The following is a 60,948-nucleotide window of genomic DNA, read 5'->3' on the forward strand; positions in this document are numbered from 1 at the left end:
ATTTAAAGCCTTCCATAATCCTGTACCAAGCCTCCTTTTCACAGTTATTATTTACTTTCTTATTTCTCTTCATGCATGGTATGCTCTAGCCCAACTGGACTGCTAACTATTTCATGAGCTCAACACATGGGATTTCTCGATTGTCTACATTCACACCACTGTACACTGTGCCTAACATGGATTCCTTAGTCATCTTGGTCTTTCAGTATCTTTTTTTCTTCAAGGCTCAGCTCAGATTGTCACTCCTCCTTGTAGCCTCCCCTCATCCTCCCTGCTACTTCCTCCCAGGTAAAACAGGCCACCTTTAGATATTCCTAGAGTTCTTTGTATGGTTCTCTTTCATCATCACTCTTTACCTTGTACCATATTTTTCTTTGTACCTATAGTATACTCCCTCCAGCCTGATTTCAGCACAAATTTCTTGAAGTTATGGAATGTTTTCTTTAATCTTTGTATTCTAAGTGTCAGCACAGTACCTTGCATATAGTAAATGCTCAATAAATAATGAATTGAATTGAAAATGAGCCTATATGAAACCATATGTGCCAAATTATTAATAGCTTATTTACAAACATATGGAGTAACAATGGTAACAATATACTCTTCTGATCTCTTTTCTGTATTTTTAGGAGGACTTTGCTGCTATCATTATTATTATTATTATTATCATTAAACCACAGTAATCAATGTATATTTGCTGTTCAAAATCTACTTGAGACAGAACCTGGTCTCCCAGTGGTGGGATGTCTCCTGCTTCTGGGTGAGGGCAGAGGATGCTATCTATAAATAGTAGAGAGTCTGAGAACCTGACGATCCTTAGAAGCTTAGTAACTTCTGCTTTTATCCTTCTTAAAACTTGTCATCTCAAGAGTAAAAAGAGAAAAAAAAGAAAAGAAAAAAAGAGTAAAAAGAGGAGGACTTCACCTGCAATCAGTCTCATTAAAGTCCATAAAATGCAGTCTATGGACTGAGAGAAAAAGTGATTCTGAGTCATGGTGCAAATAGTTACTACCTAGATGACCCTGACCGGGTCAATTTGCTTCTCTGGCGAGCCTCAGTTTAGTGTCTGTGAAATAAAGGAACTGAACCAGTTGACCCTCTGATGTCCCTTTTGATTCTAAATCTATGATCCTATGATTCCCACTGAAAAATCTGAAATCAAGAAAGATTGTCCTTGGGTTCCCAGACTTCCTTTCAGCACCTCTTTCCTTTTTCTTAGTTTTCTTTCCTTCATTTTGCTCCAGCTAGCTCTCCCTACTAGGTGTTCTCCCACTCCTAAGGGTAATTGCATTCTAATGGAGCTCTTGTGAAGATCTAAGAACCTTCAAGATACAAAGGAATGAATGAATAGCTAATGATGGTGTATTAGTTGTCAAAGTACGAGGGATATTTGGCACATATTCCCTCCTCAAATCATACCAGGCCCTGCTTGAAATCTCTGAGCACTGAAAGAATGGGAGATGAGATTGTGACTTAAATAGTCCAAGGGCCAGAGGTTGTTTTGTTAGGCGTACTCTCCAAATACACCTTAATCACACAAGGTTTTGGGAACAGTGTTTGGGGAAAGATTTCTTATCATAGAAAATACTTTTTTTCTTTTTCATTTTTCACACAAAGCACAAAGTTCTCTCTTCTCCTTATCTTACTCCTTCCTGGGGCAAAGTAGATTAACCTATGCCAGAATTGCTCTGGAATGAGCAAAGGTAAAGGTGATTTGGAGATTTGTTTGTGATTGACTTGCCCCCTAAAGCTTGAGGAGGATGAGGCTCAGGAGATTAGACTTATAGCTGGAAGAAACCCCAGAGATCATCTAGTTCAGGGGTTCTTAACCTAGGGTCCATGTACTTGCTTTTTTTTCTTAACATTTTCAATAACTATTTCAATATAATTGGTTTTCTTTGTAATTCTATGTTATTTATATTATGCATTTAAAAACAACATCTGAGAAGGGGATCTGTAGGCTTCACTAGATTGTCAGAGCAGTCCAGGATACAAAAAAGATTAAGAAGCTCTGATCTAGTCCAAATCCCTAATTTTATAGAGGAGGAAACTGAAGCCACAGAACCAGTAAGAAGCAGAGCTGGGATTTCAGCTACAAACCCAATGCCCTTACTAGTATACCAACCACTCTGTCTCTCTCATACACAGAGAGAAGTCTACTTTCTCTATTGCCAATCAGCGTCACCATCAATACCAACCTTTTTGGAGGAATGTAGACGTGTACTGCAGCCAACCCATACCAGCTTGTGGCAGCTGCTTGTTAAATTTTCAGTATGAGCATTTATACCTCAGAAATCAGTTAAGGTGATAAAACAGGGCTTGATTGTTTTGTGGATTATCTAGACAACAGGAAAAATATTAATACTACAGATTAAACATAAAAATGTGTCATAATATAGTTTTGTTTTGTTTTTTAGTGGGGGGAGGGCTGGTTGTTAAATGTTTACCAGGATACTATTGGGTGACTGAATGCTCTGATTACTGGGGTTTCATGGTATCATTCGTAGGCAGGGGCAGCACATAAAACAGATGTTCCTGATGTAGGAATTTTGTATGGATGGGTTATAGGATGAATAAAAATGTAAATTGCCAGTGAAAGGAACTTTCAGCTAGAGCCTGAGCCTCCCCAAATGGGGAGCAGTCTATACAAATGCTGTGGGTGTTTAGGGACAGTAGAAACAGCCTTGAGTCTGGAACCAGTGGATGTAGGTCTGAGCCCCAACTCTGCCACTTACTACTTGTGTCACCTTTGGGCAAGTCAAGTTCTGCCTCTGGTCTCAGATTCCTCATCTATAAAACAAAGGAGTTGGGTCAGATGAACTAAAAGGTCCATTTCAGCTCTACCATTTTGATCTGACTGCAGAGGTATAAAGGAACTTTTGTTTATCTACTTCCCAGCTGTGACTGAGAATCAGGATCTAGCTATATATTCAATAGAACTGATTTACAGTGACCATTGGTTCCATTTTTCATAGGTTTTTGAATAATGCATTTGGCCTCCACTCAGTTTTTTTTTCAACCACTTATCAATAATGCTAGAATAATGACTCCCATGTCACGCTTCAGTGATGGGGCTCTTAATCAGCTGCTGTGTTCAAATATTTTGAAATGTGTTACTTATGCCTATTCAGACAGCAGAGGAAATATTGTCTTACAGAGGAGAATGAGAATAAATTTTCTGGTGCATACAAGTAGTCTTGGGCATGCCACAAGAGGTGCCATGGCTCAAGTTGTCTCCACTGAGCAGTGGTTCTAGGGGCCGTCACTTGTCCTTGCTCTGTCACTAGCTACACATCCCTAATCTTGGGAAGTTGCCCTCTCTTTCTGTGCCTGAGTTACTTCCCATGTAGAATGAAGCATTTGGACTCAGTTGTGCTTCTGGGTTCTGCTACTGCTTCCTCCTCCCAGCACATCCCCGTGATCCTGACCCTCCCTCCCTGGCTGATCTCACTGATACATGTAGATACTCAGATCCAATTCTGCAAGGGCATTCTCCTCCACTCTCAAGTGCTTTGGGCTGGTTTTGGTAATAATTATGTGGAATGGCTTACCCATCCACATTATACTTTAACACTTCCTCCTTCTGTCATTCACATTAAGTCTGGGGATGAATGATTAACAGGGGTTGGTCTTAAGAATTTAAGAGGGTTCACTACAGCTAACCTTTCATTGTCAGGCAGATCCAAGCATAGGTGACCTCACTGTGGGCCAGTCTACTGTAAGTAGAAATGTGTGTTTGAAGGGGTCTGGGGGATGGGGAGGTGAAAGAAAGTAAATAACCATTCAAATAGGTCCTACTACGTGCCAGGCACTTTACAAAGATCTCATTTGATCCTCACAACAGCCCTGAGATATAGGTGCTGTTATTTTATAGTTGGGAAAATGGAGGCAAACAGAGGTTAAGGGACTTGCTCAGTCACACAGCTAGTAAGTGTCTAAGGCCAAATTTGAACTCAGGTCTTCCTGACTCCAAGTCTTGTGCTCTATCCACTGTGCCACCTAGCTGGCTTTGCCCTTCTTGACTATCAGAATAGAACCATAAAGGATTCCAAAGAATAGCCTTTTCAGTCCTCTGACACCCCCATTACTGACCACCTTCACCTGATAATTTGTATCACACTCCTCTTTCAAAATAAGGACAAGAGGGTGAATTTCCTCTTCTTCTTTCCTTTATTTCCCAGTCTCCCCCTACTTCCACCCCCCTCCCACCCTGTACCAACCCTCCCTTTGGTCACTCAGTCTTCTTCATGTCTTCCTCTCTCCATTCCACCGATTAAAATCATATCCATCATGTATTATAGTTACTTGTCTATGTTTCATCCCTTAATTATTATAAACTCCTTGAGAAGAGGAACTATGTTTTACTTAGGAAGTCCCTATTTTGTGTCTTCACAGAGACATAGACACAAAGCTGATGAGGGAAAGAAAAGGAGAAGGGATAAATTCACCAGATGCCAGTGCAGCAGCACATTCTATTCCAGGTCAGATTCAGACAAGACTTCAACTGCACTTGATTATATTAAGTTTGGGGTAGCAGTGCCCTCTCTTTCCAATGGGCTGACCATTGACCTAGTGAGTCTCTGCCCATCCTGAAATCCCCAGGGCTCCAAAGTTCTCAGACTTCCCCTAGCCCTAAAGGCTTCTGCTTCCTATGATCCTTCAACTCTTCCTTTAAGTGGGAAAAAAAACACAACTAGATTTCCCATCAGCTTCCTTGGCAATAAGGAGCTACATCTATCTTTGTATATCCACAGAGCCGTACACATAGTAGGCACTTAATAAATGGTTGAATTGAATCTTTCAAGGACACAACTCATTTTGCTTCCTCCAAGTCTTTGCTTAACACTCATGATGTCACTGATATCTCCATTCTCTGAACTCTTTTCTTTTTTCTACTCTTTTATTTCTTTTCATGGGCACATAATATCTCATATTTTTCTCAAAAGAAAGAAACATTTTCATGTATAATGTTTTGTCCCTCCACTGAAACTATGAACTTCTTGAGAACAGAAATAAAATTGGATATTATTTTATAATTCATAGGTTCCCAAAGTTGGTGATACTGTTCTCGGGGGGCTGCTGGAATGATCCAGGGGGACAGTAGTAGCCTTGGGTGCAACTAGAGGGCATTGAATAAAAATAAGGGGCAGCAGAAGCATAAGGAAAGGAGAAAATTTTGAAAAACTGTTCATGTTTCATCTGTTGTGTAACACAGTAAAAATCCTAGTGATTACATTATTTTCCAAATAAACACACAAAATGCAAGTTATAACCCATCAGTGGTCAAATGCACTAACAGGTCTTAACAAGCAAGTGTTGGCAGGCGAGCTTGTCGTGCATTGTCGGGAAGTCCGGCACGTATCGGCAGGAATATGTGCATGGAATAACTTGTTTACAATATGATACCATATGGTTACATGATGCAATATTGCATCATCAAAATCTGAATGCATAAAAACCCACAAATTTACAATAAAGTATTAAATTTAAGATGCATCATTTAAAAATACATTTTATATTTTTTTGAAATAGTGCAAATTAAAAAAAAAATTAAAAGGTTAAAGAAAGTAGATTTCCAGGAGGGCACTGAGTAATTTTTTTTGAAAAGGGGGTGGCAGGCCAAATAAGTTTGGGAACCTCTGTTCTATATCTTTTAGAGCATCAAACATGCAGAGAAGCACATAGTAGGCATTTGGCAAATAAACATTAAATTGAATCAAAAACTACTTCCTTTAGAAAAATTCAGATTCAACTAGCACTTATTGAGCACTATACGTAAATTCAAATGCAGCAGGGCATAGTGTCTAGAGTACTGACCCTGGAATAAGAAAGACCTTGGTGTAACTCCTGAATCTAAAACATACTAGCTGTGTGACCATGGATAAGTGGCTTGGCCTCTCAGCATCCCGGTCAATTCTCTAAGGCAGGGGATCTTAGCCTGGGATCTGCAGACATTCAAAGCATCCATGGAAAGATTTCAAGGAGTCCATGACATTGGATGGGAAAAAATTACTTTTTAAAATTTTAATAGATTGGTTTCCTCTATAATCCTCTATTTTGTATTCTCTGCCTTTAAAACATTGTTCTGCCCTAATGCATTGTTGGTGGAGTTGTGAACTGATCCAATCATTCTGGAGAGCAATCTGGAACTATGCCCAAGGGCTATAAAACTGTGCATATCTTTTGATCCAGCAATACCACTGCTAGATCTGTATCCCAAAGAGACCAAACCATCTTCCATACCACTGCCAAAATGATATTTGTAAATCTTAGGTCTGTCTACATCATTTCCAGGCTCAATAAATTCTGGTGACTCTTTATGACCTTTAGGAACAAATACAAACCTACCTGTTAGGAACGGAAAGCCCTTCACAACCTGGTTCCATGCAACTTGCTTTCCCAGGCTTATTACACATCACTCCTCTTAATACACTTGTTCAGCATGGCCAAACTTGCTGTTCCTCACACATGAAATTCCATCCCCCATCTGTATGCATTTGTATAGGCTATCTCCCCTGCGGGGAATGCACTCCCTCCTCATCTTTAGTTTCCTTCAAGGCTTAGCTCAGTTACCTCCTCTCTCACATGAAACTTTTTCTAATCTCCCCAGCCGCTAGCAGCTCCCTCCCACAGAAGTAACCTTATATTTATTAATATTTATATGTGTACAAATTGTCTTCCCTGATAGAATGTAAGTTCCTTGGGGGCAGAGATTGTTTCATTTTTCTATTTGTATCCAGAGATATAGTGAGGGGCATGTAGTAGACACTTAAAAATGCTTCTTGTTTGGTTGATTGAAATGTGATGCAACAAAAGAGACTAAGGAGTGGTCAGATAGGCAGGAGGAGACCTGGGAGAAAGGAATGTCACCAAAACTGAGGGAAAAGAGTACTCAGCAGGAGAGGATGGAGTTAAAAGCTACCAAGAGCTGAAGAAAGATGAGGGCTGTCAAGGTTTAGCAGTTTAGAGCTAATTGGTAAACTAGGAGAGAGTGGTTCCAGTCAAGGCAGGAACCATTAGGGCCAAAAGCCAAATTTCAAGGGGTTGAGAAATTAATAAGAGACAAAAAATGACAGCAATGAGTAAAGACAGCTTTTCTAGAAGTTTGGCTCTGAAAGGAAAGAGAAAATATATATCTCTAGAAGGGTATTTATTCTTGATTAAAAAGAAAAAGGATAGGTGGGGGTGGGGAGTGGGGGTGAAATGGAGTAGCATTGTATACTGAGCAGGTATATACACTCCTGGGAAGAGTCCCAGGAACCAGAGGTCAAACCTCCCTGGATGGAGATCTACAGAATAATAGCTGCATAGTTATGGACAAAATAACCTCTAAGCCTTCCTCAGACTTATCTTATGATGATAGATGGATGATTATCTGAGTAGTTGGAGGACATTCCTACATCTATCAAGGCAATCACTGATGTATCCTTCTGGAGAAACTGTAAGGCTGCAATTCCCACCACAGCCTCCAGAAGACAATGTGGTGGCTCATTCAAAGAACGCTGCAGAGGAATATGGTGTGAGGCAAGAGTCAGGAACATTACCAGACACCAGACAGTAATTAAACTAGCTCAGACCTTCACCTCTGTCTGCCTCTTAACTGGTCTCCCCGATTCCAATACCTCCCCTCCACAATCTTATCTTTGCACAACTGCCAAAAGAATCATTCTAAGGCACAATTCCAACCATGTCATTTTCCTGCTCAAAATTTTTCAGTGGCTCCCTATTGCCTTGGGGATAAAATACAAATTCGTCCCCCCAGAATTAAAACCTCTCTACAGTTTGGCTCCAAGCTATCTTCCCAGCTTTGTTTCACATTACTCTTTCTCATGCACTCTGTATGGGGTGTTCAGGAGGACTGGCACCTCTGGTGTGAAGGCTTGCCGAGCCTTTTTCAGGGCTGCTCATCCATCTTTGGTGTCCACCTGATTCACCTAACTCTCACCTATCAGTCCAAGAAGCTATACATGTGCAGGGGCCACACCCTGGTAAAACCTCTTGGCAGGTAGGCTAAACCAGGTTGAGGGTAACCAACAGGCCTCAAACCCATCCATGAATTAGGGGGATGTCTACCTCAAGTATGTAAAGACTTCCCTGGTGGAATGGGTGGATGAGAGAGTTTGTTCCAACAGCCACAAAGGTGGCTGAAACAGGTGCTGTGGAGCACTTAGAGCTTGGTCAGACACGGACGATGACAAGGACAATGTATCCTGGGCCATCACCACTTGTCCTGACTTTTGTTTTGCCACTGGTCTTTGATAACTCTGGAAGAATGAGTGAGGCTGATGACTTTGTGCAACTCTGCCCTATTTAAATCCAATTCATGTGCAAGTCAAGACATCACCCCATAATGTCACTGGTCCTCTTTGAAAAAGAAAGGATGAGCCACCTTCCAGCTAGAAAGGTTTAGCACCTACTAGATAGATATTTAGCATGACATGGTGGATACAACTTATACAACAGAAGCTAACACTCTTTTATGGACTGTCCCATGGCAGATTCCCATACTACAAATACAGACTCAAAATACCCTAGAAAATTCAACCAATAAGCTGAACTAGAACAGAACAGGACCATTATCACAGACTGAACCATTGCTTATAATCTTCTAGACTTCACATCAATTCATAAAAACCGAAGAACAATATTTTCATAGCTGTCACCATCCCAAATATTCAGTCTCCTAATATGTAAAATGAGGGGACTGGACTTGAGCAGGTTTTTTTCACCTTTTTTGTATCTGTACCTGGTTGGCAGCCCGGGGAAGACTGCGGGCCCTTTCTCAGGATAATGTTCTTAAATGAACAAAAATACACAGGAGATCCAAAGAAATCGCTTATATTGAAATAGAGTTATCAAAAAGTATTTAAAAGCAAGTTCTTGGGCCTCATGTTTTAAGAACATCTAGACTAGAGGGATTAGAGGGAGAGGACTCTACCTGCTGATACTGAAGAAAAGCCCCAGCTGGGGATGATGAGCTGTGTCCTGGCTGACTTGCTGGCGGCCTCACCCTGCCCAGGCTTAATGTTGCTTTTTTGTGACTTTCCCCCTATTCCAGGCTGCCCTAAGTGTTTACTTTAGCCTAATCTTACCTGTATCCAGATGGTAGAAGGGGGAGGTGAGGCAGTGATTTGTTTCCAACCCTGCCCTGCTCAGATCCCCACACCCACTGACTCTGGCCAAAGGAAATGAGCATCTTTTAATCTCTAACCAAGTCAGTGGAAAAGCCATGCTTTTAAAGCCTGAGGAGCTGAGTTCAAATCCTGTCTCTATTGTGTTTACTGCCTGAGCAAGTCACCCTGCCCTCAAGGAGCTTACATTCTCCCTCTCTCTCTCTCTCTCTCTGCCACACATATTTTTATATATGTATACATATACACATATGAACAGATATTTAAAATGTTTGTATATATTTTATTTTGTGTGTATACATACATGTGTATATACATATAAATATATATTTTAAACTTTTGTGTATGTTTTATTTTGTGTGTACACACACATATGTATACTATACACACATAAACATATATTTAAAATTTTTGTATTTGTTTTATTTTGTGTGTATATATACAATATGTATACACATTTTACATGTATACATGTACCTATATAAACATATATTTAAATTTTTGTATATATGTTTTATTTTGTGTATATATACACATGTATACATGTTTAATGTATATGTACATATACATATAAACATTTAAATTTGTATATATGTTTTACTGTGTATGTACATATATGTACATACTTTTATATATGTATACACACACATATAAACATATTTAAAATTTTTTGTATATGTGTTATTTTGTGTGTATATATACACATATACACTCATTTTATATATGCATACATACACACATAAATATATATTTAAAAATTTTTGTATATGTGTTATTTTGCGTGTGTATATATATACACATATACACTCATTTTATATATGTATACATACACATATATAAACATATTTTAAAATTTATATATATGTATGTGTGTATTTTATTGTGTGTATATAGACATAGATATACCTATACACACACACACACACACAATAAATACAAGTCATTTTCAATGAGGAAGCACTAGCAGCTAGGGGGAGGCTGAGGATCAGAAAGGCCTTCAGTCACTGTCCCCTTTCACTCCCTAATCCTCAAGGTGACAGGAGCCTGAGAGCCCATCTGGCAGCAGGGCACCCACATACCCACATTCTTCAGGTAAGTTCACCTGGGGACTGTGATTACACATAGTGACTTCATCTGTGTTAAAAGGAAATAGTCAATGATGCTTTAAAAATTGACTTCTCTCCCTCACTCCCTACCTTTTCTCCCCTTCCCTGGCTCTAGCCCCCTTCCTCTGTGGCAATCTGGGCCTGTTTTAAAGAGTGAGGAGAAGCTAGGAAGTAAGAGCAGGTTGATAGAAAATAAACACTTCATTGATTGGTCAGTTGATAATAAAGCACCCTGAGGGTTTTTTCCTCAGGGCCTTGGGCTTTCTTGTCTCTCAGATATCTAGAAAGTGATTTCTTCTGAGTCAGAAGTCATCTTGCACCTGCTGTGGTTTTACTGCCTTTTCCTGCCCTGCTGCTGCCTCGAGAGTTTGTCATGTATTGTTCATTTTCCTTCAGGACATACCTCTAATGTATGTTTCTACCCATGGGCTGTGTTTGTGTGTATTGGAAAGAACATTGGGCTGCGTGGGTTCTGAACCTAGCTCAGACATTACCTACCTAGCCATACCTAATTAACAACTTGGGCCCCAGTTTTTTGATCTGTAAAAAAAGAAAAAAATTGGCCTCTGAACATCCCAAACTACACTGCAGGGGACAAAAGAAATGTGTAGCTCTGTGGGTGTAACTGTGCACACCATTCTGTCCATGTGACAAATTAGAGGTGCCATGTTTTAACCTACTTGACAATTAATGCTGCCAAGCACTAGATGGCTGAGAAGATGGAAGTAATGCTCAGAACCAGACCTGATGCCCCTGCCTGCTCTGCCACAGGGAAGACAGTGAGAATGAGAATGTCATAGGATAAGGACTGGATCTCTGGTTTCATTGGTACAGGGCATTCGCAGAAGAGTGACTCCGAGTAGGGCTCTCCTACAACACTGTTTATGATAGTAGCTCACATTTTTAAAACACTTTAAGGTTCATAAAACATTTCTTTTGTATTATCTCATTTGATCTTCGCAACAATTCTGTGAGGCAGTCGCTGTTGTTATCTCCATTCTAAGACGAGGAAATTGAGTCTTGGAGATGTTAAATGACTTGCTTGAGATGGCACAGCTGCTAAGTGTCTGCAGTGGTATTTAAACCGAGATCTTCTTTCCTGATGTTGTTCAGTCACGTCTAGCTCTTCATGACCCCATTTGGGGTTTGCTTGGCAAAGATACTGGAGTGGTTTGCCATTTCCTTCTACAATCCATTTTTCAGATGAGGATAGTGAGGCAAACAGGGTTAAGTGACTTGCCCAACTAGTAAATGTCTGAGGCTGTATGTGAACTCAGGCTTTCCTGACTCCAGACCCAGCGCTTTATCTACTGCACCTCCTAGCTGCCTGATACCTGATACTAAATCAATTCACCTTGATGAGTCTTGTATCCTCATGTGTAATGTAGGGGTAAAAATAACTGCTTTGCTGACCTGATCGGGTTTTTGTAGGGGCTCCAACGAGATCATGTAGGTAAAGTGCTTTGCAAGCTTGAAAGTATCAATTCTCATTATCAATCAATCAGTCAGCAATCATTTATCAAATGCTTGCTATGTGTCAGGCAGAGGGTTAAGTGTTGGATATACAAAAAGAGGTCAAAACAGGCTACTCCCTAAAAGAGCTTATATTCTTTTTTTTAAAATGTAATTTTATTCCCATTTGCAAGAATTTATTTTCTTCACCTTCCCACAGCACCCCCACTGCAAAAGTCAAAGCTTTGTAACAAACATGCAAAGTCAAACAAATTCCCATATTGACCACGTCCAAAAACATGTATCTCAATTTGCATCTTAAGTCCATCACTTCTCTATCAAGAGGATGGTAACGTATTTCCTCTGGAAACGGAGCAGCTCATTGCATTGATCGGAGTTCTTTCAAAGTAGCTTGTCTTACAGAGTTCTTAATGGAAGTCTCATAAGTCTCCCCAGGTTTCTCTGAAACAGTTTCTTTCATCATTTCTTATGGCACAATAATATATTACATTCATATACCGTAATTTGTTTAGTCATTCCCCAATGGATGAACAGCCCCTTAGTTTCGGTTCTTTGCTATAACAAAAAGAGCTACTATCAATAATTTTGTATATGTAGGTCCTTTTCCTTTCTTTCTTTTTTTCTTTCTTTTTTCTTTCTTTCTTTCTTTTTTTCTTTCTTCTTTCTTTCTTTCTTTCTTTCTTTCTTTCTTTCTTTCTTTCTTTCTCTCTTTCTTTCTTTCCTTTCTTTCATCTTTTTGAGGCCTAGGCCTAGGCATTGCTAGGTCAAGCACGTATTCACAGTTTAATGACTTTTAGGGTATGGTTCCAATTTGCTTTCCAGAAAGACCAGACCAATGAACCATCAATGGTACCTGTTTCCCTGAATGCCCTCCAACATTTGTCATTTTCCATTTTTGTCATATTTGTCAGTCTGATGAGAGTGAGGTACAACCTCAGAGTTGCTTTCACTTGTATCTCTCTGATTATTAGTGATTTGAACCATTTTTCCCCTAGGGCTGTTGATAGTTTGGATTTCTTACTTTGAAAATGGCCTGCTTGTATCCTTTCCCCATTTATCTATTTGGGTAATGGCGAGGAGTTTCCATTCTAGTAGGAGAGACAACAGTTATATAAATAGATGCATTTGTAGAAAGTAACCGTAGAGGGGAATAGGATAGCTGGGGTGGAGTGGGGCAGGAAAGACCTTCTGCAAAAAGTGGAATAAAATTGAGTCTTGAAGGAATCCAGGTATTCTTAGAGGCAGAGGGAAGGAGGGAAGGCATTTCAGGCATGGGGGACAGATAATGAAAAGGCATGTGGATGGGAGATGGGATAGCTGTATGTGAAGAATAGGAACTTGGCTTAGTAAGGCTGGATCAGAAAGAGAGTGAATAAAGTATAAGAAAACTGGAAAGATGGCATTGTTATTATTAGTACCAAGCACCTTCCATCTTTTGCTATTTTCTTCTAGATGAGGTTGCGATCTTTCTCTTAATTGATTTAAAGGACTTCTTCCTTTGTGACTACTTTTTGTACCCACTGGTGGTGTATTAATGTTCATGGATTCATGTGGGTTCATATTCAGATCTCTTGGGAGGAAGAATGCAAAGCTTGTCCTACATGTAGGGAGAGTAGATGGGCCCTTGTGTGGTGGGGCCATATTCCAAACATACAAAACAGTATTTTCTCTACCAGTCTGCTATGGTGCCTGAGATTCCAAACATTAGTATTCCTTTTCATTGAAGCACTGAGTCTCTAGGTCTGTATAAATACAGAGAGGGGTCATTTATAACTGTTATCAGTGATTACTTTTTCAGATTAGTTGCTTATCTTCGGGCAAGGAGCAGAGCCTTGGGGAATGAGATAGCAGGACCAGGTAAGGTTTGATGGGTGGTGGCATGGAAGGAAGTAAAGATCTAGAATGGATCACTGGTGAGGAAGCTCAATAGTCTATATTTAGGGAATGGGTGGCAGAACACTGCATGAGGCAGCTTTATTTATTTTCCTTAGTGACAAATAAAGGGATGGCAAAATTAGCAGAATTGGGATGTTGGACAGCAACTCATCACTGTGGCCTCTCCTGTGTGTCATTTCTTATTCCCATTCTGAGATTTTAGGATCTGTCCTTGAAGAGGTTGCTTAGTTGTCTGCGGCACATGACTTTTTATCTCTAATCATTATTATAAACTCATTAGTGGTACCTCTCTTGGATAGCAAAGTAGTAGTTTAAGCATGGAAACCATACCATCAATCAATCAACAAGCATTTATTTAAGTACCTACTATGTGCTGGGTACTAGGATATAGAAAAACAAGAATATCTCAATTCTCATACTCATTTGTATTAGTTTTATTATATTGAGATGAAAGAACAAAGCAAAAATTCCTTGAATTTATTTGTTATAGCTAAGTCACAACATTGTCAAAGAGAGCAAGGAAGGATACCAAAAACAAACCCAGCCCCTCTTACCATATTATATGCCACTTGTTAGCTGTGGTAAAATTCTAGTTCTAGCTATTGTTTGGTTATTCCATAATAACATTTATGTATGTGCCAGGCACTGTGTAAGTGCCTTGAAAATATTATCTCATTGACCCTGACAACAATCCTGTGACACAGGTGCTATTACTATCCCCATCTCACAGTTGGAGAAACTAAAACAGAGGTTTGACCAGGGTCACATGGCTAGTAAGTGTCTGAGGCTCAGCTCTTCCTGACTCCAGACCCAGGGCTCTATCCACTGCATTACCTGGCTGCCAAGACAAACTAATGTGAGTTTAAAAAAGGCAAAAGACAAGAACAGGTGGTTTTCATAGTCTCCTCTTGTTTTCTTTCCCTAGCAAGAAGGCATTAAGGACTTAGAAACCAGAAGCTGGAGGAAGAGCCCAAAGGGACGAGGAAGAAAGAACTACATCGCTCTGGGTCATGTTACAACATTAACCAGAAGATCCTGAGAAGGAGAAGCTAGTACCAACTCAGGATGTTGAGCTTGAAACTACCCAAGTTGTTCAGCATAGACCAAGTACCTCAGGTAAGTGATCTTTGTTTTATCCAGAGGGGTTGGCTATGAGATTTAGAGGGAGTCAGGTTGGGGCCCTGCACTAGATTTGCTGAGGGCTGGCCCTTGGCACAATCATGCAGCTCGTGAAGGCTGCCTGTGGAGCTTTTTCCTGCTGTCTCCTCTTCTTCCCTCTGCCTCCAGCGGCTCCCTCCCCATCTTTTCCCCTTCAGCTGCCCAGCAGCCTCATCTTTTTTTCTGTTCTTCTTGCCATCAAAACCTGTCTTCCATCTTCCCCCACACTGAGGTGCAAATGACACCTCTAGGCAGGACTTCCCCAGCTCCTGGGGGTATTTATGATGTAACAAGGCTCAATGTTGGAAGGCTAAGTAGGTGAAATTCTAATGGAGGAATAGGGATGGGGAAAGATTACTTTGGATGATAAAACTTTCTTTTACCTCCCTTGAAGTGAGAGGCTATCTATGGGTGTGGTGTCACTTTCTTTTCCTAATTGCTCTCTAGGCAGGGAGCTTGTGGCCCTCTAGGTCCTCAAGTGTACCCCTTTGAGCCAAACTTCTGGATTCAGTCAAAGGGCTGCACTTGAGGACCTACCCTTGCTCTGAGTTGAGAAAATGAGGGGATAGGCCTAAATGATCTCTAAGTCCTTTCCAGAGCAAAAGCCTATGAGCCTATGTTCCTTAGATACTCTTAGGATGAAGTATGTTCACGAGGGCTATCTTACATCAAGAATCATAAAACAGACCTTTGGCTGCTTATAGGATCATAGATTTAGAGCTTGAGGGGACCTCAGAGAATACCTAGTTCAACTTTCTCATTTTATAGATGAGGAAACTAAGGCTGAGGGAAGTTAAATGACTTGCCCAAGGTGATGGAGGTGGTTAGCATTGGAGGCAGGATTTATACCCAGGTCTGTTGATTTCAGAGCTGGTACTATTTCTACTGTACCACAGTGCCTCTTTTCTGCTCAGAATCATGGGTTGTAATTATCCTTTTAAAGGTTTATAGGGATTTAATGGACTTCTTGGCTTGCAAACACCTCCATGAAAGATTCTTGAATGGTTTCTGGTTTTAAGACATTTTCGTCTGCTTAGTTTGCCTACATAAAGCCAGTCTACACAAAAGCTCTTCCATGAGTCCATGTGCCTACCGTCGATGACAAAGATCCTGTGTTTGTGTCCCTTTCTGCTGGCTCTCAATAAGGAAGTGTTGTGGCTATTTCATGGAGGGCAATGAATGTGTTGTTGACTTTCATGTTGAGGATACTACAAAAGGGATCCAAGCAGATATTTCACTAAGGTGATTGCCAATGATTTATGGCTTTTTCTAGACAAAATGAGTTCCTAAATGAACTTTTCACCAAGATGGGAGATTAGATGAGGCAAACTGCCAAATTCTTCTCTAAAAGCCAGTCAAGCTATTTGATTCCAGGTAAGATAATATTGAAAATACTCCTAAAATATGCAGAGGAATTTGGTTTTAGGATCGGTGTGTGAGCAGGAAGCACTAAAGGCAATGGACCAATTACAAACTGAGTCAGAACTCCTATGAAAGCCACAATTACCGGTTGTTGTCCTAGCTGTAAACTTATGTACACTTCTGGTGTGTTTTTGGCAAACTAGAGGCCGTGGGATACCATGGGTGGGAAATTCCAATCCTAAACTTCCCAGCTCACACTGTGGGGCTACATGTTAAAGATGTAAATGTCTTCTCTGGATGACCGCAGACAATAAAATCAGATGGAAACAGTGTCATGGTTTTGCAATATCTGTATCCATTGGAGCCAGAGAACAAATATTATATAACACTGTGTTTAGATCTGGGTACCACATTTGAATAAGGACATTGACAAGCTGGAACATGTCCCAAAGAGGGTGACCACCATGCTGAGAGCCCTTGAAAAAGAGTCGTCATAGGATCATTTGTATGTACTCATCTCCTTGTATTTGAAATGTACGGAGATATTGTCTCTCTCCCTCTGTGTCAGAGGTTCCTGTTCTGGGTACAGGTGCTAGGAGATGGTTATGTTTCTTCCTTTTCCCTCTTGAGGTCTCCCAGAAACAGTCTAGCTGGCCTAGCAGCTTTGGAAAAAGACAAGCGAAGGAAAGACAAACTGAAGGAAAGCAGGAGTGCCCCCCTGGATTCCACAGGACTTAGTGGAAGGTGCTTTTTGGAGTAGGTGGCTGCTGGGAGAGACTCTGTAACTCATTCACAGTAGAAAACAGATCAGTTTGAATGGTCCAAGGAAGAGATCATATAGCCACTTGAAGAATGCCTTTGTGAGGGGACTTTGGCCCTGAGACCCTGGTATAAAGCAGTTTTTAATAGACTGAAGGTACTCAATGTCTGATGAAACTTCAGACATCACTAAAATAGTCCATTTGCTTAAGAGATTGTACCCAGAGAGGAAGTAACTAGCACTATCTGCTGGAAGAAAGCTGAATAGCAGGAAACAAAGCAGAGAACTGTAAGAAGGACCCACAACTTCTGCTAGGTGGGATGGAAGGATGGTTGCAATAGAATGGTGAGCACAGGCAAGAGGAGAATTGCTGTGGAAAAGACAAAAGTGTATGTCATTCAGACAACAATTAGAAGTACCATTCGGTTAACTGCTATCTGAATGACATAAGCTTTTGTCTTTTCACTGTTCATATGTTCATAACCCAGAAGGGGTTAAATGAGTTATAAGTGTAGCAAAATTAGGAAGATGACTTTTCATGTGTAACAGGGGTACATGGGTAAACATCATTTTAGGTCACCCCCTTAGCTTGCCGTTTGTGTCCATATTAAATCTCATCTTGGTAACCCCAAGAGCCCTAGGAACATCAGCTTTTCCCAGACCTACCAGCTTGTAGCCCTCATCCAGGGGAGCCACCCTGTGGAGAAGGGGATGCCCATTACAGCGGACCTGACCACCAACTGCTGGCCAACTGCCACCAAGGCTGGTCTGTGTGAGGCCGCATATGCTAAGTGACTCAAACCAGTGGTCAGCTCCTCTCAGATTCCTGTGGACGCATCCCAGAACCCTGAACCCCAGAGCTCTGGGAGCACCAGCACCCCTCAAACCCCTGGCTCTCCTTCCAGCCCAGTCCCCCGAAGCCATCATCCAGGGGTTACTCCCTCATAGAGCTGCTGACCTGACAACTACCTCTGCAGGTGCCATGACTCCTGCCTCCTTGGCAGCCACAGCTACTGAAGAAATAAGAAAAAAGTTCTCAGCACCAAAGTCCTTTGCACCACCAGATAGTTCGGTGGATATGATTCTACGAACGGGAACGACATTAAAGAAGATACATCACTGTCTACCATGCTGCTGCACCCTAAGGGCCCTGCAGCCAGACCTTCCTCAATGTATTGTCTCCCCCTCGAGAATGCCAGCTCCTTGAGAGCACAGGTTGTTCTGCATTTGTAATTGTATCCCCAGCTGTCAGCATGGTACTTTGCATATAGTAAGTGTTCAATAAATGCTTTTTCATTTTTTCTTCCATTCATTTATTCATACATAAGCTGCTTTGTTGTGATGGCAACTGGCACTATTTAGAAACAGGGAATACTCAGGTTGCTTTTCAAAGCAAATAAGCAGCTTGCAGCCATTTGGAAAAAAAAATGAAGTCACTTAGTAAGCTCACAGTGGATTTCACAATGTGAATTACATTACCTGCTGCTCCCTACAGCAGGACTGTCTGGTCCCTAGGTGGCTCGTGCTTTCCCACCCCAAATCACAGGGTATACATTTTGTGTTTACCCATCTGTGCTCAACAGAATGTGAAGCACTGGAGGACAAGGGCTATTTTCATTTGGCTTTGTGTCCCCAGTACCCAGCACAGAACCTGGCATATAGCAGATATATAACATGTGCTTCTTCTTGTTGAATCTTTGGGCAAGAGAATGTAAGGAAGTCTTTTGAGAGCAGGGATGGGCTCTGGCTCTCTCTCCCTCTCTCTCTCTCTCTCTCTCTCTCTCTTTTTCTCACTCACTGTTGCTCTTTGGTTGCTATTGTCTTGGTAACCCAAGTGCTGTCCAGAATACTTGGTACTGGATTAATTTAGAGACCTGGGATCTGGTTCCAGTTATTCACCCTTAGGGGAGTTATTTGACTTTTCTGGGCTTGTTTGCTTATCTGACAAAAGAGGATAGTAAACTCTATGCTGCCTGTTTCAACAGTTTATCATGAGGATAAGTTGAGAGAAGGGATGTAAAAGCACTTCAAGAAACGTAAATTACTATGTAAATGTAAGGGACTCTTATTCTTGTCCTGTGGGAAAGTTAGGTTTATGAGTGCTGTAGATAATCTCATACAAATGGGTCCTTTCTCTCCTTGACCCCCTTGGGATATATGCCTAATAACATGCTGGGTCAGAGGGCATATACAGTTCAATGGCTTTTTAGCTATGGTTTTCCAGAATGGTTGAACAAATCCACAGATCCACAAACAGTGCATTAGTATGCCTAACCGCTCACATCCTGCAACAATTGCAATTTTCTGCTTTTGTCACCTTTGCTAATCTAATTTCTACCAGAAGTGAATCATTTCAAGGGAGATGATGGTTACTGCACTGGTCAGACTACATTTGGAGTAGTATGTTCAGGTCTGGGTGCCACATTAAAAAATTTCTTTTTTATTGTGAACTTAGCAATCATTAACAAACGTAAGCATTTCGAGATACAAAAAAAAAAAAGAAGAGATTATATAAAAAACTATGAACTGCTACACATAGCTTTGTTTTTAAAAAATATATAACGTGAAATTTAACCAAGTATGATAAAATTGCTCTATTTGTGTCACCTTCTGTACTTTTTTCCTTCTATGTCTTTAAAAAACGTTTAATTGGTGCTTTTTTCCATGTCTGTAACTTCCTACTAAATGCACTTTCTCTCCCCGCTTCCCCAGTGCCCCTGTAGCAGAGAGGTATAGTTCACGCAAAATAAATCAACTCATTGGAGCACCTGAGAATATATGTCTAATTCTCTACTTCTGCTCCATCCCCTCTAGAGAGTATATTTCTTTTTTGCCTTTTTTTATGTCATAATTGGTTGCCGCTTTGATTAGAGCTCTCGGTCTTTCAAAGTTGTTTACCCTCCCATTGTTATCATATTGAGTAAATTGTTCTCCTAGTTCTGCTTCTTTCACTCTGCACACATTCATACAGGTATTTCCATACTTCTTTGAATCCATCATACTCATTATTTCCTGCAGCATGATAAAATTCCATTACATCCATATACTATTATGTGTTTAGCCATTCTCCAATTGGTGGGGCCGTATTTGTCTCCAGTTCTTTGCTGAACAAAGTCCTGCTACAAATATTCTTACACATATGGGTCCCTTCTCTCTGTCTTTGTCCTTCTTAGTATACATGCCTAATAATGGTATTGCTGGGTCAAAGGATACATACAGTTTAGTGACTTTGGGGGTATAGTTCCAAATTGTATTCTCCAATGGCCAGACCCATTCACAGATCCACCAACAGTGTACCTATCCCCCCTACAACTCTTCCAAATAATTACCGTTTTCCATTTTTGTCATCTTTGCTAATCTGATAGTAAGGTGTTAGCCACATATTAAGAGGAAGATGGATGACTTGGAATGCATCCAGAGCAGTGAGACACCCAGAACCTCAATGCATGACACTTTATTGGAAAAATTGGAGATGTTTAGCCTGGAATAGAAAAGATGTTTTCAAATATCTGTCATATGAAGGACTAGATTTTTTTTCCCTATGTGTCTCTAGAGGGGAAAATTAGGTTACACAGAGGCAGATTTTAGTTCTAGATAAGGAAAAATTTCTCAGAGATTTCTAAAGCTAGAAGAGACTGCAAGCAAGAGTCAGTTCTCTGTCACTAAACTACTTGTTTTGAATGTGATGCAGGAGATTCATGTTTCAGGGATGTTACACTAAATGACCTCTGAGGTCCTTCTACATAAGGAGATTCTAAGATTCTTAATTTTTTCTAAAGCTCTAACATGGGAACATCAAAATAATTCCCAAACAGAAGGCTGAACTAAACAGACATTTCCTTTGGCTCTAATTCTTCCAGGGCCTTAATTTGAGTTTAGATAATATTTGGGCACTTCTAGATAAATTTTAACTATTTATGTCCACTCTATATTCCCCACAACCCTTGGAAAATGGAAAAATGACTTTCAATTATATTGAGAGAGCTGATTTATTTTTTAAAGGGTTGAAGCTGAATTAATTGAAGATGGTGATTGGGATTGAGCCTGTCCTGAAGTGGCTGGCCTTCATCATGATCATCATCATCACTACCCTTGCCATCATCCGTCATCATCACCACCATCATCAAAAGGCCTTTGTGAAGTGCCCTGATATGTTTGTTACTGAAATGGAATACTCACTACCTAGACAGAATCTCACGTAGTCCCTGCCATCTGAGGCTTATCTACCTAGACACATATACTCATGAAGATAAATGGGGCCATGAGGGTGACTACATAATAGCACAAGGACACAAACCTGGGATAGAAAGTCAAAGTGTTTGTGCTATGTACATGCAAAGGGTAACTTCATTTTAGGTTATTTGCAAAGTGTAGGGATGTGAGGAAGTCTTTTCACTTGCTACTTCTCCAAGAAGTCTATGAAGGCTTCTTGGAATGGAAAGGAAGGAAGGAGGGAAGGAAGGAAGGAAGGAAGGAAGGAAGGAAGGAAGGAAGGAAGGAAGGAAGGAAGGGAGGGAAGGAAAGGAGGAGGGAAGGAGGGAGGGAAGAAGGATGGAAGGAAAAGAGGGAAGTGAGGGAGGAAAGAGTAAAAGGTAGGAAGGGAGGAAAAAAGACAATGACTTTGTGGGCTCCGGGATTGGGAAGAGGGCTTTACAAGCACACAGATCATAGCTTGGAAGAAAGTTATTTTCTGGTTTCAGTATGTGCCCCAAATCTTTAATGAATCCTGAGACTTCAACTGTAAGTGAACAGAATGAAATATTCTTTTCCTCTCCCTGCAGGTGTTCCATGAACGGGGCATAATTTTTGGCTATCGGCATCCTCAGAGTTCAGCCACCGCCTGTGTCCTCAGCCTTTTCCAAATGACCAATGAAACCCTCAACATCTGGACACACTTGCTCCCCTCCTGGTATTTTCAGACTTATATCCTCAGATCTTTGGAAGCAGAAATTAATTTGAGATAACGAGGAGTAGGGATGGGGAGGAGGGGCGGTGGGGAAGAGGAAGAATTTTGTTTGTTTCCCAGTAGGGAGCAGTGTCAATCAATGGCCTTAGGCCATGGTTTATACAAGATTTGAATGATGTTCCATTGAGCTATTCCTTCCTTTTGGTCATGGATGCTTTTTAGGCATAAAGAGTTCCCTCTTACAATACGGATACCTTCTGGAGAACTGTTATGTATTAAATAGCTGACACTTCAGCAGGGATTATAATTACTAACTCCAAGCAAAGCCTTTATAACAATGGAACTCAGGATAGTTTGCATCAGAAAATAGGAGAGTGCCAAGGACAAAGTCTATGGAATTTACAGGGTTTTTTTTGCCTGTGGTCAATTATAAAGGGTGGGGGGACAGAGGCAATAGATAGTGGTAGAACTAAGATTTGGAACCACCTGCTCCAATCAGAGAAGTGTACTTACTGATTAAGGTTATACAATTGACCGATTTGTTGCAGACTTGGGGCTTGGTGGGGAGGTATCCTGATTCTCAGCCTGGGGCTCTTTCCTGCAGAGTGCTTGCAATTCAGGAAAGAGCCGAGATGGACAAGTGAGAATAGCACCTAAGAAACACCTGGGATCTAGGGAAGAGGGCCATGGGATCTATATACAGAGGAGAAATGCTTACCAGAGATGTCCTATGAGCAGACCAGAGCTGAGCTCTTTGGACCTGAAGGCAAAAGGGATGAAGCAAAAGAGAAACAACCTGATATAGTAGGAAAAGCACTGAACTTGGAATCAGAGGGCCTATCCCTTATTGTTTATTTGCGTGACCTTGAGAAAATTAGTCACCCCACCTCTCTGGGACTCAGTTTCCTCAACTTGTAAATTATGTTCCTTTCATCCCTCTGAGTGTCAATCTGCACTTCTAAAAATGGCAATGATAAAACTCCTGCTATCTACCTCATTGGAATGTTGCAAGAAAAATGTTTTGTAAACTTTGAAATGTTATTTCTATGTGTTATTATAGTGGAAAGAACATTGAACTTGGAGTTCTGAGGAACCTAGGTTCAAATCTTGGTTCTTTCACTTTACTTCTTGTGCTGATGTTTGGGCAAGATATTTTAACTCTCTTACTCCGATCCCCCAGTTTTCTCATTTGTAAAGTGGGAGATTAGACTACATGATACCTAAAGTCCCTCCTGACTCCGGAGTTGTGAGCTTATGAGTCTGGTGACTCGCTAGGACAAGTCTTGCTTTTTCCAGGGACACAAGGGCTGAGAGAGCTCAGCTTAGGCCTGGGGATATGGGAACAGGGAATTGCCAGTGAAAGAAAAATTCATCCCTATGTTGGTAGAATGGAACAGGAGATGACAATAGGGAGCACCTGGAAGGAGCTTTTAAATAGTCTAAACCTGAACCAAGCTAACTGAGTCTATCCTCATGAAGCAGATTCACAGTTCAGTTCAACAAATGTTTGCTAAGTCTATACCATATGTAAGGCACGGGGCTAAATGCTCTGCTGTACACAACATGCACCAAAGAATCTGCTCTGTCGGGAAGCTCAGTTATACATTTGTGCCAGTCTGCATGTGGACTGCAGGGAGCAGGATGAAGGCGGGGGTATGAATAGCCAGAAAAGATGCAGAGGAGGTAAGGTTCATGGTCTCAGGGACCAGAGTTTTGAAAAGAGAAATCCCTCCCTTATTTGCCTTAAGTGGAGACAATAGAAGACTCTAGAAAAAGCATGAGACAAGTCATGATACACTTGGCTAACAGTGCAGGATGTGCTGCTCACTACCTGCATGACTTAGGGTAATTCACTTCCCATTTCTGGGCCTCAGTTTTTTCATCTGTAAAATGAAGAGATTTGATTAGATAATCTTTCCCTTTCATGATAGGAGCTAACATTAATAGCTAACATAATGCATGGAACTTTAATGGTTTGCATAGTGCTTTAATTTTCTCATTTTATCTGCTATGGAGTAGGTGCTTTTATTATGCCCATTGTGCAGATGGGGAAATGGAGGCTGACTCACCCAGAGTCACATAGCCAGTAAGGCAGGATCTGGATTCATAATCTTCTTGACTCTAGATCCCACACTATCTACTATTCCACTTATCTGTGTTTGCATTGATTAAAGGGGCTATGTTTGAGTAAGGAGGTGAAATGGAATCACAGTGACCAATAAATTTATCAAAGGTGGGTGTCTTCCCTCCCCAAATGGAGAGGACCCATGTTTAAAATGGAGAAGTGGGTAAATGCAAACGTGATGAATTTCTATAGGGTATGTATTGGGCTAATTGCCAAGCCTGTTACAAAGATGTATATCTGATTTTACAAAAGAACAGCAGAGATAGGGGAAGTGATCCTGAGAGCTATCATGAACAAAAACATTTAGGTTAGAAAGCATGGTGGATTTACTAGATGAAGATCTGTAAGACCCTAGAAAACATCATTACCAAAAGAGCCTGGCAGTTGTGTCTCTTTCCCTAGAAATTTTAAAGAAAAGGAGAGACAACTTTTGAAGAATTGTTTAAGGGGGTCCCTAGAAATAGAGGGATAGAAGAAAAATTCTTGAACTAGAAGGAATCTTAGGGATCATGCAGTGTAAATCCTTCATTTCATGGATAAGGAAACAGGACTAGAGGGTTAAGCCGGATGACATCATCAGAGCAATCTGCCACTATTGGATCCTAGGATCCAATGATCCCTGGTTTAGAATTGGAAGGGACTTTGAGAGTATTCATTCTAACCCTCTGCCTGAGATTCTCCAATCTAATCCTCCATCTGTTATCGATGAGGAAAATGACAACCAGATAGATTCTCCAAGGCCTTGTCCAAAGTCAAACAGGCATCATGGTGATAATGTATGTATGAATCTCTCCATATTAACTTTGTATATCAGAGGTGCTCTTAAGTTCCAAAAACCACTTCTCCGTCTGACTCCTCCCCTCCTTCTTTGCCAAGCACACTTTTCCTTCCAGGGTCTGGTACTTTGATTAGTCATCAGACAAAAACACAAAAGGGGGAAAAAACTAAAAAAAATCACCTTTTGTCCTAACCAAAGAAAAGGGAATTGGAAAGGTTGCTTTACGTCATTTTGACTTAACATGGAGGAAGGAACTAACTCTATTGAAATACAGTTATCATGTGTTTCAGGTACTTCATGTGGAGGTTTATGGCCACTCTATATATGGTTGATTTCTGGAATGACAGCTATTCCTGGCCTCTGCTTGTCTACCTGATTACCAGCTTCATTTACCCTTTTGCCTCCAGCTGTGCCCATACCTTCAGCTCCATGTCCAAGAATGCCAGACATATATGTTACTTCCTGGATTATGGTGCTGTCAATCTCTTCAGCTTGGGTAAGCATGGCCCTCTCAGACATTCTTGGCTTCCTTCCTGTCCTGTGATGGGCCAAGTTGTTCATCTTCTCTTGGCCTCTCCACCCATGCCTTGGCAGAGATGTGAATAATAACACCTTACATTCGCATTAATGCTTAATTTATCCTTTGCAGAGTGCCTTTAAATCCATTATACTTTTCAGTACATTATCTCATCAGGTCCTCACCACAAGACCTTCCCAGCTGATACATGAGGAACCTTTTAGGTTCCCACAAAGGGGTGAAATGACTGGCTACAAGGGTCACACATCTAGGGTGGTGGCAGAGTTCACCCAATTTAGAGCTGCCTTAGTTTTCTCATCTATAAAATAGTTAATACCTGTAGCATCTCTCTACAGAGTTGTGAGATTCCACTGAGGTAATGTATGTAAAGTGATTGGCAGTCTTTAAAATGCATATAAATGTCAGCTGTCTAATGAGCAATATATCATCTTTGTCATCAGTTAGCATCATCATCACCAACACTAACATTGTCATCATCGTCCTTGTCCACATCCTCATTGGCTCCCCTGGAGGTGCCAGGTCTGCGGTTGATTTGATTGAATTGATTCTTGGTCCAGTGTTGTCTTCATCATGCCATATTACCTCCTTTGTATTTCTTTTTTTATGATGCAGCCTAGGATCACTACTGGTTATTACCTCCCTCACATACTTGTGCTTGACTTTGCATTATGTTTATTTGTGCAGTGCCAAGCACATCTGATAATTGTCTCCCTTACTAGAGACTATGAGCTGCTTAAGGGTAAGGACTCTGTGAGAAGAACATTGGGGTGGGAGTCAGAAGACCTGGGTTCAAGATTTGCATCCCTGTCCCCAGCTTCCTCATCCGTAAAAGAGATCATGCTTTATCTTCCTGGCAGGAGTTGTTTATGGGAAAAGTATTTTGCAAAGCTTAAAGCAGTAAATATTTTTGAGCTCCTATTTTATGTCATTCATGGAACATAGCAGGTGTTTGATAAAAAAAATGTGATGAATTAATTAATGTAGCCCTTAAAATCTACCAATAGTATCCAGAAGGGAGGAGAACCTCATGTTCTTCTGTAGGATGGGGAATTACAGGATGAAATTTCATGAGTGTTTTGGAAAGCGCACTATGCATGGAAGCAGGAGGTCTGTGGTCACTCCACGGCTTGGTGTAATGATGAGTTAGAAGACTTGGGTTTGAAATCCTGGTTTTGCTACCCACCACCATAGTGTCATCTCAGACAAGTCACACGACTTCTCTGGGTCTCAGTTTCCTTCTCTGCAAATGAAATGGTTGGATTGGACTAGATGATCTCCAAGGGCCCTCCTAGCTCTAACTAGTTCTGTCAACCTTTCACAGCCCCTCCATTGTCCCCAGTGACAAGTGAGGATGCCTAAGCTGCTCCAAGGCAAGTGTCTGAAATAGATGCTCTCCTGAGGTCCCTTACTGCCTACGTGATCTTGGGAAAATCACTTTTCTTCTCTGGGCCTTAGTTTCTTAAACTGTAAAAAAAGAGGGTTGGGCTAAATGACCCCTAAATTCCCTTCTAGTATTAAAGCTGTTATCCTTTCAGCTCTAGGACATAGGATTTTAAAGAATTTAAAGTCCTTAAAAAATAATTTAGATCTTAGCCCAGCTGGCTCAGAGTAGTCAAACTGTCCTATACAGCAGAGATTTTAAACAGAATGCTGCCCTTAACAGTCCCAAGTATGGCCTGAACCAGATTAAAATGTAACTGGAAATATTTATGAAATAAATAAAATATAGTAGAACATAGATGATGTGAATACATGGTTTTTTGTTGGCTCTTGTTTCTATTTGATTTGATGTCTCTGCTAGGATAGAACATGGGCTAACGCTTTTTTTTTTAAAAAAATTAAAAACCAAATCTGAGAAGGAAACGTTGCAAAATCACCTATTGTTTATGTTCCCATGTTCCTATAAACAGGATATGGCATATCTGCATGTCAGAAAGAATGGTCTTAAAGTAAATGAATACTAAAGTAAAAGTAAATATAATTAAATTAAAATGAAATAAAAGCTTCAGAGAAGGACACTACACAAAGTTCTTTGCCAGCTGGATGTGACAAACTCTAAACACCTTTAAAGATGCCTGCCCTAAAGTTAACCTTCACACATTGGTGCAGTGTAAAGAATGCTGGATTTGGTATCAGTGAACCTGGGTTCAAATCATTCTTTGCTACTTACTACTTTCATGACCTATCACTCATGCCTCTATTGCCTCAACAGTCAAATATGACCAAGAGTTATTAAACTTTTTGTGTCATGGATCCCTTTGGCAGCCTGATGAATTCTACGAGAAGCTCTAATGATGATTCATCAAATAAAATGTATAGGATTACAACGGAACCAACTACATTGAAATACAGTTATCAAAATATTTTTAAAAATAGGTTCATGGATCCCAAGTTAAGAACCCTTGGATTAGGTGACTTTGAAGGTACCTTCTAGATCTTCTCTATCATCCCACGGTCCTTTATAATGTTGTACTTCGGTTAATCAGCAGCTAGTGACACTGGCTAGAGGATGGGCTTGGAATCAGGAAGACTCATCTCTCTGAGTATAAATCTGGCCTCAGACGCTTACTAGCTGGGTGACCCTGGCAGGTCGTTTAACCCTGTTTGCCTTGGCTTTGTCATCTGCAAAAAGAGCTGGGGAAGGAAGCGGCAAACCGCTCCAGTATCTCTGCCAAGAAAACTACACATGGGGTCAGGAAGAATAGGACAGGACTGAAATGACTGAACAGCCACAGCAACAACACCACCATTTCAATTAATCTTAACACGGTGATGCGTGATATGGGGAATATGAAACAGTCTAACGCAGGGATGGTCCTCTGAAAGAACCCTACAAACTGTTTAGGGAGAGAAGACATGTATGTATATACATATATATATATATTAAATAAAGGACAATAGAGCATGTTCTAAGCCTATTTATATGGGACAAATGAAAAGAAAGAACTGTAGGAATTCAGGAGGAAGAAGAGATCACTGTGGCCTGAAGTAGTCACATAAGTTTCAGGGGAAAGTGGGACGTACATTAAAATAACATTTATTATCTACTGTGTGCAAGGCAGTGTGCTGCTTATGTGCTATGGGGAATTCAAAGAAGCACATGAAAAGGTCATTGTTCCCAAGGAATCTTTGGTTAGGCAGGATGGGGCTAAAGGAAGAGGTGGAAACAAGTTGTATATGGAAAGATTGGCAATTGTGTGAAAAGCAACTTAGGAATAGTATGGACGACGAGTGTTATAGGACTTGACCTGGAACTTGAAGGAGGGTGGAAAGGTACTTTAGGATGTTGAGATGAATATGTGTAAAGGCAGGGAGGTGGGAATAGCTAGTGTTGAATTCTATGTCCTCTATACAGTCATCCTAGGGAATCAGATCCCACGAATCTAGGCTCCTTTTCTAAGATCACTTTAACATTCTCTATCATTCTCAGAATTCAGAGGAGGGAAAGATCACTAGGTTGGGTCAAACAGTACTTCACGGAAGCAGAAAGAAGTAGAGGGAAGATTTGATTAATTAAGTTAATGAATGAGTGCTACTTTTCCCATGAAATTACACAATATTAATTTTTCACTTTCCAAAAATAATTCCTTCACTGGATTCATCTACCTACCACTTGCATCAACAGGTTCTGCCATAGCCTATTCTGCCTACGCATTCCCTGCCATGTTGGTTTGTACCACTTTCCATCGCTACTTCGTGTCCTTGGCTGTGTTGAATACCATTTTGAGCATCGGACTTTCCTGCTACTCGAGGTATCTTTGGTCTCCTTTTTCTCTAGGGGGCATTGGCTGCCGTACAGCTATTAACTGTTCAGATGGTTTGAAAGAAAAGCAAAAAAGAAGCAGATAATGGATCTCACTCATGGAATGACTAAACTGGTACAAATGGTGAGAGAGCCCTGGAGGAGGGGGCATACTGAGACTCTCAAGTGGGAAGGTAGAGTAGTGCACTGGATTTGGAGTTGGAAGACTTGAGTTCAAACTTCACCTTCACTACTTACTGCCTATATGACCTTGAGTAAGAAGACAGTTAACCTCTCTGGGCCTCAGTTTCTTTATCTGTAAAATAAAGGAGTTAAACCTCTGAAAGCCTTTCTAGGTCTAAGTCTATGATGGCAAGTTCAGACAGCAGTTCTACCTACCTTGAACATGGCAGGCTGATATCCAGGTTGAATTAGGCATCCGTTGATTTCCAGTGCCCATCTTGCTCTGTTCTCTACTTAGTATATCCAGTTACAGAGGACAGGTCTGGAACTCGATGTAAGAATCCTTACTTTGGCCTGCAAAATTATGTAGAAACAGCATAGGGGGTATAGTAGGTAGCATACTGGCCTTGAAATCATGAAAACTTGGCTTCAAATCCTGCCTCTGACAATTACTAAGTGGTCCGGGGCAGGTAACTAAACCTCTGCTATTCTTCAGGTAACTCTAGAAATCATTTACTAACTCACAGACTGGTTCTGATGTGTGCAGTTACTACTTGGGGCAACTTGGGGATTTCCCACAGACACTTGATATTTGGGTATCATTCTCCATATTACTGTATAGATTCCCCATAAAATTGTGAGGGGGCAGGGAATTCCTGTCTTTTTTTTTACATTCTAGCACCAAACTTTATCTGGAAGTCATATACAGTGGAAATAGTGCTGCACTTGGCATCCTGAACTGAACTTGGGGTCATCAGGCCTGATTTCAAATCCCAGCTTTGCCACTTATCACTTGTATGAGCTTAGAAAAAAAAATCACTTCATGTCTCTGGGTCTCAGTTTCTTCACTGTAAAATGATGGGGCTGAACTAGATGACCTGTTAGGACTCCTTTAGCACTAGATATCTGTGGTAGGATCTATGATACTAAGAGCAGGCCTTCGAGTCAGAAGAGCTGGGTTCAACTCCTGTTTCTAGTACATACTGCCTTTGTGACTCTAGATAGGCCTGTGATAAAAATGGTTAATAATATTAATGTTAATAAAATGGTTGATAAGTTAAACCTTTTTGGAACTGGGCAGAAAATATGTGGCTTTTGCAAACTTGATGGACTGGTTTTTGGAAAAAGCACTACGGATTTTTGGATAGTCTCAAGATTCTTGTCACAACATGTGTCCACCTTACTGTTTTGAACTAATATTGTTGCTATTTTCTGTAAGTCAATATCTTTTGGCTTAAATATCCCCTCCTGATTTCTCTCTGTAAAGATGCTGATTTACAAGTTGCTGTATCCTCTTGCAAATACCCCTAGTCAGCCTCTTTTTCTTCCCGTTATCATCCTAGAGTGCACAGTGCTCCCAGAAAAAAAAATCTTTTAGGAAATAGAGGAATGCTGAAAAGGATGATCTATCCAGGCTATAAATAAAATAAGCTATTAAGGTATTTTCTCCTCTCCCCATCTTCTCAAGGACCTCAGTCAAATCAATCAGCAAGCATTTATTAAGAACCTACCATCTGCCAGGCACTGACTATGCTAAATGCTGGGAACCGAAAGGCCAAAAATAAACAGTTTCTGCCCTCGAGGAAGGGTGCATAATTCTTCTGGGGAAAACAGGTTGTACTCACTTAAGGATATGTAAAAATATATAAAATAAATAGAAGTAGCTACTGGTTAGCTAAGAGAGACGGGAACCCATACTCAAAACATAGTTACTCTGCCCTCAAGAAATTCAGTAGAAAAGATAAAAATACAAAAAAATAGTTAATAAGCATAATAACAAACAAAAGATGTCACCAAGGCAATACATGATTAATATCAAATGAGTGGCATAGACAGTGTAGTGTAATTCAAGGAACACTAGAGTAAGAGTTGGCCTCTAGTGGCTTCTAGTCCTATCTCAGACCATAAAACTGTGTTTCAGTTTCTTCATCTGTAAATGAAGAGATTGAACTAAGTTATTTCCATGATCCCTTTAATATTCTAAATCATTCTCAGAATTCAGAGGAGGGAAAAAGCATTGTAAGCTGGGGATAGTCAAGGAATGCTTCATGGAGGTAGGAGGAGACAGGGGAAGAGTTGATTTATTAAGTTAATGACTAAGAGCTACTTTCCTATGAAATTGCATGATATGAATTTTTAAGTTTCCAAAAAATAAAAATTTTTGTAGGCGTTTTATAAATCGCCAACAAACCACCAGGTTGTATTATTTACACCTTCATTCTAACTGGAAATGGGTCAGTTGGTCTTCAGCTATCGGGACTTTTTTTTTTTTTGAGGGGAGTTTGGTTTGACATGTCAATATCTTTGCAAAAACAGTGCTTGGTAAAGGTACTTTGGTGTCCAGCCCAGGAATCCTCTTGAGGGTTTGAGTTTTCTGTAAATATCCCCAAGTAAAATTGAATAGAATATTTCTATTTACTTACTGGACAGGTCCATGCCAACTCCCAGCAGCCTCAGCTTACCTACGTTCTCTTCTTCATTTTTATCTTAACAGAAGAGGCCAAACTGGGTCAGAAAAGTTGTGGACTGTGCCACATAGGGACTTGGGCCAAAGGTGACTGAAAAGGAGAACTGGGAAATGCTGAGAGTAGAGTAGGCCCGCAACGCCATGATTTTGTGACTTTTCAAGGATATGAATATTCTTGGAATTCAAGCAAGGAGCTTATTTTTGTTGTTTTAGACTGTCCCTGTTTCTTCCTCATTTCTTTTCCTTCTCTTTCTGTGTTTATCACTTTCTCCTATTATTCTTTCAATATTTTTTTCCATTTTTCTTCAGGTTTTCATCCCATTTTTTTTTCTGGGACAGAGAGAGAATATCAGGTAAAGTCCATGGAGGGTGTATTGGTGAAAAGAATAGGAGGATTAGGACTCAGTAGATTCAGCACTGGCAGAACCACCTTCCTCTCTCTGAGACCCAGAGGGATTCAGTGACCCACTAAAGCTTATTCTGTAAAATGAGGGAGGTGGCACCTCTGAGGTGCCTTCTAGCTCTAGTATTCTAGGGATTTAATGTTCCAATGTTTCTCAAAGACTTTTTTACTCCACTTCACCCTTCCTGCTTAGCTCTCTCTTGGTAGAATGGTCAACAGTGGGTTGAGAGAAGCAAGTTTAGCTTCCCTGAAGGGGATAAGAAATAGCGCCATTATTTTCCTCCTTCCAATTATTAAAAGCTTGCCAGTTTTCAATGAAAGAAATCCAAGCTATGAAAAAATCAATATGGAAAAATGCTCTAAATCATTAATACAGAAGTGCAACCCTGACGTTCTGTCTCATATCAGGAAAATGCCATTTGTTGGAGGGGCTGTGAGAAAATGGGCACAATGACATAGTCCAGTCATTCCGAAAGTAATGTGTAGCTATGCCCTCAAAGTCACTCAACTGGGCTTATCCTTTGACTAGTGATGCCACTTACCTCATAGAGATCAAAGAGATCAAAAATGTACTAGCCCTTTTTGTTATAGAAAAGAACTAGAAACGAAGGGGGTGCCCATCAATTGGAGGATAGCTGAACAAATTATGGGACATGAATGTAATCCCAATCAGTAAACATTTATTAAGTGTTTACTATATGCCAGGTACTGTGCTAAGTGCTAGGGACACAAGAGGAGCAAAAGACAGTCCCTGCCCTCAAGGAACTCACAATCTATATACAAACAAGCTGCATAGAGGATAAATAGAAAATAATTAACAGAAAGAAGGTGTTAGAATTAAGAGGGATTGAGAAAGGCTTCCTGTAAAAGATGGGATTTTAGTTGTGACTTAAGGAAGTCAGGGAAGGCAAGAGATAGAACTGAGGAGGTACAGCATGCCAGGCATGGAAGACATCTAGAGAAAATTCCTGGAGCCAAGATATGGAGTATCTTATTTGTGGAATAGTCTAGAAGGCCAGTGCCACTGAATCGAAAACTACATGTCAGAGAGTAAGGTATGAGAAGCCTGGAAAGGTAGGAGGGGGCTAAAGGGCTTTGAATGTCAAACAGAAGATTCTGTATTTGATCCTGGAGGTGACAGAGTATCGCTGGAGTTTATTGAAGGCATGTGTGTATGTCTGTGTATGTGTGTGTGTGACACATGACTGGACCTGTGCTTTAGGAAATCACTTTGGTGGCTGAATGGAGGATGTTTTAGAGTGGGGAGAGACATGAGGCATACAGACCCACCAGCAGGCTGAGGTGATAAGAGAATGAGGGCCTTCACTAGAGTGGTAGCAGTGTTAGAAGAGAAAAGAGGGGCATATCCAAGAGACGTCACAAAGATGAAATGAGCAGTTTTTCGCGTGTGCGCATGCATGCATGTGTGTGTGTGTCGGGGTGAGAGATGTGCAAGTTGAGAATGATTCCTAGGTTGCGAGGCTGAAAAAGGACTAGGAGGATGGTGTTGCCCTCTACAATAATGGGAAAATGAGGAGAGGGGTGTAGGTTTAGGGGGAAAGATAATGTGTTTTGTTTTAGACATAGTTTAATCTGTCTACTGGACATCCAGTTCAAGATGTCTGAAAGACATTTGGAGATGCAAAACTGGAGGCCAGCAGAGAAGGTGGGGCAGGATGGATAGATTTGAGAATCATCAGCAGAGAGATGGTAATTAAATCAGTGGGAGCTGATGAGATCATCAAATGAGGTAGTATAGAGGTAATGGAATATTGCATCATAGGATGAAAGGGAAAGTGTCAGAAAATCTGGGGAAGACTTACATGAACTGATGCAGAATGAAGTGAGCAGCACCAGGAAAATACCTTCTGTGATGACAACAACAAGGGAAACAACTTCGAAAGACTTAAGGATTCTGATCAATTCAGAGTTCAATCATTATTTCAGAGAACTGATGACAAAACATGCTATCCACCTCCTGTCAAAGAAGCGATGGCCCTCTGGTGCAGAATAAGACATACATTTGTGGGTATAGCTACTATGGGAATCTCTTTGGCTTAGCTATGCATATATGTTACAAGGGTTTCCATTTTTTTTTCTTTTCAATTTAAGGGTGGTGAGGGGCTTGGGATAGGACACCCCATTCTCCCAACAAAAAAGAGAAGTGTATTTATAGCATTTAAAAAAACATATAGAAGAGACCAGACAGAAGGCCAGAAAGAATTATAAACAAAAGCCAAACAGCTCTGAAAATGACATGTTGAATTTCTTATATGTTTTAAAAGAAAAGCGAATTATAGACAATTATAGACAGTTTTGTGTAAAATCCTCTTTTTGTTCTACTCTATGTATGAAAATGCGCATTTTATTTGTTGTTAAGTTGAGAATAAAACACTTAAATTTAAACAAGCAAAGAAAACTATGAAACTATGAAAAGTCTACTTAGCAAGACCAAAAAAAAAAGTACAGGTCATCTGTTACAGTCTTATCATTAAGGGCTAATCCTAGCTCTATGATTCAGTACCTATGTGATATCTAAAAGTCACTGAGTCATTCTGGGCCCTCTGTTTCCTCATCTGCAACGTATGGGGGGGATTGGATGACATCCAGTTTTAAAGTTATGCTCCTCTAGTAAAACAGAGTCATATATTTAGTCTCTCTGGTAGGGAATAACCAACTGAAAAAAAGAGCTCTGGAGCTAGTCAGGGAAAAAATAAAGGTCATGCATTCATTGCTCTTAACCATTTTCCTTCTCTAAACTCTATTATTTTGTGTTTGTGTTTATTTATTATTTTGTTTTAATGGGTGGTTTGGATGTTTTTAGGGCTCTTGGAGGTCAAAGAGAGTTGAAGAATTTCTGTTTAAAGATGTACTCCACCCCCAAAAACCCGACTATGAAAAACTAGTTTTCAAGCTCAGCTTTTCTCATTTAGAAGGGGGAACACGGATAGGTCAAAAGGCATGAAAGGTGATGGGAAGTGTGCTGGGTGTGGAGCCTGGCTAAGATACTTACTGCCTATGTGACCTTGGGCAAATCTCTTGATTTCTCTAGGCCTTAGTTTTCTAACACGTAATATAAGGAATTGGATTGACTTCTACCGTCTCTTCCAACTCTAAAGCTAGGATCCATGTCCTGTCTTTTATAGTGCATGAATGCTACATGGACTGGGACCAGAAAAAAAAAGAATTTGTTTTATAGGGTACATTATTGTTAATGAGATCAAAAAAGCATTCTTCCTATGAGCTATCTGCTGGAACATGAAATAAATATCTCTTCTATGGGCCCCTTCCTTGGAATAGTGTTAGTTAAAATGAAACACTATCTGTAACCAACAAAGATCTCCATGGGACAGAAAGGTTTTTGGTGTTTTTTTTTAAAGATTTAGTGGCCCACATATTTCAGCCAGTGTGGTTTCATATTCTAAAGTTCCATTATAACAAGATATGGATGTGTATAGCCTCCTGGGGCTCCTTGTCCTAAGATTTTACCTGTAGCGTATTTAACAGTGGGATTCCTAAAGGTAAAACTGACTTTTTGGAGTTCCTCTGTCCTTTCTTGGGGTCAAAGAGAAGCTTTTTTTAAAAAATTCTATGTTTTTTAGATCACCAGGACCATCAAGGGCAGAGAGGTGTTTTGCTGTCCTGAACCCGGCCCTTAGATATCCCACTACTTTGCTGGGATTAGGCCCCAGCTGCTTCTATAAATGAGGAGGCTCAACTAGATGATTCTTTTGTTAACAGTATTTTATTTTTTCAATGACATGTAAAGATAGTTTTCAACATTCATTTCTGCAAAATTTTGAGTTCCAAATTTTTTCTCCCTTTCCTCCTCTCTCCCCTCCCCCGCTCCAAGAAAGCAAGCAATCTGATATAGGTTATACATGTACAATCATGTTAAAGACATTTCTACATTAGCCATTTTGTGAAAGAAGAATTAGAACAAAAGGGAAAAATCATGAGAAACAGAAAAAAAGAGAAAATAGCATGCTTTGATCTGCATTCAGACTCCATAGTTCTTTCTCAGGATGTGGATACATTTTCCATCACGAGCCTTTGGAATTGTCTTGGATCATTGTATTGCTGAGAAGAACTAGGTCTATCAAAGCTGATCATCACACAATGTTGCTCTTACTGTGTACAGTGTTCTCTTGGTTCTGCTCACTTCACTCAGCATCATTTCACGTAAGTCCAAGTTTTTCCAAAATCCACCTCTTCATCATTTCTTATAGCACAATAGTATTCCATTACATTCATATACCACAACTAGTTCAGTCATTCCCCAGTTGATGGGCATCCCCCAATTTCCAATTCTTTGCCACCACAAAAAGAATTGCTATCAATACTTTTGTACATGTGGGTCCTTTTCCCTTTCTATGTTCTCTTTGGGATACAGACCTAATGATGGTATTGCTGGATCAGAGGGTGTGCAGTTTGACTTCCCTTTGGGCAAAGAACTAGATGATTCTTAATGTCTCTTTTAGGTCTGATGTTCTATGATAACAAAACAAGTTGTAAAGCAAGACCCCTCTCCTAACCCTGCCTTGATCATCCTAACTTCTCCCCAAATCCTCAGCAGGGAGATAGAAATGGCCTCTTTGAGATTTGCAATGTAGTTGTTAAGTACTTTTCTCTGCCCAGCTTCCAGCTCTCCTCCTCCTTTCCCCTATTGCTGTCTCTTTCCTCTTTTTCTTTCCTTTTAGGTTCAGCTTTGCAGCTGAAGACCATCATTCTACTCACCTTTGCAGAAGCACTTAATCGAGGCCACCTTCCACAACGGGCGAAATATTGATTAAAATCCCAGGAAATCCATAGTTTTGTGAATGGCCAACAGAGCTCTTTCTTTCTGTGTAAGTGGCCAAGTCACCATCCAGTCCCTGGAGTGAAGGGGCAGGGACCACAGGAAATAACATAAGAGCTTTTTTCTGACTATGATTCTATCATTTTGTCACCTTAAAGATAAGAGTTATGGCAGGGCAAGGGGAAATTATGGAGTAAATTTCTAGTTCTTCGGTTGGTTCAGGTGGATCTTAACTGAAGGCAATGAAGATGTGTATTGACTTGGGTGACAGAGGAGAGATGACCCACATTGGAATCCTCTCCCAATGTAGAAGATCCCTCATGGAGCAGGGAATTCTGATGGCCCATGTTCCTGGATGCTGGCTACTTAGTGATCTGGTGTCATGGATGGGTTCCACCTGAGTGAGGCAGTAGGTGATCAGGATGATGGAAAAAAAAAGCCTTGAAATAACAGGATCAGCTGAAGGAAGTGTGGATATTTAGCTTAGAGAAGATTGTGGGGGGGGGGGTGGGAGACATGATAGCTCTCCTTACTAGGAGGGCTGCCATGGGGACCAGGGTGTAAAGTAGATTTGTTCTGCTTGGCCCCAGAGGATCAACTGGAGGCAATGGATGAGGTTTGCTGAGGCAGATTTCAGCTCCATGTAAGGAAAATCTAAATATTAGAAGTGTGCAAAAGTCAGATGGGCTGCCACTTTGGACAATGGGTCCTCCTCCACTTTAGTGAATGCTAAATTGTTGTTTGTCCTTTGTTCTCAAAGAGGACCAATGACATCAGGAAGGTGGAGTCTCGACATGCAAGTGAATTGGATTTAAGTGAAGCAGGGCTGTGCAAAGTTACCAGCCTCACTCTTGCCTCCTGAGCCATCTGGGTCCAATGGCAGGACATAGATCTTAAGGGCAGCTAGATGGCACAGTGGAAAGAGAACCAGTCCAAGAGGACTCCTCTTCATGAGTTCAAACCTAACCTTAGACACTTACTAGCTGACCCTGGGCAAGAATGCTGAATAACCACTTGGGGAATGTTGTAGAAGGAATTGTTAATTAGGTACAAATTGAACTAGATGATCCCTACTAGGGGCTGCTAGGTGGCGCAGTGAGTAGAGCACCAGCCCTGGAGTCAGGAGGACCTGAGTTCAAATCTAGCCTCAGACACTTGACACACTTACTAGCTGTGTGACCTTGGGCAAGTCACTTAACCCCTAATTGCCCTGCCTTCCCCCCCTCCAAAAAAAATGGTCCCTATTAAGCCTGAAATTCTAGCTTGAAAGAAAAAGCATCGAACTAGGAATTAGATTTGTGTTCTAGTCCCATTAACTAGTACGATGGTAGATAGGTCACCTCTCTGGGTTCCAGTTTCCTCATCTATAAAATGAGTGGATTTAACTAGATGATTAAGATCTCCTCAGATTCTGGCATTCATTGACTTCTATGTGCTATATATAGCCTTATGTATTTACCAGGGGATAGCTAATCTAATAGCAAGTCTTTTAGAATCTGATGCTAGCCAGATTTCAAAATAATATAACCCAATTTTAATCCATTGTAAGTCACATGACTGACTCTTGTGGTACTTTGTAATCATTAACTGATTAAAATTTTCTTATACATGAGGGTGGTGAAGAACATCCATCCCTCTTCAGGGATGACAGGAGCAGCATGGCTGCCCAGGAGACAGTATGCATTAATTAGTGGAAAATGCAGTGTTCTTGGAGATATGAGAGACCCAGGTCTGTGTTCTGCAGATACATGGTACATGGAAAGAGCATTGACGAGTCGGGGAACCTTGGACAAATCATGTAACTTCTCTTGGCCTTAGTTTATTCATCTGTAAAATGAGGTTAGACTAAGCAGCCTCTGAGGCCCCTTTTAGCTCTAGATTTATGATTCTATGCCACTTAACATTTTGATCCAACACTTATTATCCCCAAGACCCTAGAAAAATCATCCTTTATGAGCTGCAATTTTATCTGTAAAATTGCAATAGCAGTATTTACATTTCTTCACAGAGTTGCTGGAGAAAAAAAACACTTGCAAAATTAGATATACTATAAAAATGTTTAGTAACCCCTGAAAAGGTTTCTAGATCATGAGAATTCTTTAGTTACACTTTACCAGTATCCTCTGTGTTTTAATTACGAAAACAGAGCAATCAATAGGATAAAAATGGAAAAGATCTGTAAAGATTACTATAAAAAACTGCTTTCACCATTAAGGACAGTAGAGCCACCACACTTGGCCTTTAGTATTGTAGTTGCAGATGTTCTTATAGGAGAGTTAGAAGTAGCACTGAGGGTAGAACAAAGATGGAAAGAAACCAGCTGTACTGGAGTATATAGAGATATGTACTGGAGGAGACACAATTGTGAGAATGCTGAGGAATCAACATACAAGGTATCTGAAGCAGGGGAGAATTCCAAGTGTGTGGGGAAAAAACCTCAGACCTTGATAATATATATATACACATATATATATATATACACATATATATATATATATATTTTTAAAGTGATCAAGAAAACATCAACTATGGCCTGATATATACCAGGTAGTCTGCCATCTCTACAAAATCTTTATGTAGATCCTCAATGAGGGTGTTAGTAGAGAACAAGAAAACTTTTGCAAGCAATATTCAACAATGGACCATAACTTTGCAAATTCATAATTGGCCGAAAGCTGTAGATAATAATACCAGATCCCATTTGCCTATTTTTGTTGATTATGAAAAAGCATTTGATTTGGGAGGGGAAAATGCAGTCTTAAGGACTCCTATCCAACTAAATGTCTTCCATCCACACATTAAAATCCTTCAAGATTACTTGAAAGATGTAACAGAAATAACTCTGTTCAACAATCCACAGATCCTAAATATTAGGCAAGGCTAAAACAGATGGATGCCTGCCAAAGATGTGTGCCTCTGGGATCAAGAAGATCCAACACTAAATTCAAGTTGAAGGAGGGATTCTTTGTGGATGGTGAGGTCCTTCAGTTTTGCCTATTTGCACATGACATGTGCTGGATGCATGAAGCCAAAGAACACTGCAGAGCCTCATGGAAGAGATTCTTAGCCACTCAGAAGGTTGAGACCTGATCACAAAGGAAAGAGCAAGTGGAATAATTTTATTACTTGGATTTTATTGCCTTTTATTGTCTGTTGCCTAGATTATGACATACATTTGAATAGATAAACTATCAGTATGTACATACACACACACACACACACACACACACACACACACACACACACGTAGAATAGACAGCACAGATGGATGAGTTGGGTCCAAAGTTGAGCAGCAAGGAAAAGACTCGATTGTCTTCAGAAAATATTTAAAAAAAGGCCCATCTTTTTAAAACCAACATCTATCAGTGTTGCTGTATGGCAGTAGAATATAAAAGTATATAATATATATAAGAATATAATATATGAAATATAAAAGTCTCCAAAGAATTAAAATGAGTATTACATGGACTGCAACATATAATCAATGAGGACCTTTGAAGAACAGGAGCAAAGGATGTTATCAGTGACAAGTATGGTCAACTGATCAATCTACAAGTATGTGATAAGCACGTACTATGTGTCGAGTACTGTGCTAGGTACTGGAAATACAAGTATAAAGAATGATAGGAAAAAGACATGGACTGGTCACATGGCAAAGGTGAGGGACAACAAGTGGACAGCCATGGTTCCACCTGTCCCCTACTGATGTCAAGAGAAGCTCTAGCAAGGGAGATTACTAGCTCCTTGGGAGACATTCTGGTGAACTTTTAGAGGACATGGCTAAATTTCATAGGATGGACAGGTGTGGATGGGTGATGATCTGTCCTAAGGGAGCTTCTAAATTGATGACTTAACAGATTCAGTTGAATATTGAGAATTTATCTAGAAATTGTAGCAAAGCATTTGACCAAGTTTTGTGTGGAAAAGATGAACTGTGGGCTAGAGGACAGCATAACTTGAAATGGGCTTTGAAACTGGTTGAATGGCTATACCCAAAGAGTAGTCATTAATGGTTCAGTGTCACCTTGGATGTCCCTAATGGAGTGCTCCCACAGCAGAGATCTGTACATGGCCCTAAGAAATTTAACAATTTGATCAATGACTTGAATAGATGACATGCTTTTCAAATGTGCAAGTAACCCAAAGTTGGAAGGATCACAGAGCTGACATTTTATGGCAGTCAGAATTCAAAAACATCTTGACAGCCTAGAACATTGAGACTAAAATCAATGTAAAAGTTTTAAACTTGGGTTCAAAAAATAAACTTCATATACATACACAAATATATATGTACGTGTGTGTATTTATACATATATATGTACATATATTTTATATATATATGTATATATATATACACACACACACACACAGAGCATTTTATACAGCAGGACATTTGAAAAAAGATCTGGGGTTTTAGTAAACCAGAGCTAAATATGAATCAGCAGTGTGGTACAGTAGCCAAGAAAGCTAATGCAATCATAGGCTGCCTTGAGGCACAGTGTTTACAACTCCTCTAGCTAGACCCACACAGCTGGAGTATTGTGTTAAATTCTGGTGGCCACATTCTCATAAGGACATTGGTATAAGTGCAAGATTTTACAGAGGGTGACTAGGACAGAGAAGGGCCCTGAGACCCTGTCATACAAGATTTACTTGGAAGATGTGATGCTTTGGGCTTTAGATTACTCATCTATAAAGTCAGACTAGGATGGGGAGATATAGTTGGACTAGACGGCCACTTGAAGTCCCATCTAGTTCTAGATGTATGATTTCTATGATCTCCCATTATATTTAGGAGGAAGTGAAGGGTGAAATGTGAACAAGTATTTGTTAAGCACCAGCTATGTGCCAGGCACTGTGCTAAGTGCTTTACAAATGTTTATTTGATCCTCAAAATAACCCTGAGAGGTAGGTGCTATTCTTATCTCCATTTTACAGATAAGGAAACCTAAGCAGAGGTTGAATGACTTGCCTAAGGTCACACTGCTAGTATCTGAGACTAGATTTGAACTCAGGTCTTCCTGACTCTAGGGCCAGAACTCTATCCACTGGGCCACCTAACTTCTGCCTGGAGAAGAGAATATTTATCTTCACATGTGGTTCTTGAAGAGGACCATGACATCAGGGAGATCATGAAATGACTTGCAGCTGACTTTGATTTGAGGGAAGGGCTATGCAAAGTTACCAGCCTCACGTCCTCCTCCAGAGCCAACTGGGTTCAGTGGCCAGGTATCGACCAAAACAATGGAGGATGGCCCAGGATGCAGTGGAAGACCTTGGCCTTTTTAAGCTGTCACACTGATGAGGTTCTTTTTTTCCAGCTGGCCCCAGATGGAAGAATCTATGAGTAACAGGTAGAAATGGTAACGAATCTGACTTAAGCTTGACATAAGGGAAAACTCCTCCCCTCCCCCCCCACAGAGTTAGATATCCCAAAGTGGAACTCCTCTGGAGATGTAGTGGGTTCCCTTCACTAGAGGCTTTCAAAGCAATGGTGAGAGATCTGAGGTGTATGTTGTAGAATGCAAGAATTCTTGTTCAGGCATTAGTTGGACTTGATTACCTTTGAAGTCCCTTTCAATTCTGGGATACAGTGATTCTGTGAGTTACTATACTTACATAACTTATGACTTCATCAGTGTGGGAATTCTGTCAGTGAAGACCATAACTTGGTAGATGGCCTATTGAGAGCTGTTGGCTGAACACAGCCAGTCTGATGGGGAGCCCGTCCACACTTTGCATTAAGGCACTAGATGACTTTTGGGTAAATTATACAACGTAGGATAAAGCTATGATGTATTGGCAAAAGCCTTGTATTTAAAATTAGAGGATGTAGGTTCACACACTGGTTGTGCAGCATAACATTTGTTCTTATTTGTGGCAAGTCATTCATTCTCTCTGGAGGCTGGACTAGCTGCCTTCTAGAGTCTTTTCAAGCTTGAAATCTGATGTGGTAAAGAGCATAAGGAACTTAAGTCAAAACCTTGGTTCTACTCTCACTCAGCTCTGCTGCTAACTGGACACATAAAATTGGATAAGTAGTAATTGTTCTGACCCTTATTTATTATCCTGGTTTGTAAAATGGGAATAATACTCTCAAGGCTATCGTGAAGATCAAATAAGATAATACATTGAAAATCGCAAACGTGAGTTTGTAAAAATCATTTCTCAAGGAACTGTATGAAAATTTGCTTGATAGAAGAGAGCCTTTTAGGTAGGTTGTAAAGAGAAATAAAAGTGGTGAGATGTAAGGACAAAAGGGAGGGGGTGAGAACAGGACCTTAAATATTGATGAAAATCCTGGCTACAAAACTGAAAAATTTTGGCTGGTGTTGAGAGGGCTAAGGGTGCTTTGTTTTTAGTTAGGCACTTCATAAATCCCAAGAATCTGTATTTTACCCTGTTTCAACCAGTCAGATAGTCTTGCCTTTTCAGCTCTTAGGCAGCAGCAGGGCACCAATATGGTATCATTAGATACATCATATCCAAGTGTTGGGTTTTCTATTTGTCTTCAGCATTCTGAATCGACTAGTTTCATTTGATTTGTAATATTGCCATAAGAGCTGGTCAGCATGTCAACTCTGCGGACAGGCAGACCTTGCAACGGAGACCTTGGTGTTCGCCTTGCTGCAGCAACCCATTTTTATTACTCCTAACTGCCCCCATGTCTTGCTATGGTCAATAACTGTGTTTGCGCTATCAACTCAACAAACTCCACTGTGTCATTTACTTAAGCTTCAGTAATACAGCCTATTTCTGTGTGCAGTATTGTTGACTGTGCCTTGCTATTGTCTGCCTTCCTTTTGAGCCATCATCATCATTCATTTTAATGTTTCATTTATCTTAAGATTTGGAGGGGGTAGAGGGGGAAAGAAACGATGGATTCATATTAATTCCATTTCCTTAAGACTTGGGCTAAAGATGTGGGAAATATTTCAAAAACCTCCCAAAGTAATTAAATGCCTAATTGAGCCACTGAGCTTAATGATAATAGCCTGATGAATTTCTGATTAATTACAATACATCATAACCTTCATAGAAACGTATAGAAGGCAAAAGAATAATGTTAACTGACCTGTTTCACTCAGCTCTGTACATACCTCCTCTCTTACTCCCCTCTGTTAGTGAACATATGGTCATTGTTCTTCATGTCTTATTTGAATTTTAAAAGACTCTTTGGAAATTGAATGATGTGACCCTCTGTGTGTCATTTCCCTCTCATCACTCCTTCCCTGACTTGGCTGGTCTCCCCTCCAGTCTTGTTTCATTTGTTTCTTGTCAAGTGATTGGGGCACATTTTTTTCTCCTGCTAGTATTGAGATGGGGTCACTTTTATCAGAAATTGAAAATGATGGGGGTAAAGTTTGCGTGTAAACAGAAGCATTTATGTGAAACTGCTTTAGTTCTTTTCTTTATATCTCTGACCCTAATGTATTTTGGCATTTTTTTCTGAAAATGTTTGTTTTCTCTCCATTTCCTTTCTTCTAATTTGATCCAGGTTCCTTGAAATCCAGAAGCCAAGGCTCTGTAAGATATTACGGATACTGGCCTTTGCATATCCTTACGCCTGGGACACCATCCCCATCATTTGCAGGGTATGATGACTCAGTTATGTTTTTATGTAAGCCCTCTAATAAAATTTACTCAATCATATTTCATTTACTCAATAATATTTCCTGAAATGCTGACAGGTGTAAGGCATTGGAGAGGAAACAAAGACGTATCAGACATTATATCTTTAAGTTGGACAGGTAAGAGATGTCCATGAGAAGATAATTAACAATACAAGTATATGAACTGAGTGCCCTATAGTAAAGTATAAATGGCAGTAAAGTGCCATGATTTCATGGGAGAAAGAGACCACCATGGACTGGGATGGTTGGAATTTGAACTGGATCTTGAAGAATGGGTTCCATTTTACATAAGCAGGGAAGAGGCAGGATATTCTAGGCAAGAGAAATAGCATGAATAAAGCATTGGAAGCAGGAATGTAAACGGTTTATCTGAAAGATAGCAGTTGATATTGTGAGTATAATAGGCTGTTGTGAGAGGGGAAAATTGGCAAAGGTAGGGCAGAAAGGGAATTGACAATTTGCCCAGGATTATGCTCAGTGCTATAGGAGATAATAGTAGTAGTATGAAAAAACGCCTGTTCTCATAGTGCTTTTCTAATATATCCGGGAAAATAAGATTATAACAACAACAACAATAACAACAAAATAGGATATCAAATAGGGTATGATACAAGTATAGATTATACATATATTTATTATAAAATATAAACTTTATTCAGAATGGTCAGGATACAGTGGTTAGTCAAATATATTTTCATTTTATAGATCATGCCCTACATCTATTAACAATTTTCAAAGAATTACAATACAATAAAATACATTTGTTTTTGTCCTAGTCTAGGACAATACTGAGCATAATTGAATCTGGTTTTGGTAGTACTTTAAGTACTTACAAGTTACCTTTATGAAGATGTATTCAAAGGCCTAGTGATAGAATTTTCTGCTTCCAGATGCTGGGTAAGCTAGTATTTAGTTTTTACTTTTTAATGTACATAAAATATACAAGATTTTAACAATTAAATGAAGATTCTCTTATATGTACATGCTGCATGAAAATATGCCAGCGAGGTGACTCAGTCGATACAGTGCTGGGCCTAGAGTTAGGAAGATCTGAACTTAAATCCAATCTCAGACATTCACCAGCTGTGTGACTCTAGCCTCATCACTTAACACTGTTTGCCTCTGTTTCCTCATCTGTAAAATAATCTAGAGAAAGAAATGATAAACCTCTTCAGTATTTTTGCCAAGAAAGCCCCAAATTAGGTCCCAAAGAGTCATACACAACTGAAACAACTGAATAACAACAATATTAACTATTCGCAACATTTTCTTGCTACTTCTGTCCGGCTTCCATGGGAGAGATCTGTCGCACAAACCACAGCACCGTACTGCATCAAAACATCACTGATCTGCTGGACAAAGTCAGAGAACAGATTGCAGCTCTTCATGAGAAGCAGCCCAATACTGTACTTGATATGTCCAGTCCTAAAGCTATTCAGATGGGGATGGAAGAAAAGTGGGGCAGTCTGAATAGAAGGCACAGTGATCATGAAGGTCATTTTGATAGAGCTGTGGAAGAATAGAGACATTTCCATCATGACGTGAAGGACTTCAATCAGTGGCTGGCAGAGGGCAGCCTGGATCTAGAGAAGGCTAGGAACTTCAAGAGGGGGTGAGCAGCCGCCTGGCCAATTTTAGACCACTACTCCAAACTGGAAAAGACATCATCCACAAACTCTCCAGTACAGTTGATGCGTGCCTCTTGGACAAAAAGCTGACAAAGCTCTGCGAATGCTGGAACATGGTTGTGACAGAAGTCTTAGAGAGAAAGCTTAGCCTAGAAACAAAAAATGAACTGCTGTTGAAATTCTGAAAAGGGCAGCTAGGTGGCACAGTGGACAGAGCACCAGCCCTGGAGTCAGGATGACCTGAGTTCAAATCCAGCCTCAGATACTTGACACTTAATTAGCTTTGTGACCCTGGGCAAGTCACTGAACCTTGATTGCCCCACACAGAAAACCACCACCACCAACCAAAACCCACTAAATATATTTGCTTTGGGCTATTATGAATAGGGATTCCTATCAGTTTCAGCAGTTTGTCAAAAGATCTCTTTGGTTTCAACTGCTGAAAGTCACAAATGCAATGAGATAATAGTACTAGTTGGTTGGTTGTCATCCTTCGTTCTCAAAGAGGACCAAAATGACATCACTATGCTTGAGTCAAGATTCAAAGTGTCCACCTATGTCTGATCAGGCCAATACGAGCTTGGAATGCTCTACCACAGGTCAGGCACAAATAGTCTGTGTGAACATTTGGGGTGGATACTCCAAACCTGCGCATCCTGAGTTTCCTTTGAGCTGTTTCAATTCTGCTTTGCTCATAGAGCGCAGCACTTTTTCTGGTGTGAAAATGCCATGCTGAGCAGTCCTGTGCCAATGTCTCCCATGTTACACAATTGATTCCAAAGTTCTTGAGAGAGACCTTGAGAGTATCCTTTTATCGACTATTCTGACCCCTGTGAATGCTTGGCTTGTGTGAATTCTCCATAAAATAGTCTTTTTGGCAAGCGTGTGTTATGCATTCAAACAATGTGGCCAGCCCATCTGAGTTGCTCTCTCTGAAGCAGAGTTTGAATTCTTGGCAGTTTAGTTCAAGTAAGGACCTCAGTGTCTGGTACCTTATCCTTCCGATCTTCAGAATCTTCCTAATACAATTCAAGTGGAAGAGATTCAGTACTAGTACTAGTATGCAGAATATGGATGTATGCATGTTGGTGTATATGGATTCCAGAATTATTGTTAGTCTGTGGCATAGGTAGAAATGAAGGCCCATCCCTCCCTACCTGTTCTTGTCAAATCATTCATCTTACTCTATGAATAATTTCTAAGCGTAACATTTCTTTTAAATACCTACAGCTATTCTCATCATCAGAAGAGAGTTCTGGGGAGGCAGCAAACCCCTATCACCAAAAACACACGGTTATCGCCATCCTTGCTTGTTTCCTCTATGCGGCACACTTACCCGAGAGGCTTGCACCTGGACTCTTTGACTATGTTGGTAAGTAATGGAAAACAAGAACTTTTAACTCTTTGAGAGGGCCGAAATACTCCAGAAGCTAATGTGTGTGTCCATTAAGGAATATGTTACGATTAGGAAAGAGAAGTAACAGTTCAGAATTATGACTTAAGGCCATCTCTTTTCTTGCATTGATATTTCAAGTTTGCTTGTCCCTAAGGTCTCTGGACAACAGTACAAGATTAAGAAATATTGAAAGCTGGTGCAGAACAAGATGTATGTAGCCAGCAGGGCTGTCTTCAGTGTAGAGGGTGGGGTCAAGAGTAAGTGACATTGCCTCTCTCCAGAAAACATTTTAACATAAAGAATAACAAGTGGGCAACCCTGAAAGTCATAGCAGAATATCCATCCTAAGGCAGTATATGGAAGTGGGGAGAGGTACTCTTTGGTGTTCTTTGTGATCTGGGTGGTTAGGTAATACAGTGGGTAGTGCACCAGGCTGTAACAACAATGCTGCTTGCAGCTGCTGTGGAGGTATAAGGCCAATAACACCAGCACACAGGAGGGCTGCTAGCACAGGTTCTTTGATCTGCTTTTCTAAGGAAAGCAACTTTAAGGGGTTGACAATCTTACTTTAATGAAACATAAATATATTGTTCACTTAGTTCAGGGGGAAAAGTCAGCACCGTGAACTTCAGAGCAAATACAAAAAGAAATTACAGAGAAAATAACACAAATCAACAGACAGGCTTCTGTTTGACCATAGCAATACATACATAGTTACTAGAGAGAGAAGCACCAACATGTGGGTTTTCAAAGGGCGGGGGGGGGTGTTCCTTAACAGCTATCCAGAGTCTTATCTGGCCAAATCACATGAACACTCTTCCAACAATTGAGCCCCAAAGCAAAATGCTAACCTCAGAGTATATATACTGTCTCCAATCAAGGATTCTAGATTCAATCAAAGACTCTTGATTCAAACAAAGGCACTTGGTTGCCTTAGTGTTGAGAAGCACTCCAAAAGAAAAAAACAGGAAACAGTCCCACTTTGCTTGCCATTACACAGGCCTGGAGTCAGGAAGCTCCAAATTCAAATCCACCCTCAGGTACTTAATACATTTGTGATTCTGGATAAGCCACTTAAACTTTGTTTGCCTGAGTTTTCTCATCTGTAAAATGAAGATAATAATAACACTTGTCTCCTAGAGTTGTGAAGATTAAATGAGATAATTTTAAGTGCCTAGCACATAGTAAATGCTACATAAATGTTAGTTATAATTATTATTATTAGTGGAAATTATGACTGATTGTAGGTCTAAGTTTGCTGTGAGTATGTGTGTGTGCGTGCGTGCGTGTGTGCGTGCACACGCGCACACACATAGCACCAGCTGGTAGGAGCTACTTCCCTCTTCCCAACCTGGCTGTCTCACTGAGTTTGCTGGGGATTAGGTAGAATAGAGTGGGAGGTGGTTGGGCTTTCAAAGCAAGGGTTTCCATGTTGACTGAAAGAACAATTAGGTAACACTGAGGCAGCACAGCATAGCATGGTTTTAAGAGTCCAAAGGTCTTGCACTGAGTCCAGTGTGACAATAATTGTGTAACTTAGGCAAAGTCATGTAAATATCACCTGACACTGAGTAAAAACTTAATAAAATGATTGTTGAAATAAACTCTCTGAACCTCGGTTTCCTCATCTGGAAAATAGGGATAACAGTGCTACTCACACAGTCTACCCCATGATGTCTGTGATGAAAACTGCTTTATAAATCTCAAACATGACGAGTGGTCATAAAACGATTTCTTAAAGTACCATGTGAACCTGGGTATGACCATTATTTGTCGTTATCATTCAGTCGTTTCCGTTGTGTCTGACTCTCTGTGTTTGGAGTTTTCTTGACAAAGATACTGGAGTGGTTTGCCCATTTCCTTCTCCAGCTTATTTTACAGATGAGGAAACTGAGGCAAAAGCAGGGTTTAGTGACTTGCCCAGGACTGCACAGCTAGTAACCGGGGCCAAATTTGACTCAGGTCGTCCTGATTCTAGTCTGGCTCTTCATGCACTGCTTCACTTGGCTGTCTCCACGATCATTATAGCCACATCTTGATCATCCATTATCACTGTATGATAGGATCCAAGCTCCACACAGAATAGAGGACCTACAATACCTTGCCCATGTAGTAGGTGTTTAATAAATATTGGTTTTAGCTGAATCTGGAAAATGACTTTGGTTAAAATGGTCAGATCAATTAGCACCATTTGTCCGATTCCTGATTTCCCTCACAGGATCGTGCAGGATTTCAGATTTAGAGCTGGGAGGGTCCTCAGAGGCCACTGAGTCCAATTTCCTCACTTTACAAATAGGAAACTAAAGCTAAGGGAGGCTCAGGGAGTTGCCCAAGGTCACAGACAAAGAAAAGATTTTACTTCTCCCCCTCTTCCATTCCCCCTGCCCCCTGCTCCAAATCCAGCACTTTCCATTGTGCTACACAGCCTCTGCTTTTACCTCACTTTTTCTTAACCTCCTCTTTTGGTATAAAGATCAGAAAAAAACAAAACTGCTAAAAGGCTGCTAAAAAGAAAATGGCGAGGCAGAGGATAAGCCCATCGTCGTAAATAAGCCATCTTTGTCTATGAAAGCAGGAAAGGAGAAAGGCACAGGGACCAAAGGAGAGACAGCCCATTGCTTCATAAAGGCCAACTCTTGGACATTTTATTAGCAACATATTAATTCACCTAAGAAATGATGCCACTTCCTTATTGGTAATGTGTTGAACAGAGAAAGGCTCTTGGCAAAGAATTTTACTCTTACAGCTTCTTTCCCACTCAAGCAATGTAAAGTAAGAAGATAGCTGGGGATTTTTCATACTGTAAACAAAATGCATCTAGAAAATATGGGATTTCCTTTTCTACTGCTACTTTCTCCTGAGTGCTTAGCAGCTTGTTGCTGTTCACTGTACACAGACAATATTTTTGTTAATGCTGAGATTGTCACTATTATTAGGCCTGTAGAGGTGTAGTTACTTATCCTAATCTAGTCATATTTCAGATATGTCAAATATTGATTGCCTCTTTCATGCTGGCTTTATGACAGCTGTGATAGTATTGGACTATAGCCAACAAGTGGATGGTCAGGATGAATGAAGCCATCTTTCTCTGTTCAGCTCTGCTAACACAGTGAGCATTGTTATTCTCTGTTACAGGAGAATCCACCAGGTCTTATTAAACAAGGGACAATAATAACGAGCCATTCATTTATTGGCCAGACTAGGGTAGGTGTAGGGGAAGTTTTCTCCACAGGCATCTTGCTTGGGCACAGGGACTAGTTGATCTGGTATGGGTTAGAAGTACTAGATGTGAAGTAGTTCCTAATCTAGAAATTATAGTTCTCTCCGTGCACTGAAAAATAAGGTTTAGATTTCTAAGTTAGTAGTTCTAACTCCTCTTTTCACCACAGCTCTATTCATGACTCTGCTTCTGCTGAATAACCTAGGAAAGGCTTCGCAGAGGAAGTAAAATTATTAAGGAACTAAATGGGCAGACAGAAACTTGGGTTGGTTTACTTGTCCCTTTTAAAAATTGATCCAGGCAACAACTTCTTCCTCTTTGCTCCTTGTGTCTCAATACCTCCTCCTCCTCTCACCAACCAGGGATGACTGGCAACCTCACATTAAAGCTACATTCCTAAACTGTTCTTTGTCTAATGTAACTAATTGTGTTATAGGACTTATACCTCGGCAATGGCATCTCTTAATTTTCTATATTCCTTTTATTTCTGAGGTGTGCGTTAAAAATAACAAAGTAAGTTAAGCTATAATTCAACAAGTCATCAGATGAAAAGGACTCCTAATTCAGTACATTTCAATTATGTTGAAATGACTGGCCAATACCAAGACCCTGGATGAGGTTCCAGTGGAAAAAATGGTTGACTGTGGAGCTGAAAAATTTTGTGCACTAAAGCGCCGACTCTAGAATACAAGGGATCTGGCTGGCACTCAGTAGGTAGCTTATGGCCAAACTCTGAGCCCCAAGATTCTCCATCTAGAAAATGGAGTTACTGCCTGATGAGGATGCTAAAGGTGTTTTAGAATATTAATGTTGCTTGCTAAAATGCTGTTGGTTTCTTTATTGTAGGTCACAGTCACCAGCTTTTTCATGTGTGTGTCATCTTGGCGACACACTTGCAGATGGAAGCCATATTTCTGGACATGACGTTGAGAAAAGAGTGGCTTTTAGCTACTTCGATACCTCCCTCTTTCTCTCAGACAGCTGGGGCAATATGTCTGTGCATCATTTTCAGCCTCATTAACATCCTTTACTTCTCAGTTGCTCTGTATCAGACTCCAGAGCCAGAAGTACAGAAAAAAGAAACATGATCTAGCCTATAAGCTTTTTTAAATATGTAGGATAATGTGATTATGTTTTAACTATGTTACCACTGAAAAGTGGCGCAGTACTTCTCATAAAATGCTATGATATTCATATTGGATTTGTAAATCAGCTTTTGTGAGTAAGCTGGTATGGGAGAGGTATTTAAGTTGGTGAAGTGTCTCAATTTGCACTGATTTTCTACGTAATTTGTTAAAGATGGAGAGAAATTAGAACATTTCTCTGTAAGACCAGATAAATAATATTTTATGAAGTTTAAATTTATTTTGATCAATTTTTCAACTTGTATTACATGTTAAGGGCTAAGCATATCATTAATCTGCCTTTACAATTTTTGAAGAATTACTTATTTTATAGTGAGATTCACATTGAGTATCATATATCAAGAATTCCTTTAACTTCCATGCTTCCAGTCCTTCTAAAAGGAGAGAGGTGAAGGTAAAAAAAACATGGGGAGGAGGCAGAAAAAGAGAAAGAAAAGAGTACTAAGTGTTACAGGGGTGGAATTGGGAATGAAAGCTGGAGAACAGTGAAACACTCCATTCCCTTCTCCATTGGTTAACCTTTCTTCTCTCTGCTAGGGAAACAGATGCAGAGAATGCTCTCTTTCCCTACAGTTTCATCTGCTATTCAAAGTGGCAGGTCCTACCTAATTCACTTGGTAAGCAGACCTAGGTTTTAGAAGTATATTCTTAGAATCCTTTATTAATGGCTTACTATTGTAAGTGCCAATGGGATGCAGGAATATAAGATATAATGGACATATAATGGACATAAAGTATTTAAAATAATGAACTTTTGGTGACCAAATGTTAAACTGTGTTTGTTGTTTTTTTCCACTGAATCAAATAATCATATATATATATATATGCATATATATATATATAAAATATATACATACGCGCATATGTACATATTCTGTAGACTTGCAGAAAGTCAGAATCGGGAGGTGTCTTAGAAAAATCATCTAGTCTAAGCTTCTCATTTTATAGATGAGGAAACTGAGGCCTAAGTAAAGTGCTTGGTATTGCAAACTTGGGATAGTACAGCTGAACCCCAAATCATAAATAATCAAAATTGTTTCTGGGTCTGCTTAATTTCTCTAACAGGTTATATAGTCTTTGTTTTCCTATTTGGTCTCTTTTCTTCTTTTCTCCTTCCCTACCCTGTCACTTCTTTTTAAGACTAGGGTTTAGAGAGATAGGGCAAAATTCTCCATGAGGAAACAAATATTCAAGCATGTACTTCCTCACCATGAGTAAAAATTTTGAATTTGGATTCAAACATTGTAATAGAGAAGCCAGAGTGGACTTGTAGGCTATCATCTTTCTAGCAGCTCAACATGTGCAGGAAGTTTTTTAGGCTGAGTCACAGAACCAAGATTTAAAAACTGACTGGGGTGCTCCATGGAGATGTTAACACCATTGCCATTTCAAATTTAGTATGCTTTTAACTTTTCAAAGTGCCTTTGAATTTACTAACATCCTGGGGATTAGCTGGGTATACTCCCCATCTGAAAGGTAAGAAAACTGAGGTTCAAGGAATTGGAGAAAGGGTAGTGTTACTTAGTCAGCAATAAATTCTGGATGACCCAGAATTGCCTCATTTAGAAGTATCAGACCAAGAGAATGGGATGGAAGTTAAGTCTGTTGTTTCTCCAAAGGTGCTGTCACCAAGGGAAGAAGGGCAACAACTAGGGAAAGGTAAAGAGTTCTGATGTGAAAATTTTGGGAAGGGAGAAAGATGATTTTCAATAAAAGGAGGGTTCTCCTCTTTCCGACATTGAATATTGCCTTAATTTTAAATATACTGCAGGGATTAGTGTTAGTGTGCCAAGAATGCTAAAAGCCAAAGAAAGAGAATGTAAGATATGCCACAGAATATATGAAGATCTGCCCATAGGCAGCATCTTCAGCATTCATCAGTTTAGTATTCAACATCTCAGTTCATAAGGATTTTCCTTGGTTCAGATGGTGCCCACTTCTAAATAGGGTTAAAACTCCTTGTATTTACTATCCAATACAATGCTTTCATAGGATTAGGGTGTCTGCAGAAAGTATAGAAATTGTGAGATAATTAATTTACAATGGAACCGCTTATAAATTCTCTTATTTCAGATCACATTAGTGCATAATTTTTTCTCATTCATGAATACCCTAAATACTGCATTTAAAATGAAACTGGTCAAGATCCTAGAATAATCTTGTACCCAATTCAGAGAATAATTTATCATAGATACATAATCAAAAAATATAATTTCATTATATTATCAGTTTACTTCATGTGGATAGGGTAGACTGCCAAAATAAAATTATCCAGGTAGGTAAGTCTTTGGTACTTTATTGTAGGTTGCACTGAAGGATGTGCTATTGGCAAATTCTTACATTAGAGGTATTACACCTTTGTTGGCTCAGCTCACTCTCATTGTAACCTTAAGTCTGTGGTGAAAATGTACAATGATACAAATTTTAAATGCTTTTTTCTATTTATGCAAAAGCCATCATGATGATGACTGCAATGTTATTTTTATTATGTATGGCTGCACAGTGCTGATAATTTGTACAAGAACTGGATCAGAAATGATTAGTGAGGATTATTAGGTTTTTATCGTGTAGATGTATGTGATTTACCTTTCAACTTGCATGTGACAGAATAAATTGTTAAAATCGACAGAATAAATTATCAAATTTTTCAAAACTTTCTGGGTTTAGGTATATTATATCTTGGTAGAGGTATAATGCACAAGATTTTTTTCATGAAGTTTGTGGTCAAAGATATGACACTTTACAAGACATGAATTTTAGAAATTTTCTTCTACAGTGAACTAAGAATTATTTACATGTTCAAGAAATATCAGTTACCTTTCCATGGGATAAAGACTGGACCAGTGATATATAGAGCACTTACAGATGAGGGGACATTCTACCAATAAAGGTCAGTTCCTTCTCTGTAACTCATCGTTAGAGTTGCCTAGAGCTAGAGCTTTGAAAGGTTAAGTGACTTGTCTGGAGTCACAGATTCAACAAATGTCAGAAGCAGGACCTCAACCTAGACCTTCCTGATTTCTGGGGACAGCTCTATATCTACTCTACCATGATGCCCCAACCCATCCTCTCTCCCTCCCTTTTCTTTCCCACCCCCCTCTCTCTTTGGAGAGAGGTAGAGGGGATACAGATAAATAAACAATATCATATATAATGATATACAGCTATGTCTTGGTACTGTTAGAAAGTTGAAGGGATGGCAAGCAGTTCACTGATATACTCAATAGGGGTATATCTTGTAATACCCAATTTTTCTAACATTGCAATTAAGGTAAAATATGTTTGGAAGAAGTCTTTTATGTTCAAATCATACTGATCACTTTTGATCTGTACCTGAGAAAGGGCTGTAACTCCTTCAAGTAGCTATGCAACATCTCTTTTCTGAATAAATGAATTGATGGTTACTGATAATGATATAATGATAATTTGGAGAACCTTAAATGACTATGTGACTACAAAAATGATATGAATAATATTTGGTCTACTGATTAGACCACAAGCATGAACTAGTTGAATGCTGAAGTTTCTTGCCAAAGATTCATTATGGATGAAAAGATGAGGTCAATTAAGCCCCCTTTCTAAATAAGAGATTGTTTTTTTTTAATTGTGCTCACTGTATGGATTTCTTATTTTTAAAAACATGTAAAATAAAATTTATTTATTAAAACAAATTTATTTTCCCCATGATTTTGGTCATGTTTAATCAATTCATAAATACACTCACAATAGGCTATTGTGTAAATGAATACCACTTAGTATATTTATTTAAGAAGGCTGATGATAGTTCACTCACCTTGGTTAATAGGGCTTTACTTTTAGAAATATAGTATCATAGTTCTTCCTAGATAGGAAAAAAAATGTCAATACAGCCTTACTGTGTTGGTCTGACATGAATTCGGATAAGCTTTATTTAGCTCCTTAATTTGTCTATTATCTCAGTTTAGACACACATGCCACTGTTCCAATCTGAAATGGCCATCATCTTCTCTACATCAAACATCCTTCCCCTTTTTGTAAACCTTGTTTGGACATATCTTTTCCAATAAGACTCTAATGTGCACTTCAGATCAAATAATGGTCAGGAAATACAGTAAGAAATGACTGTAATTCTTCCAACCCAGAATGGCACAAGAAGTCAGTTGGAAGCCCAAGGGCAATAGATAAGGGGCCCTACCAGCCAAGCCAGCATCAGCTTAGTGCAACTACATCAGCATCTGCTAGTGCCACTAGAGATGGGCCAAGGATAGTGTATCCCAGCAGGCTCTGTGTCTAGAGGCAGCATGAGCAGAATTCTCCCCCTATAAAACCTCAGGGTGGTCAGAAAGCCCCAGGATGGGAAGTTTGGGAACCAGAAAGATTCACTACAACCAGAGACCAGAACACCCCAGGCCCAGGGGCTCAGAGGCCTCTAACACTTTGTTCTCAGATGCCAGAGAGGGCCCTGAAGGTCCAATGCTCAGAACCTCAAAGATCAGAAGTTCTTAACCCTGGGAGGTGAAGGTTATTACTAGAATACAGATGACTGAGGACCAGACCAAAAAAGGCCAACCACTGCACACAAAAGCAAAGCACATTAGAGAATAGAGACCATAACTGGCATAGAGTCCTAATTAAGGAACTAAAAGCTGGAGAAATGAGAAAAAGAAAACATGAATCAGTATCAAAAATTATTGTAGATCTAGAGACCCCCTAAAATGAAAAAACAGGTAACTCTATAAGAGAGGCACCAAGGAAAAGAAATGGATTTTTCTACAAGGACTACATGAATACATAGAAGAAATGAAGGAAAACATAAAAAGTGAATTAAAATCTCTGGAGGAAAGAATTGAAAAGATATTAAATAGCTTGGAAGAGAATGTGGTAAACTTTATCCAAGAAATGGAAAGTAGAATAAACCAAAAAGAAACCAGTGACTCCTTGAGATGGCAAAAATTAAGAACAAAATCAAAAAGGTTTAAAAAACAGAATATAAGATATTTGATAATAAAAACATACTGACTTGGAAAATAGGTCCTGGGGAGATCTTTTCCTTTTTTTAAAAAAATTATTTATTTTTAGTTTTCAACATTCACTTTTATAAGATTTTGGGTTCTAAATTTTTCTGCCTCCCCTCTCCCTCCTCAAGATGGCACATAATCTGATATAGGCTATACCTGTACAATAATATTAAACATATTTCCACATTAGTCATATCGTAAAGAAGAATCAGAACCAAAGGGGAAAACTACAAGAAAGAAAAAATAAACCAAAAAAAAAACAAAGAGAGAAAATAGTGTGCTCTGATCTGTATTCAGATTCCATAGTTCTTTCTCTGGATGCAGCGGAGATAATTTTAGAATTATTAGACTTAATGAAAACCACATTTTTTTTTATAAAAGCCTAGACACTATACTTTATCATTTTTTTTAAGTACAGAGACTTAATTTTTTTTTAGTTCTGAATTCTCTCCCTCCTCACCCAATGAAAAAGCATGAAAAACAGAATCTATTACAAATATATGTAGTAATGCATAACAAAATTACACATTAGCCATGCCCCCTTCCTCTCTAAAAAAGCAAGAAAAAATGCATTCTGAGTTGATCTGTACTCTCTCTGGAGATGAACAGCATGAGTCCTTTGGAATTGTGGTAGGTCATTGTGTTGATCCGAATTACTAAGTCTTTCAAAGTTAGTTATCTTTATGATATTGCTGTTACTGTGGGCATTGGTGTTCTCCTGGTTCTGCTTACTTCATTTTGCATCAGTTCATTAAGGTTTTGAAATAATTTCCGTCATCATTTCTTACAGCACAGTAGTATTCATCATATTCATATACTATAACTTGTTCAGCCATTCCCCAGTGGGTATCCCTTAAGTTTCTGATTTTTTGCCATCACTATAAATATTTTTTGTATGTATGGGTCTTTTTCCTCTTTTTTTGCTCTTTTTGGGGTATAGCCTTAACAGTGGTACTGCTTAGGTCAAAGGATATGCACAGTTTAGTAGCCTTTTGGGCACAATTCCCACTTGCTTTCCAGAATGGTTAGACTGCTTCACAATTCTACCAATTGCATTAGTATACTTGTTTTTCCCATTTGTTATTTTCCTTTTTGTCATCTTAGCCAATATGCTGGGTATGTGGTGGTACCTCAGAGTTGTTTTAATCTGCATATCTCTATTAGTGATTTAGAGCATTGTTTCATATGGCAATTGATGGTTTTGATTTCTTCCTCTGAAAACTGCCTATTCTTATCCTTTGCCTATTTATCAATTGGGGAATGGTTCCTATTATTGTACATTTGACTCAGTTCCCTATACATTTTAGACATGAGATCTTTGTCAGAGAAACTTGCAGCAAATATTTTTCCCAATTTCTTTTCTTACAATTTTGGTTGCACTGGATTTTTTTTTTTGGCAAGAACATTTAAATTTTAGATACTCTAAATTATCCATTTTACCTCCTGTGAACCCATCTATTTTTTCTTTGGTCATCAATGCTTCCCCTATCCATAGATCTGACAGGAAATTTCTTCCCTGATACACTAACTTGCTTATGCTAACACCCTTTATTTCTAAATCATGCACTCATTTTTGAGCTTATGATAGTATATGGTATGAGATATTAGTCTATGTGAATTTCTGCTAGACTACTTCCCTGTTCTCCCAACAGTTTTTATCAAATAGTGAGTTCTTGTCTCCTGTAACTGGGATCTCTGGGTTTATGAAACACTATGTTATACTGTGTTCATTTTCTTCTGTATATTGTGTACCTAATCTGTTTCACTGATCAACCTCTCTATTTCTTACCTAGTACCCAACTGTTTTGACATTTACAGCTTTGCAATATAGTTGAGATCTGGTACTCTTAGGCTCCCTTTTCCTTACCATTTTTTTTCATGATTCCCTTGATATTCTTAACCTCTTGTTCCTTCATATGAATTTTGTTATTTTTTCCAGTTCTATAAAGTAATTCTTTGATAGTTTGATTATTATGGCACTGAATAAATTAATTTCAAAATTGTGTTCATATTGTTCCTGTGTATGTCTTGGCAGGTAGACTCCCAAGTATTTTATAATGTCTGTTGTTATTTTAAATAGAATTTCTCTTTCTATCTTCCTGTAGGATTTTGTTGGTAACATACAGAAATGCTAATGATTTGTGTGGCTTTGTTTTATATCCTGAAACTTTGCTGAAATTGTTAACTGTTTTGACTACTTTTTTACATCACTCTCTAGGTTTCTCTAGGTAAACCATCATATATATAAAAAGCGATAGTTTTGTTTCATCGTTGCCTATGTTTATTTATTCAGTTCTGGATGTTATACTTTAAAGAATTATATATGAAAATTGCCCAGATCTGTTACAACCAGGGGACAAAATAAAGACAGAACCTACTAATCATCTCCTGAAAGACACCCCAAAAGTAAAAGTCTCAGGAATGTCACAGTCAAAATCCAAAAGCTCTCAGGTCAGAGAACAATTACTAAAAGCTTCCATAAACAAACAGTTCAAGTAATGAGGCACTAATAATCAGGATCACATAAAACCTGGCAGCTTTTACTACAAATAGGAAAGATCTTGGAATACAACGTTCCAAAAGGCAAATAATCTAGCTTTACAAACAAGAATAAATTACCCTGTAAATCTGAGTATAATCCTACAAATAAAAAAAAAAAGTTGACCTGCAATGGAAGAGAAGACTCTCAAGTATTTCTGATAAAAAAGACCAGAGCTGAGTAAGCTGATTAAGAACTTTGAAATACTAAGAGTCCAAAGAAACCTGGAAAGGTAAATTCATTTGGAAGGAGCTGAATGACGTTACTAATGTGGAAAGAAGAAACAAGTGTCCCTTTATACTTAATCTTTTTAAAGGGTATGAAGGAGAAAAACAGTAATAAAGATGGGTAGGGGGTAGGGCACAACATGGATTGGCTTTGAGGGTTTGAAGAAAGGAAAGAGAGAGTAAAAGGAGGAATATTACTAATGGAGAAAGGAGGAAGAAGGGCATGAAACTACTATTATTACTGGGGAATATGAAAAGAATATGCAAACATGGAAGAAGAGGTGAAGAGGCCCCAGCATGAGATGAACTTCTTATCTCAAATGAACAAAAGAGGGTCGAACACATATTGTGTACATGCAAACCGTTTGATACAGAAATAATAGGACTGGGGCAGGGAGGTGGGGTTGGGGGGTTGCAAAAAGAAAGATAACAGGAACAGTCCTAAGCAAAACAAAATTCTTGAGACTGATGGGAGTATGGTATGTGTATCAGCAAGGCAATAATCACAATATAGATGATAATTGTAAATATGCCTATGTAGTTCTGTATCTCAAAATATAAGAGACTCTCCATATAGAAGGCAGAAGTATACCATTTATTCAGACACCAGAGAACCAAATTCCAAAACCAGTAAGTCCAACCCATCCAAGCAAATTCCAGAACCAGTAAGGCTACTTTAAAATAACAGCAAAGAACCTAAAACACAACATCACAGCAGGGAGCAAAGCTATCCTATACCCTTCCCGTCCCCTCTTGGTGCCTTGCTACCAACAAACACTCATAGCACAGCTAGCACATGTCTGCTCTCTCCCTCAGCTCTAACTGCTCTGAGCATTTCCTGCTCTACCCTTTCCTGTTCCTCTTGTTCAGCAAGCTCCTCCTACTACATGTGATTTAGGCTTCCTGTGACATAAGCATGTCACATGGGCCTATTAATGGATGGGAAAGATCTTCAAATTTACATTATCATTACAGTATGGGAGGAGGAAGGAAAGTAAAGAACTAGACTCTAAGGGGGTGCTTTAAGACAGTCTTTTAGACAGTTGCGGAATGGCTAAACAAACTATAATATATGAATATAATGAAATATGGTGCCCTGAGAAATTGTGAAAGACATGATTTCAGAATCCTGTGAGAAATACTAGGAGACAGTTTATATAAGGGTAACAACATCGTAAAGAAAACCACTTTGAAAGACTTAAGTCTGATAAAAGCAATGATCAACCAAAGGGTCTATGAAGAAACTTTATTTTCTACTTCAGGACAGGGGTGATGACCAAACACAGGGATATACACACACACACGCACACACATACATATATATGTATGTATGTAT

General features: G+C 39.6%; 1 protein-coding gene across 1 annotated transcript; it reads left to right on the forward strand.

The window, feature by feature from the left end:
* Positions 1 to 14,671: 14,671 nt before the first annotated feature.
* On the forward strand, positions 14,672 to 51,792 carry PAQR5 (progestin and adipoQ receptor family member 5). The gene is made up of 7 exons (XM_036737002.1): positions 14,672 to 14,722; positions 21,668 to 21,795; positions 24,986 to 25,191; positions 28,859 to 28,985; positions 44,325 to 44,421; positions 47,319 to 47,460; positions 51,551 to 51,792. Exons 1-7 carry the CDS (start codon positions 14,672 to 14,674, stop codon positions 51,790 to 51,792), a joined length of 993 nt encoding a protein of 330 aa, XP_036592897.1.
* The last annotated feature ends 9,156 nt before the right edge of the window (positions 51,793 to 60,948 follow it).

This window comes from Trichosurus vulpecula, chromosome 8 (genome assembly GCF_011100635.1).
Source record: "Trichosurus vulpecula isolate mTriVul1 chromosome 8, mTriVul1.pri, whole genome shotgun sequence".
NCBI lineage: Eukaryota > Metazoa > Chordata > Mammalia > Diprotodontia > Phalangeridae > Trichosurus > Trichosurus vulpecula.

What these genes read in the sequence shown, in the direction of transcription:
- PAQR5 (XM_036737002.1), top strand. Translation starts at nt 14,672, where the DNA reads ATGTTGAGCTTGAAACTACCCAAGTTGTTCAGCATAGACCAAGTACCT. An exon ending in GCATAGACCAAGTACCTCAG is followed by an intron (nt 14,723 to 21,667) that starts GTAAGTGATCTT and finishes CTCTCCCTGCAG; the next exon opens with GTGTTCCATGAACGGGGCAT. An exon ending in ACACACTTGCTCCCCTCCTG is followed by an intron (nt 21,796 to 24,985) that starts GTATTTTCAGAC and finishes CATGTGTTTCAG; the next exon opens with GTACTTCATGTGGAGGTTTA.